This window comes from Rhinoderma darwinii, chromosome 4 (genome assembly GCF_050947455.1).
Source record: "Rhinoderma darwinii isolate aRhiDar2 chromosome 4, aRhiDar2.hap1, whole genome shotgun sequence".
NCBI lineage: Eukaryota > Metazoa > Chordata > Amphibia > Anura > Rhinodermatidae > Rhinoderma > Rhinoderma darwinii.
Genome location: NC_134690.1, coordinates 310,226,487 through 310,298,575, shown reverse-complemented (window position 1 = coordinate 310,298,575; position 72,089 = coordinate 310,226,487). Strand labels below are relative to the sequence as shown.

The following is a 72,089-nucleotide window of genomic DNA, read 5'->3' as shown; positions in this document are numbered from 1 at the left end:
CAGAGGGAGCTCCCTCCCTCTGTCAACCACTTCAATGCGGCGGACGTCATTGACAGCCGCATTGAGGGGGTTAAATGGCTGCGATCGGCGGTAACAGCCATCGCAGCCATTGCAGCGGCATGTCAGCTGTGTATAACAGCTGACAGCCGCTGAAGATAAAGCGCGCACAGCTCCTGTGCTTGCTTTATCTGCAGGGCGTAACTGTACGCCCGTCTGCGGGAAATCACTTTGATTTCGGACGTACAGTCACGCCCAATCGCGGGAAGGGGTTAATAATCTTTATTTCACATTTATTACTTATTTCATTAGTCCCACTAGGGGACTTTACTGTGCGATCTTCAGATCGCTGCTATAATACTTTGGTATACTTCGTATACCAGAGCATTATTGCCTGTCAGTGTAAATCTGACAGGCAATCTATTAGGACGTGCCTCCGGCGCGTCCTAACAGGCATATGTCCAGGGCAGAACGGGGGGCTTTTATCAAGCCCACGGCTGCCATGACAACCCTTCGGAGACCCGCGATTGCATTTGCGGGCCGCCGATGGGTGAACAAGTTAAATGCCGCGGTCACTATTGGCGGCATTTAACGGGTTAAACGGCCGCGATCGAAGTCAACTTCTATCGCGGGCATTTTAGCAGGAGCTCGGCTGTCATCAGACAGCTGAGCCCCGACTCCAGCCTGCACGGGAGACACGTGCAGGACTTAGACTAGGCGAACGTGAAAAGGTGTCAGCCTAGCCTAAGGCCCCTTAGTGACGAACGTGAAAAGGCGTAAGCCTAGCCTAAGGCCCCTTAGTGATGAACGTGAAAAGGCGTATTGTTGGTCACTAAGGGGTTAATGGAGCTGTACGCACATGTATGCAGTGAGCCCACCCGCTAATAGTCGGCCATAGCGAAGAGACTGCTGAATAAACAACCTGCGACTAGAGACATGCTGGGCGTTATAGTACCACATATCAGCAGACCACTACTGAACGTCATTACCGGAAAGAGCGCGTCCTGTCAGCGGAGCACACGACACACGAGAAAACCGCCTCTCCTCTCGGGTAATACCTCACGCCGGTCCTGCAGGTGTCGCTGTCCACGTCCGCTTGGTCTCACGTTTTTTCCTCACTTTGAATCTAAACATCTGACCACGTCCAGTCCGCTCTCTGCTGTTACTTAGGAAACGGGGCGGAACCTATAACTGGCCAATAGCTGCTGGCCATTTTTTCTTTATTCAATAAACTTTATTGTACAGAACAATTTAGACAACCTAAAGCTGCTGCTCGCTGGCGTTCGCCACCGGGGTGCTTAGGGTGGCAGGAGGTCCTGCCCGTCTTATCAGAGTTGTTCTTGAATTAAATGGAGAAGATGTTTTGGAATATTGGGCAGGGGCGTAGCTGGGGGGAAACATTATGAAAAATGGGGGAACCCTACATCGATTTTTCCAATTATTATTTTTTTTATTTTTTTAAATCGACGTGGGCCCCTCCCCCCCACATTTTTATAGCCAGCCAGATACAACAGAGCAGCAGCCGAGCATTACCAGGGTGTGAAGGGCCACTGTTTTTGTACTTTACCAGCCTGCGGCCGCCCCGGTACCGGCCATCACTACAGATGGGGTCCGCCTGCCTGGACCTCCGCCAATCAGTTGTATTGGAGGGGGTGCAGCGATAGTGAGAGCGCTGCTTCCCCTTCATTCCGGTCACTTCTGAATCGCCGTCACACCGCAGTGAGAGCGCTGCACCCCCTTCAAAACAGCTGATTGGCGGGGGTCCCGGCAGGCGGACCCCGACCCATCAGTTATTGATAGCCTATCCTGGGGATAGGCCATACATTTTTAGGGACTGGACAACCCGGGCCCCAGCAGGCAGTAATAGTATACTTACCCTCCTCTTCAGCTCCAGCCGCAGCGGAGGTCCTGACTCCATCCAGAGTCGGGATGTTGCGCACAGCGATGCGACGTCATGACGTGAAGAGACGCCAGGATCTCCCCTGCGCTCGGAACGAGGAGGATAAGTATATTGTCAACCACTATAGTAACAGGGGCACGTGTAGTTTATTTCATAGGCCCCAGGAGGTACTATAGTAACATTTTATAGATGTGGTGCGAGGGGCCGCAGGCAATTGTGGCAGCTGCGACCCCTATAGTTATGCCACTGTATGGAGAAATGACTATACAAGGGATAAGATTTATTTGCTAATAGTGGTGTCAGGGATCATTACTATGTATATTGTTTGAAAAATATTATCCTCACACATATGTATATACATTTCAGTTCTTTGTGTAATATACTGACATATATAACAAGTTCTTTGTTCATGTCGGACACACCTATGGAAGACACCGCCCCCTGGAATGCAAGAAGAGTGAGTCTGAAAAACTGGTGGGGGCTTGGGCACTCCTACATCTCTGGGGAGGAGGCATGTGTCTCTTTCTGTGTTTCTTTGTTCTGAATAAAAAGTTTTCAGTCTTCCTCCTGGCTGAGAGAGGAAAGCTGTGTACCAAACATATTTGGCTGGTTTACTTCTTCCAGGCATGCCTTCAGCTTTCAATTTACAGAGGTGGTTATTCGGTGTGAAATACGGACTTGACATTTGGCGCCCGAACGTGGGGCCTCACTCGAGGAAATATCAAAATCCGGACAATCGACAATCACAGGGTGAAACAGAGGACTCAAAGTTGCCCACTGAAGGAATTTGATCACCTCCGCAACACGGTAAGCGAGTTAATTTTATGAATCTTCGACTTATCTGTGTTAGTGGACAGTCTTGTGGCGATCTGTAGAACCCTTTTGTTGATTTCCTGGATTATCTCAGGCGACAGAGGTGATATTTTCCGCTGTGAGGTCAAAAAAACCTGTGAGACCTTAGTCGCGCTCGACTAACCATCGTCTGGGTAATTAGGGACTAGATAGAAAATACGCGGACACAATATAGATGTGTGATAAGTCGTGGATAGTATTATAACCTGTCCTATACGCGGGCACATGGGGTGCAATGATGCACTGATAAGACGTGTGATAAGACGTGAGACAGGTGCACGCGGGGTGCAATGCAAAACACTGATAAGTCGTGTGATAAGGCATACGCGGGGTGTATAAACTGAAAAAAAAAAAACAAAAACACTGATAAGTCGTGTGATAAGGCATACGCGGGGTGTATGAAAAAAAAACAAAAAAAACAACCTGTTAAGTTGTGTGATAAGTCGTGGGTAATATATATATATATATATATATATATATATATATTAACCATGTCAGAGAGTTATAGACCGAAGATTGTTATATAAATTACGTGTATAATATAGACTGTTAGAATGGATGGTTTATGGTCCATATTCAAATCATCAGGATCACCCGATCCTATTCATGATTTGGTGAAGTGAATGGAAGTTGGGAATAAGAAAGGTATTGTATGTTATAGGTATTAGAAAACACAGGACCAGCCGACGCCCGGTAATGGTGTCCGTACCTCATGTTGAGTGTGTCCTCATTGTGGGTGGGAAACCCCCCCCCCTCACAGCTGCGCACTGTGTTTCCAATGGGAGAGGCTGCCCCCCACCACCCACCCCTGATGTGGCTACGCCCGGCCCAACCAAATCAGTATGAAATAATCGCCTTGTTAATTTTGTCATTTTTAGTGTCTTTCCTATTTTTAGGTTCCATGCTAGACGCTGTTCACTGATGAAGCAACACGTCATCATAATATAGAGATGGTGGCCGACAGATTGGATACTGTTACATATTATGTGGTTGATGTTTTGAATATAGATAATTCCTATACAATGGTGTGATGAATGATTGCAGATACGTATGTTGTTTTCCCGGCATTCAAAGTGTTAAGATTGTGAGACTAGACGCTGTTAGAAGCTGTGAGTGTGTGACCCCCCCGCCTCCCCCCTGTAGTATGCTGTGTTTGGGAGGAGGAGGGGGGCTGACTGGGTGCAGTCTGCAGGGCTGATGAGACAAAGGATTTCAGTATGCACTGCTGAGAGATATATATATATCAGTGATGTCTACAAACCTAAATAAATTTCTTCTCTTTGCGCATGCGCTGTTGTTTATAAAAGTTACGATATTTATGTGTTGTGATGTGATCAGATTTCATGTGTTTTGATGTTAATTCAGATGTATTAAGCTATAGATACTGTGAGACACGGGGGGGGGGTTTGAAAATGTATGTGCCCCCACCGTTCCCTATTTTTATATACAGTTTATTGGTTTGCAGTAATTAATGTTATCAGATATAATATTTTCACATTATAATGATTTCACACATGAGTTATGTCATTGTAAAGATAAAATGTATTTTCGTCAGGAAAAAGTCATTTTTGTTTCAGGCTGTTGTACATTACAGGGGGTTAAACTAGTGCCCGACTTTGTTATGTTGAGATTTAGTTTTGAACTCTGCTACATTACTTTCGCAGAGTCCACAAAGGGGGGAATGGTGAAGGGACTGATCAGGTACAATTTTGGTTTGTTTTGAATTAATTAATTTGGTTTCAGGAGATCTAAAAATGTGTAAGAGACCCCAATGAGTAATCCAGATTAAATGTGTATGAGAGTAACCTAAATGTTGAGGTTTTTCTGTGTAGATGGTTCCAGATCTTTCCAGAACAGTAAATATGGCACTGGGTAAGCTGTGCTGTAGTCTCCATCCAATATGAGGTATTGTGTAAAAGACCATCCCCCTCCAGCAAATTTACACAGGAGGCAGAGGTAACGTCACCCACACGAGTCTTTATGGATTTAGATGGGGGAGAAGGCAAAACAAAAATTGTCTGGACATTGTTAATTTGATGTAAAGTTTTTAGGAATTTCTTTTATTTTTTATTTGTCTTTGTATTAATCAAGTATTTGCAGAACCTGATAAAAGTGAGATTCTCAAAGTGTTCTGGATTATCAGATGAGTGTGGAGAAGTGTATAACATTTAGTTTTATTTTAGAGGATGAAGACGCCACCCCTTTGAGATGTTCTATCTATATGCGACATGGGTTTCTAATGTAAATTTGTAATAAAGAGATTTTATTATACAGTATGTACAAGACAGGATACGAGGCACCAGGTAAATTACCCAGAAACCACTCTCACCTTCTTGTTCATCTCAAGGAGCGGAGCTGGAGGTGCTCGCTGAGGCTTGTAACCTGGCAAAAGGTAAGACGGCCGACATTTACACTGACTCTAGGTACGCTTTTGGCATCGCCCACAATTATGGGCCCATTGGTAATAGGAACTTTATTGGATCATCGGGTAAGCCAATTGAGAGAGCGAGAGAAGACAGACCTGACAACAAGGGTATGTGCAGCCAGGTGTCAGTAAATTGGCTTGTCCCTGGATACAATAATGCCACCACTAGGTTTGAAGCAGCCGGCATGATGTGCGTACGGCATGACATAGGTAAAACAGCAAAGGTACCTGTGAAAAGTGCAGCCCGGCCAGATTACCAGTTCCAGCGACTGCAGAACATACAACTACCCGAGGTAGAAGTGTATGACAATGTGCTCGTGTGTGTAGACTTGTTCTCAGGGGGGCCTGAAGCCCGGCCTGTATCTTCCCCACTGCAGATGTTGTGTGTAAGTGACGGGGGAACAATGTTATCCCAAGTATTGACCTGATGTTTGTACAATAAGATATCAGCAGTTCTCCAGATGTTATCCCAAAGTTAGTTTGTTTAATAACTGTATTTAAGAAGTGTTGTGGGAATATTAAATACTGAGGTTAAGTTTTATGTAAAGTTCTAGACCAGCCTTAGCATTGGACTATTAGAGTCATGCGTCAGATAAAAGGTACAGAAGCGGAATATTCCCATTCGAAAACATTTTTATTTGTTTCTTTTTATTTTTGTTGTGAAAGGGAAATTTTAGAGCAGAGAATTCTGTGCAGTGTATATATGTGTATGTATAGATATATATATAAAGGAAAGAGAAATCAGTTTGTAGGTATCAGTTTTAGTTACTGACCAGTGTGAACGTTTAACATAAATCTGTCATTGTTTATGTTTTTCTTCAAGTTAATTATCTGATTAAGATCAATTACTGATTAGGCTATGAAAAGCTTGTTCTCCACAGGAAGAGTCCAACTGGGAGCGGAAGGCGTGAGAACCAGATTCTAACAGAATGTGGACGGATAAGGGAATGTGAACCGGTAACACCCAAGGCACTCTTGATGGCTTTTGCATTGATGGTGTATGACCTCACATATGCCCCAAGACTGCAAGGATCGATTTGGTAAGATCTAATTGGTATGTCCCAGGTTTTACAGCTGTTGCTGCTAAATTCTGTTAGAGCTGTTTGATTTGCCTACAGAACAGTCCTGGCAGACCGGTGCCAACCTTATCATACCCGCCTCCCACAAAGAGAACCGACCTTGAGAGGCCTTCCCAGGTAGAACGAACCAGATTAGAGTAAGAAAAAATTGGTTTGAGACACTTGTCAAATAAACATGTGGAATCTGTGTATGTTTCTGTGAGGTGGAGATGTTCTAGGCAATCAGCTGAGATCAAGGTACAAATCCTGCTGAAAGAGTATCACCAAGTGCAAATGAAGTACCCAATAATTACACATCTTCTAGGTGCCATGTCCATTGTAACAGAGAAGTTTTTTTTTTGTTTTTTTCCTTATATAAAGGTGTTTGATGTCGTTTAAGGGCCTGACATTATTGTATGTACTTAGAACAACGTTTATAGTTTATGCGGATGATGTTATCACCAGATTAGTATTTATTTTAACAATTGACAAGAGTTGGGGGTCCCCAGCAAGTGCCAGTAAATATGAACTAAGAGACTTTTAATATGATGAACTCCATCACTGAGATGCGGCAGGCGCAGCCTGAGCCACTACAACGCGTTTATCATGAACAGACGGCAGTGTCACAATTCTAAGCGGCCGCCCAGACAAGTAACTTGCCAGAGAAAGAGTACAGATGCGGAGGGTTCGTGATAGTCACAATACAACTCCACTAATCCGCCTACGTGGGATCTCACCCCAGGCTCACAGCATGAGGTGCTATGTACAGCCTGATGACGTAAACTAAAGGAGACGGTGTCGGACAGATGACAAGGATCAAACCAAGTCCTGATGACATCAGCAAAGATCAAAGTAAAGACCAAAGACCTGAGTGAATCCGTCAGCAGGATCAAGTATTTTGATAAGTAAGTGACTAGGAGGGGGTAATAATAACTCCCCCACTGGACACCAACGTAGTCTGACTCCACAATTGTGTGGGTTACCCTGAGGGTGACAGTCAGTGAAGAGCAGAAGACAGGAGAAGAAGAAGACGATGGTGTACAGGACTGGCAATGAACTGATGGGACCCGAAACCTGAGGGTGATAGCATTATGATTATTAGTTGAGGCCCTATTGTTCATAATGTCTGAGGTTTATAATTATAATGTGTGTAAATATGCCACGGTGCTGCAAATTACAATCTGAGGAGTTTTATGTGGAGGTGTGAGGTGAAGATCACTGTGCTGCCCATGACCTGTCATATCTGCAGGGGTAAAGTCCCATTAGGACAGTAAGTGACAGTGCGACAATTATTACTGTTAATAAAAATGTAGACCGGATTAATTATATATATATATATTACAACCAGCAGCGGTTTGTAGATTATATCAAGACAACCATCCTGTATCCAGAGGAGAATAGGGAAAGTTAGGACCACTCCGACACCTTGGAAGTCCAGGTACAAAGGGGGGTTACTCATCAGGAGTAGCTCGTCTCAAGCTGGTGAAGAAATCCAAAACCCCTACCCGCCTGGTTCGAGTGGTCAGTGATAGGTTGCTAGGCAAGACTCAGGGATAGAGTAATAATATTTTTAGGGGGGACTGTCAGGGATCATTACTATGTATATTGTTTGAAAAATATTATCCTCACACATATGTATATACATTTCAGTTCTTTGTGTAATATACTGACATATATAACAAGTTCTTTGTTCATGTCGGACACACCTATGGAAGACACTGCCCCCTGGAATGCAAGAAGAATGAGTCTGAGAAACTGGTGGGGGCTTGGGCACTCCCACATCTCTGGGGAGGAGGCATGTGTCTCTTTCTGTGTTTCTTTGTTCTGAATAAACATTTTCAGTCTTCCTCCTGGCTGAGAGAGGGAAGCTGTGTACCAAACATATTTGGCTGGTTTACTTCTTCCAGGCATGCCTTCAGCTTTCAATTTACAGAGGTGGTTATTCGGTGTGAAATACGGACTTGACATTGGACTGCCCCTTTAAGGGGATTAGTGACTGCTATACTGTATAAAAGGGGTGTCTGTTATTCAGGGACTTTGCTGGTCACCCAGAAAGGGGCGTGTGAAACGTTTTCAGCTAAAAAGAGAGCCTTGGTGGACTATTCCTTTAAACAGGCTCTGTCACCACATTATAAGTGGTCTATCTTGTACATGATGTGATCGGCGCTGTAATGTAGATTACAGCAGTTTTTTATTTAGAAAAGCAATCATTTTTGACAGAGTTATGACCTATTTTAGCTTTATGCTAATGAGTTTCTCAATTGACAACTGGGTGTGTTTTACTATATGACCAAGTGGGCGTTGTGGAGAGAAGTGTATGACGCTGACCAATCAGTGACCAATCAGTGTCATACACTTCTCTCTTTTTTTTTTTCTTTATCAAAGATTTTTATTTTTGAGAATATACACAACATAACAGCATATACATGGTTTCATACATTTGCAAAATTCACACACAGTGCAATATAACCACTTCAATATCACCTAACATATGCAAAGACATAGAACAGTAGAAGGAGGCAACCTAGTCAGTAAGCAAAAACGAAATAAAAATGCAGTGAAAATAACAATATCATAAGTGCAGCAAAGATAGTGCATTATTTAGGGAAACCAGTCCCCACAGGTGGATGACAATTATCGCATAAAAGTGCACATTATACGACAGACTAACACAGACACAAGACAACAAAGGGAAACACATACGGACATAGCACGCAAAAGGTAGACTTGATATAGGTATTCAAAAAAGGCAATCCAGCCAGAGAGGTAAATCATCACCACCCCGGAATCCACACCACACTGCCCAGGTGCGGACAAAGCGCTCAGCTTTACCCTGATCAGCAGACATCAACTCCTCCATCCTCATAATTCCGTTCACCTCCGTCACCCATTCCTTCAGGGAAGGCACAGTGCTAGATTTCCAACGACGAGGAATCACTGCTCTTGCTGCGGTTAAAAAATGCCGAAAGACACTCTTTTTGAGGTGTGAGAGTGATCCCGGAACCATGGAAAGTAAACCAATGGAGGCCGAGGTCTGAACCTCAGTATGACAAAGTTTATTACCGAGATCAAAAATCTTTCCCCAAAAGGGACGAAGTTTGGGACAATCCCACCAAATGTGCAGCATGGTTCCAGGAGCCTCCCCACACCTCCAGCACTCATCAGGTACATCAGGGAATATCCTATGCAGCAAAGAAGGACAGCGATACCATCTAGTGAGAATCTTATAATTTTTTTCCTGAGCAAAGCACGAGGTCGGTAGCTTATGCGCCAGGAAGAAAGATGTGCCCCACTCCTCAGCAGAGTGTCTAGTCCCCAATTCCTCATCCCATGCGGTAGTGAATGTCAGCTGAGAGTAATCGTATTTAGGTAGAAGGATCCTGTGTAAAAAGGACAGCACATGAGAGGGGGCAGTGGTCAACAACAAGTAGTGTTCCAGAGGAGTCTTATCCTGCAGCAAAGCACAACGGTCGCCCATTGAAAAAAGATAGGAGTACAACTGAAAATAGGACCACCAAACCGGACGTCCCCCCGGGCAGGCCCCAGAGACCTCAGACTGTGACAATATTGTACCCTCAGGTGTAAGAGTCTTAGCCAAGAAACCACCGTCCTGTCTCTCCCAACAGAGGAATGTGTCCACACCCACCGCCGGAGGGAAGGAAGGATCATCAAACAGAGGAGTTAGAGGACCTGGACGGTGAACAATGTCCATCGTAGCAATGATCCGCTCCCAGACTACAAGAAACTGACGTGTGAGGGAAGGCAGAGAAGATGTAGGCCGCTGAGAAGCAGACAACCAAGGCAGAGACGACAGTGCAATGGGAGACATAGCCTTCTCAATGCGCACCCATTGCTTACCCGCACCTGAGCGGAACCAGTCTACCAATCGCATCAGTAACGCAGCTTGGTGGTAGCGTTTAAAATCCGGCAATCCTGCCCCCCCCCCCCTCCATTTTCGGTCGACTAAGGACAGTAAAACGAACACGAGGCTTAGAGGAGCCCCAAACAAATTTAGTTATGGCCCTATGCAATATTTGGAAGAAGCTCGTTGGAATTATGATAGGGACGGTTTGGAATATGTAAAGGAATTTGGGTAGGATGTCCATTTTTACCGCGTTAATGCGCCCAAACCACGATATGCGACTCCCACCATACGCCATTAAATCCTTCAAGGTGCGCTGCAGGATGGGTGTGTAATTTAGAGCGAACAAATCCGACTGGTGTATGGGAATTTGCACCCCCAGATATTTTAGAGATTTAGATTGCCATTTGAACGGGAAAACTCGAGCGAGATGGGTGGCTAAGGCAGTATCGAGAGATATATTCAATGCCTCCGATTTGGAATAATTGACTTTGAAATTGCTCACATGGCCAAACCGCTGAAATTCCCCGGTCAAAGATGGCAAGGAAACCATGGGAGTCGTAATGTATACCAGGAGATCATCGGCATACAATGCTAATTTGTGATGTTTTGCGCCAACACAGACACCATTAACATTAGGGTTGTTCCGCAGTGCCACGGCCAGGTGTTCCATGACCAAAACATAGAGTAAAGGTGAGAGTGGGCACCCCTGCCTCGTGCCATTAGAAATAGACAAAGATTCAGATAACAGACCATTAACTCGAACCCGTGCCGTAGGCCCATGATATAATGCCATAATCCTATCCACCATAATGGCGCCTAGGCCAACCTGTGTCAGGGCACTGCGGAGAAACACCCAATGTACCCTGTCAAATGCTTTTTCCGCATCGACCGAGAGTAAACACATCGGTATCTTATGGGATTGGCAGTATGATGTTAAAAGTAGGGTCTTGTTAGTGTTGTCCCGTGCTTCTCTACCACGCACAAACCCCACCTGGTCATCTGTGACCAAATCGTGTAAGAGAGGCGAGAGTCGAGAGGCCAGCAACTTCGCAAAAATCTTAACGTCAACATTTATCAATGATATTGGTCGGAAGTTTGCGCACGCCGTCGGATCTTTGCCCGGTTTTGGTAAAAGGGTAATATGAGCCTCAAGGGATTGGGGTGCAAAGGGACATGAGGAAGACACTGAATTAAAAACTTTCGTCAAGAACGGAGCCAATTGATCCTTAAATGTCTTGTAGAATTTATTATTAAACCCATCGGGTCCTGGACTTTTGCCCAAGGGGGAATCTCCAATAGCGCGCTCCACCTCCGTTTCCAGAAAATCTTCCTCAAGTCCCAAAGCCTCCCCGTCCCCCAGGGACGGTAACGCAGTGTCGTGCACATAACGGTCTATTTTATCACGCAACGCATCCGCCTGCATATCCTGAAAATGGCCTTTAAGATTGTATAATGCCGAGTAATACTGTCTGAAGCAATCAGTGATGCCCACCGGATCATGAACCTCACCGCCCGAAGGAGAAGTAATTTTAGGGATATATGACGCCTGGGTGCGAGGATGTAGTATCCGTGCCAGAGACCTGCCACATTTATCTGCAAATTCGTACGAGTGTTTTCGCATACGGTCCCGGAATCGAGCGTGTGACTGGTCTATCAAAGACCACAAGGATTCTCTCGCTGCAGTAAGTTCCGCAAATATCTGTGAGGAAAGCACTCGCTTATGACGGGATTCAAGGTCCCGTATCTGAGCAAGGAGCCGCGTAATGGCCACCCCTTTTTCCCGCTTCAAACGAGCCCCATGCTGGATCAGGACTCCCCTGACTACACACTTTAGCGCCTCCCACTGTAACGGTAATGGGGTGGTGTCACGTGTATGTACCTCAAAAAAACCGTTTAGCGAGTCCTTAAGAGCTGACACACACACTGAGTCACCCAATAGATTATCGTTAAGTTTCCAAGATTGGAAATTGGGTACTGAACTAGGAAACGTAAGTGTCAGAAATACAGGGGAATGATCCGACCAAACCATAGGGCCCACCTCAGAAATAGGATGCCAGGTAAGAATACGGTGGCTAATAAGAATGGCGTCCAATCTACTATACATATTGTGTAGCGGGGAGAAGTAAGTGTATTCTCTTGCCTGAGGATGCAGGATCCTCCACACGTCAATCAATTGCATGGAATGCATCACAGTTTTCAAGGCTCCCAAGTGGGACTTCGGAACCGCTGACCTGCCCGAGGAGGTGTCAAGCCTGGCATCGAACGTCAGGTTAAAATCACCGCCCACAATCAAAACTCCCTCCGTGAACTCCTCCAATTTCCGCAAATACCTGCAGCACACTCGCGCCTGATCCTGATTGGGGAGGTACAAATTAGCTAAGGTGAACAGCTTATTCCGAATGGACAGTTTAAGAAACACATAACGACCACCCGGGTCAACCAGAACGTCTACCAGTTTATGAGAGAGTGACTTGTGGATACAAATACTAGCACCCTTGGACTTGGATTCCGGGTTGGTACTGTGGAACCAGACTGGATAATAACGATTTGTAAACTGTGGGGTGTGGCCCACCTGAAAATGAGTCTCCTGTAAAAACAGGATATTCACACGTTCTTTGTGCATGTTGTACAATATCTGCGAACGCTTTTCGGGGACATTAAGCCCTCTAGCATTAAAGGTACAGATTTTCAGCTGCGCCATTTCCAACGCACGTATGTCTAGCAAATCAAGAAATGTGCTACAACAGTGAAGAGAAGGACAAGACAGACAAGGAAGGGAGACACGACAACGGGGACAAACAAGCGGGTGAACAAGCACCCACTCCTTGATCTAATCAAGGAGAAACAATCCAATATACACCGGATATAACCAGTGAAACCCTAAGAGGAGGAGTGTCAGGACAAGGTCTAGCCAGTGCCCCGCACCCCCCAACCCAGCAAATTTTATATAGCAAATAACGATATAACACACAAGAAAGGAAAACCAAGGCACTTAGTGTGATACCCAAAAGTAATTAAATAAGAGTTACGTTGTTAGTAGGGCCCTAAAGAAACCCCAACAGCGAACACCCCTGCATACATTCATTGTCAGCATAAATGTACAAACAGGTTAGCAATAAAGAAAAATAATAAAAATAATAATACATTCACGATTGTGGCGTGTTAACGGCAATCGACCTATATAGCCACCAGGTCTCCAACAGCAATCACCTGTGATACATAATGCAGACCTATTCAGTAATGACCATATGTAACTCCGCATACAATTGCTTCAGCTGATAAACACAATAACCATTGTAATTAGGCTCCGACAGCAGGCTGCAATTAAGAGACATTAAAAAGGGCATCACATCGGCTCCACAGGCCGACCATCATGACGCCTCATAGGAGAGGCAGGAGAACGACCTCGCCTGCGTGATCGTGGACGCGGCGGCGGGATGGGAACATAAGGCCAATCAGGGAGAGAGACTCTAGGCAAACGGAGAGCCTCGCAGAAATCTGGAACATCCCCCGGTTCACGAACACTCAGCAGTGCCCCAGAGACCTCAGACTGTGACAATATTGTACCCTCAGGTGTAAGAGTCTTAGCCAAGAAACCACCGTCCTGTCTCTCCCAACAGAGGAATGTGTCCACACCCACCGCCGGAGGGAAGGAAGGATCATCAAACAGAGGAGTTAGAGGACCTGGACGGTGAACAATGTCCATCGTAGCAATGATCCGCTCCCAGACTACAAGAAACTGACGTGTGAGGGAAGGCAGAGAAGATGTAGGCCGCTGAGAAGCAGACAACCAAGGCAGAGACGACAGTGCAATGGGAGACATAGCCTTCTCAATGCGCACCCATTGCTTACCCGCACCTGAGCGGAACCAGTCTACCAATCGCATCAGTAACGCAGCTTGGTGGTAGCGTTTAAAATCCGGCAATCCTGCCCCCCCCCCCCCCTCCATTTTCGGTCGACTAAGGACAGTAAAACGAACACGAGGCTTAGAGGAGCCCCAAACAAATTTAGTTATGGCCCTATGCAATATTTGGAAGAAGCTCGTTGGAATTATGATAGGGACGGTTTGGAATATGTAAAGGAATTTGGGTAGGATGTCCATTTTTACCGCGTTAATGCGCCCAAACCACGATATGCGACTCCCACCATACGCCATTAAATCCTTCAAGGTGCGCTGCAGGATGGGTGTGTAATTTAGAGCGAACAAATCCGACTGGTGTATGGGAATTTGCACCCCCAGATATTTTAGAGATTTAGATTGCCATTTGAACGGGAAAACTCGAGCGAGATGGGTGGCTAAGGCAGTATCGAGAGATATATTCAATGCCTCCGATTTGGAATAATTGACTTTGAAATTGCTCACATGGCCAAACCGCTGAAATTCCCCGGTCAAAGATGGCAAGGAAACCATGGGAGTCGTAATGTATACCAGGAGATCATCGGCATACAATGCTAATTTGTGATGTTTTGCGCCAACACAGACACCATTAACATTAGGGTTGTTCCGCAGTGCCACGGCCAGGTGTTCCATGACCAAAACATAGAGTAAAGGTGAGAGTGGGCACCCCTGCCTCGTGCCATTAGAAATAGACAAAGATTCAGATAACAGACCATTAACTCGAACCCGTGCCGTAGGCCCATGATATAATGCCATAATCCTATCCACCATAATGGCGCCTAGGCCAACCTGTGTCAGGGCACTGCGGAGAAACACCCAATGTACCCTGTCAAATGCTTTTTCCGCATCGACCGAGAGTAAACACATCGGTATCTTATGGGATTGGCAGTATGATGTTAAAAGTAGGGTCTTGTTAGTGTTGTCCCGTGCTTCTCTACCACGCACAAACCCCACCTGGTCATCTGTGACCAAATCGTGTAAGAGAGGCGAGAGTCGAGAGGCCAGCAACTTCGCAAAAATCTTAACGTCAACATTTATCAATGATATTGGTCGGAAGTTTGCGCACGCCGTCGGATCTTTGCCCGGTTTTGGTAAAAGGGTAATATGAGCCTCAAGGGATTGGGGTGCAAAGGGACATGAGGAAGACACTGAATTAAAAACTTTCGTCAAGAACGGAGCCAATTGATCCTTAAATGTCTTGTAGAATTTATTATTAAACCCATCGGGTCCTGGACTTTTGCCCAAGGGGGAATCTCCAATAGCGCGCTCCACCTCCGTTTCCAGAAAATCTTCCTCAAGTCCCAAAGCCTCCCCGTCCCCCAGGGACGGTAACGCAGTGTCGTGCACATAACGGTCTATTTTATCACGCAACGCATCCGCCTGCATATCCTGAAAATGGCCTTTAAGATTGTATAATGCCGAGTAATACTGTCTGAAGCAATCAGTGATGCCCACCGGATCATGAACCTCACCGCCCGAAGGAGAAGTAATTTTAGGGATATATGACGCCTGGGTGCGAGGATGTAGTATCCGTGCCAGAGACCTGCCACATTTATCTGCAAATTCGTACGAGTGTTTTCGCATACGGTCCCGGAATCGAGCGTGTGACTGGTCTATCAAAGACCACAAGGATTCTCTCGCTGCAGTAAGTTCCGCAAATATCTGTGAGGAAAGCACTCGCTTATGACGGGATTCAAGGTCCCGTATCTGAGCAAGGAGCCGCGTAATGGCCACCCCTTTTTCCCGCTTCAAACGAGCCCCATGCTGGATCAGGACTCCCCTGACTACACACTTTAGCGCCTCCCACTGTAACGGTAATGGGGTGGTGTCACGTGTATGTACCTCAAAAAAACCGTTTAGCGAGTCCTTAAGAGCTGACACACACACTGAGTCACCCAATAGATTATCGTTAAGTTTCCAAGATTGGAAATTGGGTACTGAACTAGGAAACGTAAGTGTCAGAAATACAGGGGAATGATCCGACCAAACCATAGGGCCCACCTCAGAAATAGGATGCCAGGTAAGAATACGGTGGCTAATAAGAATGGCGTCCAATCTACTATACATATTGTGTAGCGGGGAGAAGTAAGTGTATTCTCTTGCCTGAGGATGCAGGATCCTCCACACGTCAATCAATTGCATGGAATGCATCACAGTTTTCAAGGCTCCCAAGTGGGACTTCGGAACCGCTGACCTGCCCGAGGAGGTGTCAAGCCTGGCATCGAACGTCAGGTTAAAATCACCGCCCACAATCAAAACTCCCTCCGTGAACTCCTCCAATTTCCGCAAATACCTGCAGCACACTCGCGCCTGATCCTGATTGGGGAGGTACAAATTAGCTAAGGTGAACAGCTTATTCCGAATGGACAGTTTAAGAAACACATAACGACCACCCAGGTCAACCAGAACGTCTACCAGTTTATGAGAGAGTGACTTGTGGATACAAATACTAGCACCCTTGGACTTGGATTCCGGGTTGGTACTGTGGAACCAGACTGGATAATAACGATTTGTAAACTGTGGGGTGTGGCCCACCTGAAAATGAGTCTCCTGTAAAAACAGGATATTCACACGTTCTTTGTGCATGTTGTACAATATCTGCGAACGCTTTTCGGGGACATTAAGCCCTCTAGCATTAAAGGTACAGATTTTCAGCTGCGCCATTTCCAACGCACGTATGTCTAGCAAATCAAGAAATGTGCTACAACAGTGAAGAGAAGGACAAGACAGACAAGGAAGGGAGACACGACAACGGGGACAAACAAGCGGGTGAACAAGCACCCACTCCTTGATCTAATCAAGGAGAAACAATCCAATATACACCGGATATAACCAGTGAAACCCTAAGAGGAGGAGTGTCAGGACAAGGTCTAGCCAGTGCCCCGCACCCCCCAACCCAGCAAATTTTATATAGCAAATAACGATATAACACACAAGAAAGGAAAACCAAGGCACTTAGTGTGATACCCAAAAGTAATTAAATAAGAGTTACGTTGTTAGTAGGGCCCTAAAGAAACCCCAACAGCGAACACCCCTGCATACATTCATTGTCAGCATAAATGTACAAACAGGTTAGCAATAAAGAAAAATAATAAAAATAATAATACATTCACGATTGTGGCGTGTTAACGGCAATCGACCTATATAGCCACCAGGTCTCCAACAGCAATCACCTGTGATACATAATGCAGACCTATTCAGTAATGACCATATGTAACTCCGCATACAATTGCTTCAGCTGATAAACACAATAACCATTGTAATTAGGCTCCGACAGCAGGCTGCAATTAAGAGACATTAAAAAGGGCATCACATCGGCTCCACAGGCCGACCATCATGACGCCTCATAGGAGAGGCAGGAGAACGACCTCGCCTGCGTGATCGTGGACGCGGCGGCGGGATGGGAACATAAGGCCAATCAGGGAGAGAGACTCTAGGCAAACGGAGAGCCTCGCAGAAATCTGGAACATCCCCCGGTTCACGAACACTCAGCAGTGCCCCGTTCCTGCGAACCTGCAATTGAAAGGGGTGACCCCAAGAGTAGGAGATCTCATGTTCTCTCAAGGCATCCAGCAAAGGACATAGCACTCGGCGCTTGTCCAAAGTCATCCTGGACAAATCAGACAGTAGCTGGATCTTGACTCCCTGTAATAACACCTCGCCTTTATCCCGGGCCTTCCTCATGATCTGCTCCTTAAGAGAGAAAAAATGGACACGACATAGCACATCTCTAGGCCTATCAGGATCCGGGTTGCGCGGACCTAGAGTCCTGTGAGCTCTATCCAGCTCCAGAGGATCATCAGCAGGGCGCCCGAGTACAGAATTAAACAGAGACTGTAGAGCAGGAATAAGTTGACCCGGAGAGATATCCTCAGGAATGCCCCGCAGCCGAATATTATTACGGCGATTCCGATTCTCATGATCCTCAGCAAGATTAAATAATGCGTGGATCTGCTGAGAGTGCTAATCCAATCAGTCGGCATGAGAAACTTGTTGCTGAGTAATACTGGATACATCGCTTTCCATCCGCTGTACTTGATCGGACAATTGAGATAAATTGGTAGTAAGAGATTGTATTTCCGATTTATATGTCGTCTCCAGACGGTTTACATAACGTTCCATGTCCTGTTTAGTGGGCAATGCTGATAACTGGTGTCTCAAGCCCTGTAAATCATCCCCTAGGACAGCAGAACCCCCTATGTGAGAGGAGGGATGAACAGCCATATCTCTGGGAGAGGTAGAAGACAGCATTGCAGGCCCCCGCACATGAGGGGAGGATAAGGGAGAAACCCGGCCGCCATGACAGGCACCACGTGGCGAGCAGTCCCGCGCAGGCAGCGCCATCTCAGCCCCAGAAGAGCTCGGCTCAATCCCATCCAGCAAGGAGGGAAACTGCCCCTGAGAGCCAGATATCGAGGGGAAGGCACTAGCGGTACCTGATGCAGCGACGCCGGCTGCAGATGATAGCCCCTCTGAAAGCGAAGTCCCGGCGCCATCACACCTCCCCTCCAGCGGCGCCATCTTAGATAATGTTCCAGATGCAGCGTCGGTCAGAAATCTCTGGATAGAGCCGGCTGAAGACATCTGCCGTGTACAGTAAGGAGTCCCCGTGGAGGCCTTGGATTTCCTGACCATCAGGGTGATAGAATGATACTTATTAATGTGCTTATGAGTGGGTTAGGGAAGTGCAGGAACGGAGCTCTCAAGCAGCACGTCTGGTCAGCGCCATGTCCAAGCCACGCCCCCGTCATACACTTCTCTCCATTCATTTACACAGCACATCTTGATCTTACTAGATCTCTATGTGCAGACACATACACACACTAATGTTACTCAAGTGTCCTGACAGTGAATAGACATCACTACCAGCCAGGACGTGATGTCTAATCACAATCCCGACACTTCAGTAACGTTTGAGTTTGACTTACAACACAGTTTATCAAGATCACGCTGGGCTGTCATTTACAGCGAGATCTCGTTGTGCTGTGCTGTAAATCCCACACAAACATTAGCGAAGTGTCAGGATTCTGAATAGACATCACGTCCTGGCTGGAGGTGATGTCTATTCGCTCTCAAGACACTTCAGTAACGTTAATGTGTGTGTATGTGGCTGCACATAGTGATCTAGTAAGATCACTATGTGCAGAGTAAATGAATGGAGAGAAGTGTATGGCGCTGATTGGTCAGCGTCATACACTTCTCTCCACAACGCCCACTTGGCTAAAATGTAAAACACGCCCAGTTGTCTATTAAGAAACTCATTAGCATAAATCTAAAATAGGTCATCACTCCGTCAAAAATAATCGTTTTTCTAAATAAAAAAACACTGCTGTAATCTACATTACAGCGCGGATCACATCATGTACAAGATAGGCCACTTATAATGTGGTGACAGAGCCTCTTTAAGTGTCTTTTAGAATATGTTGGAGATCTGGGATCAGTGTAAGAAGATGTATTGCCCATAGTGTTTGCTAGTCGACTTTTCACTCACTAAAATCCAATGTAATTTAATCCGGCATTTGATAATCCAGAAAGTCTGATGATCTGGCTCTTGTTTCCAGCACAAATCTGTATAATGTGGAACCAATGAAGAAATTCCTCTAAGGAAATGTTGTTCTGAAATAATGGAAAGGGTGAAGCTGGGCCCTGAGGAGTGGCGGGCCGACATGCCACATTAGAGGACTCCAGTACTATACATGGACATGATAATTGGGGGTCCCTGATACAGATTTACATTGGGAGCTTCAAGTTATGACTGCTTACAAGTCAGTTTCATATACCTTTGTGTGTCGTCTGATAATCGAGCACCTATAAAGTCCCATTGATGCCACATTAAAGGAATTTTCCGTACGTTGTGCACTACAGTCATGTAACATTGCTGCGTCCCTGAGGCGTCTTGTGAATATACAAGACTGTTCTGGAAACAAGTGCTGAATTATCAGATTTTCTGGATGATCGGAAGCCGGATTAAGGGAATTTCAGTGTATTTACATCACGTGCGCCGCGCGACCTGACTCATCTTTATTTTTATACAGACGTCAAATTACCTGGTTGTTGTAGTTTTATTCTTTATTATATGAAAGTTCCCACATATTAAATCCTTGTGTGAATGATGGGAATCCGAATCCCATATATGAGGCCGGCCCCGCAGAGAACAAGATTATGTAATATATTGATTATAGGCGTATGGATAGAGAACAGTCCAGCAGGCAGCGCAGTATTGTCTTGTCTCTATTGTGAAGCGATTTGGCGGCAGAATCAGGTTTTGTCGTGTACGGGTTGAACCCACGACTATTAGTAATAATGAAGCGGATCATATTGGTACATCGTGCCCCCTCCCCTCTCAGATCCGGTTATTCCGTGTCCATTCGTTGAACGGTTTCTTCCACCAGATTGCAGCGAGTTACGGTTTCGCTCAGGACGGCGGTGGTGCCCCGCAGGTAACGATAAGAAGCGAACCTGGGATGAGAGTAGGGAGAAGGATTATACGTAGACCGTGCGACATTGGTACCATCTGATGGAGTGTCCGCAGCGGGGGCATGTATAGGGGACGGGGCAGGACATGTTCACATTATGGCTCATGGTATATTCACACCCAGGGTCGTACTGGCCCACCAGAAGATCCTGCGGTTGGCCCTGAAGATCCAGCAGAAGACCCCCCCATTGGGAGCTGACACCACACCAATCATAAGTGTAGAGCTAACCTGAGCCCCCGACCCATGGGCACCATAGCAGCCGTAGGGGCTGATTCTATGTACGCACTGCAGGGTTTTATGTAAGTTCTGCAGCTTTCTAATGTGCTTTGTACTTCAATTCTCATCATTTCCAAGATATCTGCTTGCTATCAGTGAATGGAGCATGCATAGTTGCAACCCATTATGTCAAGCTGAAAATGTGCGTTGCTTGTCACAGTCAGACGGTGTGATCAAGTTGTGGTGCATTGCCATGAAATTGTTATGGTAATCACAAATATAAACCGCGATTTGACTGCACCATGTGAATAGACCCTAGCAGAGTTAGGTCAGAACGGATTTTCATTTTCTGGATGTAAACAATTAATATTTCCATTCACTGCAAGCAAGCAGAAATCTTGAACTGGGTGAGGAGTTAGAGCTGATAGTATATTAGAAAGTTGCAGAACTTTTCATTATACAGTGATTAAAACATAAACCCTCCATTATGCACGATCCTTGTTCTCCCCCACAAGAGATTTCAGGGGACACTGCCGCCATCAACATTACATTGTCAGCGAGGTAGCATTGATATGGGGGTACCCTATATATGTATATGGCCTCTTATATTATTTTACCTTTTTCCCTTGGCCTCCATTTCGGTGTAACCTCTTAATACCTGTGCCCCTCCACGTGTAATGACACAAAGATCCACGCCACTGCCGGAGCCAAGGTCACAGATGATGCCCGCCGTTATGGAGTCTGTGACTAGTTGCTTAGCGTCCTCCAGCTGAGAGAAGATGGGAGTCAAATTAAATCTTACTGTCTGCATAGTGAATGAGTCTATTCACAGTATATGAGTCTATTCACACAGTGCGTCATATCGCAGCTTACTGCCACAAAGCAATAAACCACAATTTGACTGCATTGTGTGAATCGACCTATAAGGCCACTTGATCAATATTTCAGGCAAACCCCCTCCTTTGCGCAATAATGATCTACTAAAAATGAATTGAGCTCATTATTTGTCAGGTATGAAAGTGCCGCAGATGACCAACAGCAGCCACTATTGTTGTATAATCTGTGGTGTATGGCCAAATCACCCCGTTATACAGTGACATGACGGATAATGAGGTAATGTTGCCATTCAGGAGCCTGGGAAAGCTGGGCGGCAGTTCCTGGTGGCCATATTAGTTGTCACTAAGAAATGACAGAAAAGAAGGATAACATCTTGATAGAAGAGGGCGGCTTTTTTGGGCTCCGCAGCTGCAGGGATATTACATTTCACATTGATGCCCACATTTATGGCCCCCTGTATTCTGTGAATGGAGAGAGCATAGGGGCTGCCATAAAGTGTGACCGGCCATGACAGCAGTTTTCACTTCCCTCCATTCACGGCCTGGATCCTGCGGACAATGCTGGCGGTGATTTGAGTTCTGGATATATATTAGGGACAAGCTTACAATATATTTCCCCTATAAACTACTTAGAGGGGCTCCATGAGGGGCTTCACTTTCACTGTACTTCACGTCTTATGAGGAATATATGGCTACCTACATGAAGTTATTACGCTCTCTCCTCCATGTCGGGTTTGACCATCAGACCCCAGACCATCACATTACCTCCACCATGCTTGACAGATGGCGTCAGGCACTCTTCCAGCATCTTTTCAGTTGTTCTGCGTCTCACAAATCTTCTTCTGTGCAGGGGCGTAGCTAAAGGCTCATGGGCCCCGATGCAAAAATTCTTATTGAGCCCCCCCCCCCCCCCCCCGCAAACTCTCCTAAGTGACCCAACAATGCAGCACTAGCAGCCGGGGCGTCACTAAGGCTGGGTTCACACACCCTATTTACGGACGTAATTCGGGCGTTTTAGCATTGAAATTCGTCTGAAAGTGCGGCTCAACAGCGTTGGCAAACATCTGCCCATTCATTTGAATGGGTCTTACGATGTTCTGTGCCGACGGTCATTTTTTTTACACGCCGCTGTCAAAAGGCGGCGCGTAAAAAAGACGCCCGCATCAAAGAAGTGCCTGTCACTTCTTCAGACGTAAATGGAGCCGTTTTCCATGGACTCCATGGAAAAACAGCTCCAATTACGTCCGTAATGGACGCAGCGAAAGACGCCTGCACATGCTATTACGGCTGAAATTACGGTGCTGTTTTCTCCTGAAAACAGCACCGTAATTTCAGCCGTAACGGACGCTGCCGTATGAACATACCCTCAGGGCTTAAAATGTCAGGGGAAATAGCCCCAATACATATGTGTCCGCCCCCCAAAAAATGTGTGTATAGGAGACTATGGATAGGATTAGATACATTGGCTGAGCAGACAGTATCACACATGATAGGATTAGATACAGTGGCTGAGCAGACAGTATCACACATGATAGGATTAGATACAGTGGCTGAGCAGACAGTATCACACATGATAGGATTAGATACAATGACTCAGCAGACAGTATCACACATGATAGGATTAGATACAGTGGCTCAGCAGACAGTACCACACATGATAGGATTAGATACAGTGGCTCAGCAGACAGTATCACACATGATAGGATTAGATACAGTGGCTGAGCAGACAGTATCACACATGATTAGATTAGATATAGGGCCCAGCAGACAGTATCACACATGATCGGATTAGATATAGGGCCCAGCAGACAGTATCACACATGATCGGATTAGATACAGTGGCTCGGAAGGCAGTATCACACATGATAGGATTAGATACAGCGGCTCAGCAGACAGTATCACACATGATTGGATTAGATACAGGTGCGTTTTGTGCGTTTGTGTTTTTTTACAGGTTCGGTTGTTGGACTTCGGATACGAGGACTTCAATGACGGCGTTTTTTTTATTCTCAATAAAATGGTTAATGAGGGTTGTGTTTTTTTATTTCAATAAAATATCTTTTCTATGTGCTTGTATGTTTTTAAACTTTATTATCACCGCCTTAGTAACGGCCGCTGGCTGATTGACAACCTCCATTACTAAGGCGGGGCTTAATGTTAGCAGGTGCAGAGTCCAACACTAACCCCCCATTATTACCCCGGTACTCACCGCCACCAGGGGTACTCGGAAGAGCCGGGTACAAACTAGTACCGACCATCTGCAGTGATGGTCAGGCACCGGGGCGGCCGCAGGCTGGTAGTATTAGGCTGGGGAAGGCCAAAAACAGTGGCACCTACCACCCTGGTAATGCTGCCTGCTGCTGCTGTGTTGTATCTGGCTGGATATGAAAATTGGGGGGGGGACCCGCCATCAGTCTTTCCAATTATTTTTAATTTTTATTTTTTTGAATGACGTGGGGTCCCCCCCATTTTTCATAACCAGCCAGATACAATAAAGCAGCAGCAGGCTAGCATTACCAGGGGGGGAAGGGCCACTGTTTTTGGGCTTTCCCCTCCTGATACTACCAGCCTGCGGCCGCCCCAGTAGCCGACCATCACTACAGATGGTCAGGTACTGGATCGTACCCGGCTCTTCCCAGCACCCCTGGTGGCGGTGGGTACCGGGGTAATAATGGGGGTTAGTGTTAGCCTCTGCACCGGCTAACACTAAGCCCCGCCTTAGCAATGGATGCTGTCAATCAGCCGGCGGCCATTACTAAGGCGGTAGTAATATAGTTTAAAAAAAATCAAAGACATAGAAAAAATATTTTATTGAAATAAAAAAAAAACCCACACAACCCTCATCAACCATTTTATTGATAATAAAAAAAAAAGCCATCATCGAAGTAGTCCTGGAATCCGACGTAGTCCAATGACCAAACCTGTAAGAAAACACACAAAAAAACACGATTAGTAACACATGTGTTAGGCTTAGATACAGGGCCCATGTGTGATACTGTCTGTGGGACCCTGTATCTAAGCCTACCACAAGGTAGGCTTAGATACAGGGTCCAGCAGACAGTAATCTTATACAGTATAAGATTACTGTCTGCTGGACCCTGTATCTAAACCTACAGTGTGGTAGGCTTATATACAGGGCCCATCAGACAGGATCACACATGGGCCATGTATCTAAGCCTACGATGTGATTGGCTTAGATACAGGGCCCAGCAGACAGGATCACGCATGGGCCATGTATCTAAACCTACAGTGTGGTAGGCTTATATACAGGGCCCATCAGACAGGATCACACATGGGCCATGTATCTAAGCCTACCATGTGATTGGCTTAGATACAGGGCCCAGCAGACAGGATCACGCATGGGCCATGTATCTAAGCCTACCATGTGATTGGCTTAGATACATGGCCCAGCAGACAGGATCACGCATGGGCCATGTATCTAAGCCTACCATGTGATTGGCTTACATACAGGGCCCAGCAGACAGGATCACACAATCTGTGATCCTGTCTCATGGGCCCTCTAAGCCTGCTAAATCGTAGGCTTAAAGGGGTTGTGCAGTCCCTAAACATTGATGGCCTATCCACAGTACAAATCCATCGGTATGATGTGCACGGCCAACTTCTTTTACATATAGCATGGCGCTGTAGGGCTTCAGGACTTGATCTGACAAGTCCAACCCTCCCCTGTACCTATTGTAATCCAGGATGCAGTCTGGTTTGGGGGTCTCTGTACTGGTACCTCGTACTGGTACATGGGTACTGGTGTGGCCATGTATTGTTGTCAATACAAGGACATCTCTCTTGTCCTTGTACTTGACACACAATATGTTGCTGCTAGAATGTTCCCTGCTCTCACCCCTTCTGAGTGTTTGCCCAAGCAGAGTCTTAGGGAGGCCTCTCAGATTTCTTCTAGCAGTGCCGCATGACTGGAAGCGAGGCAGTTGAAGAGTGGGACGCTGGTATAAAAATAATCCAGGGACAGGTGGTAACCCTGGTCCAGCAGTGGGTGCACCAAATCCCACACAATTTTTGCATTAACTCCCAGTAAGCATTCTGGGGGCTGACTACTGGTTTCCTTCCCTTCATATATCCTAAACCTGTAGGTATACCCTGATGCACTTTCGCACAGCTTATACATCTTCACGCCATACCTTGCCCTCTTACCCGGCAGGTACTCGCGGAATTGAACCCTCCCTTTAAAATGTACCAAGGACTCATCAATAGAAGTACACTTCTTGGGGGTGTATGCTTGGGAAAACCGGGCACTGAAACGGTCTAATAGGGGTCTCCGTTTATACAAACAGTCAAAACTGGGGTAATCTCGGGGTGGGCACGGCTCATTATCAGTATAATGTAAGAAGAGAAGTATTGCCTAATTTATTTATTTTTTAGTTTACAGTTCAGTTTTGAAGTTGCATTGAGGGGCCCATATATTAGAAACCCCTATCAAACACCCCATTTTAGAAACTAGACCCCTCAAAGTATTCACAACAGCATTTAGAAAGTTTATGAACCCTTTATGTGTTTCACAGAAATTTAGAGCAAAGTAGAGGTGAAATGTACATTTTTTTTTTGTCAGAAAATCCTCTTTATACCATTTTTTTTATAACACAAAAGGTTTTATCAGAGAAACGCAACTCAATACTTAATACCCAGATTCTGCAGTTTTGAGAAATATCCCACATGTGGCCCTAGTGCGGTAATGGACTGAAGCACCGGTCTCCGAAGCAAAGGAGCACCTAGTGGATTTTGAGGAATCTTTTTTATTAGGCACCATGTCCGGTTTGAAGAGGTCTTGTGGTGCCAAAACAGTGGAAACCCCCCAAAAGTGACCCCATTTTGGAAACTAGACCCCTTGAGGAATTCATTGTAGTTTTCTTGGGCTTTTTGATCAGTTTTTATTCTATTTTTAGGTGGCGTGGTGACTAAAAAACAGCAATTCTACTATTGTTTTTATTCTATTTTTTTTTACAGCGTTCACCGTGAGCTATAAATGACATATTCACTTTATTCTGCGGGGCGATACGATTACGGCGATACCAGATGTTTATAGTTTTTTTTATGTCTTATAGCGTTTGCACAATAAAATACGTTTTGTAAAAAATCATTCACTTTTTGTGTTACCTTATTCTAAGAGCCAGAACTTTTTTATTTTTCCATCAATAAAGCCGTACGAGGACTTATTTTTTGCGTAACGAACTGTAGTTTCGATAAGTTAAATTTTTAGGTACATGCAACTTTTTTCTCTCTTTTTATTCCATTATTTGGGAGGTGAAGTGACCAAACAATTGTGTTTCTGGTATGGTTTATTATTATTTTCTTTTACGGCGTTCACCGTGCGGCATAAATAATGAAATAATTTTGTAGTTCAGGCCGTTACGGACACGGCGATACCAATTATGTATAGTTTATTTATATATTTTTATTAATAATAAAGGACTGATAAGGTAAAAAGAGGGATTTTTACTTACTTTTATTTTCTTATTTTTACACATCTTTTTTTTACTTTTTTTTTTTACTTTATTACTTTGTCCCACTAGGGGACTTGAGGGCAGGAGGCCCTGATCGCAATTCTAATACACTGCACTACATGCGTAGTGCAGTGTATTAGAGCTGTCAGCTACTCACTGATAGCAAGCAAAGTGGATCCTGACTTTGTCAGGACCCACTAGGCTTCCGTCGATGGCATAACCGGACTCCATTGTTTGGTGTCCGGTTGAAATAGTCACCATCGCCGGCCGCTATCGTGTAGCAGGCCGGCGATGGCAGCTTAACCCCTAAAAAGCCGCAATCTCTATTGAATGCGGCTTTTAAGGAGTTAATCAGCGGGGACACAGCGATCGGTCCCCGCTGTAGGAGCTGTGACAGCTGCTGTACGAGACATCAGCTGTCACAGCTCCTGTATGTGACGGGTGGACGGCCAAAACGGCCGTTACTCCCGAGACGTACTATTAGGTCATGGAGCGCGAACGATACAGCTACCATGACCTAATAATACGTCCAGGAGCGGGAAGGGGTTAATGAAGCTGCCAGTTGAGGACCTGTGAGGCGTCTATTTCTCAAACTAGAGACTCTAATGTACTTGTCTTGTTGCTCAGTTGTGCAGCGTGGCCTCCCACTTCTCTTTCTACTCTGGTTAGAGCCTGTGTGTGCTGTCCTCTGAAGGGAGTAGTACACACCGTTGTAGGAAATCTTCAGTTTCTTGGCAATTTCTCGCATGGAATAGCCTTCATTTCTAAGAACAAGAATAGACTGTCGAGTTTCGCATGAAAGCTCTCTTTTTCAAGCCATTTGCAGAGTTTAATCGAACCCACAAATGTAATGCTCCAGATTCTCAACTAGCTCAAAGGAAGGTCAGTTTTATAGCTCCTCTAAACAGCAAAACTGTTTACAGCGGTGCTAACATAATTGCACAAGGGTTTTCAAGTGTTTTCTAATCATCCATTAGCCTTCTAACACAGTTAGCAAACACAATGTACCATTAGAACACTGGAGTGATGGTTGCTGGAAATGGGCCTCTATACACCTATGTAGATATTGCATTAAAAACCAGACGTTTGCAGCTAGAATAGTGATTTACCACATTAACAATGTATAGAGTGTATTTCTGATTAATTTAATGTTATCTTCATTGAAAAAAACTGTGCTTTTCTTTCAAAAATAAGGAAATTTCTAAGTGACCCTAAACTTTTGAACGGTAGCGTATATGTGTGTATGTTTATATATATATACACATGTGTGTGTTATATATATATATATATATATATATAATGTGTGTGTGTGTGTGTGTGTGTGTGTGTGTGTATGTATATATATGTTTGTATATGTGTGTGTGCGTGTGTGTGTGTGTGATATATATATATATATAATGTGTGTGTATATGTATATATATGTGTTTGTATATATGTGTGTGTGTGTGTGTGTATATATACACACACATACACACACTGCATATTATATTACACACACTGAGGCCTCATTTCATTTGTCTTATCCATCATTCATCTCCCCTTGACTTATTCTCCGCTCACCCTCCGTCTGCGTCCAAGGTCAGTACAGTCCTGTCATTCATTAGAATGTAAAGAGGTAGTGGAAAAAGGGAGGATCCCGTAAGGCGCTGCTGCGTGGCTGTTGAAGGAACTCAGCGATGGTAGACAAAATTATATAAATAAATATATGTTTATTGAAAAACATTAATAATAATGGCTACGCGTTTCAACGCTGTACTAGCGTCTTCCTCAGGCCGTTAAAATTACATACAAAAGAGGTTGCTTATATATCAACGGAAATCTAAGCACACAGGAAGGAAAAAAAAAAGGGGTCAAAAGGGGAAAGGTCAAAGAATGATTGTGACGTCATAAACAATTCTAAACAATTTTCCGATATAGATGTTATTTATGACGTCACAATCATTCTTTGACCTTTCCCCTTTTGACCCCTTTTTTTTCCTTCCTGTGTGCTTAGATTTCCGTTGATATATAAGCAACCTCTTTTGTATGTAATTTTAACGGCCTGAGGAAGACGCTAGTACAGCGTTGAAACGCGTAGCCATTATTATTAATGTTTTTCAATAAACATATTTATTTATATAATTTTGTCTACCATCGCTGAGTTCCTTCAACAGCCATGCAGCAGCGCCTCACGGGATCCTCCCTTTTTCCACTACCTCTTTACGTTCTAACTAGCGGTGACCACCTGGTTTACCGGTTTGGATCCTGGCAGCAGCACCTGTGGACTTTTTCATTGCCTTTTCCAAGCACTATCGTGGTGAGCATAATAGACAACGTTCAATATTCTATTTAAACCCCATTGACCTGCACTATGTGGCGCCGTGCTTTTTGCTTTTCTGGTCATTCATTAGATGAAGCGATAAAACACAGGGGAAGGTAACCTATTTTCAGACGTAAACAAGGCGTATAATGCCTCATTTTACGTCTGAAAATAGGGCTACAATACGTCGGCAAACATCTGCCCATTCATTTGAATGGGTTTGCCGACGTGCTGTGCCGACGACCTGTCATTTACGCGTCGTCGTTTGACAGCTGTCAAACGACGACGCGTAAAATGACTGCCTCGTCAAAGAAGTGCAGGACACTTATTTGCAACGTAATTTGAGCCGTTCTTCATTGAAGTCAATGAAGAGCAGCTCAAGATTTACGAGCGTCACAGACGCCTCGCATAATGCGAGGAACTTTTACGTCTGAAACGACGCAGCTGTTTTCTCCTGAAAACAGTCTGTCTTTTCAGACGTAAAAGGTAGCTAGCGTGTGCACATATCCTAAAGGTCTGCAATGCTGTAATTGCTGCAAATGGAGCATTCTTTGACGAAAGCAAAGTTTGAAGGAGAAAATTATTATTTCAAATAAAAATCATTATTTCTAACCTTGTCAATGTCTTGACTATATTTTCTAGTCATTTTGCAACTCATTTGATAAATATAAGCGTCAGTTTTCATGGAAAACACAAAATTGTCTGGGTGACCCCAAACTTTTGAACGGTCGTGTACGTACATTAGCGATGCTGAGTTTGTCAGCTGAGCAGAGCTGTAATGGCTACCATCACTAGTTGTCATCTGGAATCTATTTCCTGTGTTAGAGACCAAGATAATATAGGAAAGGCAATAATTGTATAAATTAGTGATCATTTTTTTTATGAGTCTAATATAATGTCTAATTTATGTAGTATTTGTCTCAAAAGCAAACAGACTTCTTTAGGCGATACTTAAACAATGAAAGAAATAGTGCTTTACAGAGATCTTAGTAATTTGAAGCTTCTACTGTCCAAAAGGAAAAAATCTATTCCTGCTTGAGTTTATTTTGTAGTATATTATAATGACACCAATGATAATATAATGCATTAAATTAGAAGAATATTTTTTTTGTTATACATGAACACCATGCAAATTCAGAAAGTTTAGTATGATAAATAACATGTACTACATACTAATAGCTACATTATGTAAATGCAGTACAAACTGAAACACAATTCATGCAAGCCTTCAGTTATAATAGTAGGCCCATAAATATATTTACATTAAATCAGAATCAGTCAAACACTTGAGGTTGACTTGGTAACAAAGTAGACCACATACAGTGACCATATTTTAACCAGGCAAGCATGCGGGTGGTACGCTAGAACCTTTTCCTTTTAATTTTTTCAAAATGACATTAATGACTTGTTATTATTTACTTAAATCACATAACTATTGTAGAGTGCCTGTGATTATTATTATGTTTATTTAATTTTTACTTAATAGAGAAAAGAGAAGAAATGAATAGAAATAGTGCAGATTTGTAATTTTATGTCTTCCATTAAAGGGGTTGCCTCTTGATAACAATCTCCTTCTGTATATCCTATTAGCGTGAATAGAGTCGGCCTTAGGATAGATGATGTCCCATGCGAAATTATCTTTCGGCGGTCCACCCCATCATAAATGCCCCATAAATAAGTATAATGCCACCACACAGTGTAATGCCCTATATAGTGCCCCCACATAGTATAATGCCCCTTTAGTGCCCCACACACAGTAGAATGCTCCTTTAGTGCCCCCATACAGTATAATAATATTTAATATATATTATTCAAGAACACAGTATTTTGTCCCCTAATGCTGCCCACACAGTATTATGCCCCCTAAGTGTCACACAGTATATTGCTCCCTGTAGTGCCCCTACACTGTATAATATGTCCGCCTAGTGGCCTCCATACAGTATAATGCCCACCTCCCCTGGCTGCCACACACAGCCACCCCCCTTGTAGATAGTGTCCCCCTGTAGATAGTGCCCCCGTACCGGTCCCTGTAGACAGTGCCATAATCCCCCACCTTCACCTTGTAGGCAGTGCCACACAGCCCCCTGTAGGTAGTGCCACACAGCCCCTGTAGGTAGTGCCACACAGCCCCCTTGTAGGTAGTGCCACACAGCTCCCTTGTAGGTAGTGCCCCACAGCCCCCTTGTAGGTAGTGCCCCACAGCCCCCTTGTAGGTAGTGCCACACAGCCCCCTTGTAGGTAGCACCCCCCTTCTGTAGATAGCGGCACTATAGCTCCCTGAAGGAGCGGAATCCCCCTGTGGCTGAGGTTTCCGTTCCTGGATGGAGAGCTTGATGTCTCTGTCCAGTGACATCAGGGGCAACTCCTGAAGTGGAATCCCCATCCACAGCGTTGACGACACTGTGACCGGGGATTCCACTCCATGAGAAGCTCCTGACGTCTCTGTCCTTTTATTGACAGTGACGTCAGGGGCTTTGCCTGGAGCCAAATCACTGCGCCAGCAACCCTGTAGGCGGGGATTCCACTTCACGAGTTGCCCCTGATGTCACTGTCCATATAATCCCCGGCCACAGGGGGATTCCGCTCCTTCAGGGAGCTACAGTGGAGCTATGTACAGGAAGGGGGGGGGGGTGCTATATACAGGAAGGTGGGGTGGGGGGTGCCATCTACAGAGGCTGCAAAAAATCCCCTTCTCCTCCCATGCACTGCACGCTGTGAGGAGAGAAAGCATGGCCGTGGTTCAGAGGAATGTTGCGGCACCCTTGAAGTGTTCTCGCGGCACCCTGGTTGGGAACCACTGGCCTAGTAGATAGAAGAGCAGGGAGATAACATGGGGGTGCCGTCCAGGCGGGAGGCACCTGCACCCTCATGCCCGGTGTTGCCGCTAGTAGCCGCTTTGGCTGCTACAACGATAGTGACGCCACTGACCGAAGAAGCGACCGGACGGAAATGCAGCTGCTGATTCGCCAGGCCCGGGTGCTTCTGAAACACAAGCAGGGGAATGGAGACCTGTGCAATGGCACAGGTCGCACACCCATAAGGTCGGCCCTGAGCATGAATAGACCTAGAGGGGTTTCCTAGTTCCTGGTAACCCCCCTCTGAGAAGCTCATGAGAAAATAGAGCATAGAGACCTGACCTATATAAGTAATATAAGTATATTAAAAACCGCAGTTAAAAAAAAACTTGGTGTGAAAGAGGCCTAAAGGGCTTTTACACTCACATGCAGATCACTCGGAGAATATAGACATGTAGCCTTATCTTTTTTTGTATACACTACCGTTCAAAAGTTTGGGGTAACTCACGCTTATATTTATCAAATGAGTTGCAAAATGACTAGAAAATATAGTCAAGACATTGAGAAAGGTTAGAAATAATGATTTTTATTTGAAATAATAATTTTCTCCTTCAAACTTTGCTTTTGTCAAAGAATGCTCCATTTGCAGCAATTACAGCATTGCAGACCTTTGGCATTCTAGCTGTTAATTTGCTGATGTAATCGGGAGAAATTTCACCCCATGCTTCCAGGAGGCCCTCCCACAAGTTGGATTGGCTTGATGGGCACTTCTTGCGTACCATACGGTCAAGCTGCTCCCACAACAGCTCTATGGGGTTGAGATCTGGTGACTGCGCTGGCCACTCCATTACAGATAGAATACCAGCTGCCTGCTTCTTCCCTAAATAGTTCTTGCATAATTTGGAGGTGTGCTTTGGGTCATTGTCCTGTTGTAGGATGAAATTGGCTCCAATCAAGCGCTGTCCACAGGGTATGGCATGGCGTTGCAAAATGGAGTGATAGCCTTCCTTATTCAAAATCCCTTTTACCTTGTACAAATCTCCCACTTTACCAGCACCAAAGCAACCCCAGACAATCACATTACCTCCACCATGCTTGACAGATGGCATCAGGCACTCTTCCAGCATCTTTTCAGTTGTTCTGCGTGTCACAAATGTTCTTCTGTGTGATCCAAACACCTCAAACTTCGATTCGTCTGTCCATAACACTTTTTTCCAATCTTCCTTTGTCCAATGTCTGTGTGCTTTTGCCCATATTATTCTTTTCCTTTTATTAGCCAGTCTCAGATATGGCTTTTTCTTTGCCACTCTGCCCTGCAGGCCAGCATCCCGGAGTCGCCTCTTCACTGTAGACGTTGACACTGGCGTTTGTTTTGCGGGTACTATTTAATGAAGCTGCCAGTTGAGGACCTGTGAGGTGTCTATTTCTCAAACTAGAGACTCTAATGTACTTGTCTTGTTGCTCAGTTGTGCAGCGTGGCCTCCCACTTCTCTTTCTACTCTGGTTAGAGCCTGTGTGTGCTGTCCTCTGAAGGGAGTAGTACACACCGTTGTAGGAAATCTTCAGTTTCTTGGCAATTTCTCGCATGGAATAGCCTTCATTTCTAAGAACAAGAATAGACTGTCGAGTTTTACATGAAAGTTCTCTTTTTTTAGCCATTTTGAGAGTTTAATCGAACCCACAAATGTAATGCTTCAGATTCTCAACTAGCACAAAGGAAGATCAGTTTTATATCTCCTCTAAACAGCAAAATTGTTTACAGCGGTGCTAACATAATTGCACAAGGGTTTTCAAGTGTTTTCTAATCATCCATTAGCCTTCTAACACAGTTAGCAAACACAATGTACCATTAGAACACTGGAGTGATGGTTGCTGGAAATGGGTCTCTATACACCTATGTAGATATTGCATTAAAAACCAGACGTTTGCAGGTAGAATAGTCATTTACCACATTAACAATGTATAGAGTGTATTTCTGATTAATTTAATGTTATCTTCATTGAAAAAAACTGTGCTTTTCTTTCAAAAATAAGGAAATTTCTAAGTGACCCTAAACTTTCGAACGGTAGTGTATTTGTGTATATATATATATATATATATATATATATATATATATATATGTATGTGTGTATATATATATATACTTATATATGTATACTTACATATGTATATGTGTGTGTGTGTATATACTGTATATGTGTGTGTGTGTATGTAATATATATATATATATATAAAATGTGTGTGTATATATGTATATATATGTGTGTTTGTATATATATATATATATATATATGTGTGTATGTATAATGTGTGTGTGTGTATGTGTATACACACACACACACACACAAACACTGCATATTACATTACACACACGGAGGCCTCGTTTCATTTGTCTTATCCATCATTCATCTCTCCTTGACTTATTCTCCGCTCACCCTCCGTCTGCGCCCAAGGTCAGTACAGTCCTGTCATTCATTAGATGAAGCGATAAAACACAGGGGAAGGTCACGGTCACAGGATCTTGGGCTGTGAATAGAAACTCCATCATTTAAAGGGCCCCATCCACCCTATAGATAAACCGCACAGCACCTGGGCAATGTAGTGCGCAGGACCTGTAGGCGATGTGATATAATTTGCGGATTGCTGTAGAGAGGAGTTCAGAGCCCCCAAATCTTGCCGCCAATGTAATTTGGACTTGCAGTGATCCCAGGCTGAGGAGTCCACTGTACTGGGCATGTGCAGCGGTTGTGAAACTACGACTCCCAGCATGCCAGGGCCTTGCCACCTGGTGAGGTTATTAAAGGGGAACTCCACTCAATTTATGGCTGTGCATAAAATGTGTCTTCTCCACACTGAGTGCTCACCCTGTGTCCGCTGCCTCCTCTCCTATCAATCTCCATGCCTCCCTCTGTATATTTCCTGTCCTCAAGGTTACGCCTGTCTCTACATATACACCCAGCATCTCCTAAGGCCCCATCTACACGAACGTGCTTTTGCGGCCGCAATTCCCCCGAAAATCCACGGGAGAATTGCGGCCCCATTCATTTTTCTGGGGCAATGCACACGACCATAGTTTTTACGGTCTGTGCATGGCCCGGGAGCCCGCACCGCAGAAAGAACGGACCTGTCTTATTACGGCTGTCTTCTGCGATCCGGGCTCATTGAAAATAATGGCCGCGGCCATGTGCATGTCCCGCGATTTGCGGGCGGCTCGTGGCTGACAGTCCGCAGCCGGCCGACCCAAAATTCACGGCCGTGCATATGGCTACGGTCGTGTGCATGAGGCCTAAGTCTTCAGCTTCACTATGGTCCCTCTGCTGCTGCCGGCCCTCGTCGTCCTCTTCTTTCTATACTTAAGATGTTGCCACTCCAATTGTCGCCTGTCAGGACTCGACCAGAACCAGCGCCCTCCGCATCCCGCACCACTGCCATTTATCGGGAATCTGATGGATCTGGGGCGCAGTGATCTTCCTCGACATTTCATGCGCCTGGCCCAGAAATACGGCCCCATCTATCGTCTCAGCTTCTGGGGTCAAGGTATGTGAGGGTCCGGGGTTTTTTTGTGGTATTTTATTACTAAAACTGCTTTACTTCCAAAACTAGAAATAATAAAAATGACACTGGCACTAAAAAAGTGACGACCAGTGTGCCAAGCATTAGATGTGGTCACTTCTTTAAGGCGACTTGCACCGAGACCAGCACCCATTCTGCTGGAACAATGTAAATTGACGATTCACATGGTCATTACGAAGGACTCCTATGGTCAGCCATACAGCAGGCAATAGGTGGCTCAAAATGGTTTACAGCGGGTCTAGAAAATCTTTATTGGCACAACAAGGCAATGTGTTATGCGGCCCGAAAAAATACCCAAAATAGGCCGTGTGAACATACCCTTATAGCTCTTTAATATGTAGCTGCCTCTTTTTCAAAGGACCAAAAGGTAATTGGACAATTATCTCAATAGGCTATTTAATGGGCTGCATGGGCTATTCCCTCGTTATTCCATCACCAATTAAGCAGGTAAAGGGTCTGGAGTTGATTCCAGGTGTGGGATTTGCATTTGGAAGCTGTTGCTGTGAACCCACAACATGAGGTGAAAGGAGCTCTCAATGCAAGTGAAACCGACCATCGCTAGGCTGAAAAAAAATGAAGAAATCCATCAGAGAGAAGCACAAATGTCAGGAGTGGCCAAATCAACAGTTTGGTATATTCTTAAAAAAAAAAAGAAAAAAAAAGAGCGCACTGGTGATCTCAGGAACTCCAAAAGGCCTGGACGTCCACGTAAAACAAGAGTGGTGGATGATCGCAGAATCCTTTCCATGGTGAAGAAAACCCCTTCACAACATCTACCCAAGTGACGAACACTCTCCTGGAAGTAGGTGGATCAGTATCTAAGTCCACCATAAAGAGAAGACTTCATGAGAGCAAATACAGAGGGTTCACAAGGTGAAAACCATTAATCAGCCTCAGAAAGGCCAGATTAGACTTTACCAAACAACAAGTAAAGAAGCCGCCCAGTTCTGGAACAGCATGAAACTAAGATCAACCTGCACCAGAATGATGGGAGGAAGAAAGTATGGAGAAGGCTCGGAACGGCTCATGATCCAAAGCACACCACATCCTGTGTAATACAAGTATAGCATGGGTAGCAATGTGGTGGCATGGCGGGGGCAGTGTGGTGGCATGGGCATGCATGGCTGCCTGGCACTGGGTCACTAGTGTTTGTTGATGATGTGACTGAAGACAGAAGCGGCCGGATGAATTCTGAAGTGTTCAGGGATTTACTTTCTGCTCAGATTCAACCACATGCAGCAGGTGATTGGACGTTGCTTCACAGGACAGATGGACAATGACCCAAAACATTCTGCGAAAGCAACCCAGGAGTATATAAGGCAAAAAAGTGGAATATTCTGCAATGACCGAGTCACCAGATCTCAACGCGATCGAGCTGCATTTCTTTAGCTTAAAGGGAATGTGTCGCTAGAAAAATGTTTTTTTTTTTTTTTAGTTAAACTGTTAGTATATAAATGATTAAACATTGTTCGAATTTTTTAACATTTTTTCGCAAGTCAGGAAATATTATAAATTAGATTCTAATTTATAACATTTCCATGTGCTGGTCACTAGAGGGAGAAATTCCCAAAATTGCAGCATTGGCATGTGGTAAAGCAACCTCATTGCTTTATGCTGCAAAATTGGAGAAGACACACTCGCTTTAGCGTACTCAAACAATCCCCCCTCCTTTATCCTGGCTAGTGCCAGGAGAAAGGAGGGGGTTGAATGTTCAAACCTCCTACACTGTGTGTCGCCATTTTTTGAGCAAATGTACAGTGTAGGAGGATTAGATACAGTGGTAAATACACAGTATAACACGAACATACACAAACATAACTTACCTGCTCCTGCCGCCGCCGCTCCGTCCGCTCCTAGTCCTTGCTTCTGAACATATGGACGGAAGCCGCGACCGGAAGTAGTCATCTTACTGTCCGGCCGCGACTTCCGGTCCACATGAAAATGGCGCCGGATGTCGCTCGGCCGAAGACCTTCCTTTTGGACTGTGTGGGAGCGGCGCATGTGCCGTTCCCACACAGACGGCGTACACTATAGTGAATGGAACGGCTCCCGTTCGCATTCTCTATGGGGATGTATGTGCCGTATTCCATCTCTGTATGTGTCGTTAATCGACACATACAGAGATGAAAATAAAATGGCAGCCCACATAGTGAAGTGAAGTAAAAGTAATGGTAATAAAAAAGTACAACACAAAAACACAAATACATAAAATTTATTTTAATAACATACTAAAAGCAATAACATATAAAAAAAAATAAATCTGCGCGACACCTTCCCTTTAAAGATTAAAGGTTCTCTTTAATCTGTGTCAATATTGCAGGATGCGATCAGGTGGCCCTGTAAATATAGGAGGTGTCCATTTGCAATAGAAATGAATGGATGAGTATTTTTATCTGCAATTATGGTCCGTAATGGAGTGTGAGGTGTGTGCCAATATACAGAGCTTTACTAGCCTATTCTGCTGCCTTAAAGGGAATGTGTCGCGAATTAAACCTTTTTTTTTTTAAGTGTTGTTACTTATTGCTATTATATTTTTTAAGTTTTTTGCTGTATTTTTTTTTTTCTTCCATATGGTGGAAAGTATTAAAAATTAAATAATAATTTGACATGTTTTCCTATGTTGGCCACCAGGGGGAGAACTTCCCAGAATTACAGCAAGGTGAATAAGGCAAAGCAACCTGATTCACAGCTGCCGTAAATGTGGGAGGGAATCTCACCCCCCCCCCCTCCCACAAGCCAGGAAAAGGTGTCTTCAAATTGCTAAGCAGTGTCCGGCAGCCATTTTGGGTGTGATTCTGCATCTGGCAGAAGTTATAGGAAACACCAAAAGGCTAAGTGTATGTTCACACGCTTACTAAACAAAGGGAAAACCGCTCCTGATTTTCAGCCATTTTTTAATCTAACTCAAGTTTTTACGGCCGTTTTTGGAGCTGTTTTTCTATAAAGTCAATTAAAAACGGCTCCAAAAACGTCCCAAGAAGTGATGTACACTTCATTTTGGCGGGCATCTTTTTACGTGCCGGTTTTGGAAAACGACCACGTAAAAAACGCCCTGTCGGAACAGAACGCCGTATCTCCCATTGAAACCAATGGGCAGACGCTTGCAGGCGTCCTGCTTCCGATTTTTCAGCTGAAAACACTGCGTGTGAACATACCCTTAGAATGATGAAAGTGAAGAGAATGACTTTTCAGTTGACCGGTTCACACGCCGTGTATTTTTTGCACATTTTACGTGCCAAAAAGCACATTAAAAAAAATGCTTGATTACACTTGATTTTGCACAACTAGAGATTTATCGTTCGGGGGTCTGGGAAAGCTGGGTGACCACCATTACCCCCTCCTACTGGAGTGTGTTTGGGGATGTGACTAATGAACCTTTCACACTCCAGTAGGAGGGGTAATGGTGGTCACCCAGCTTTCCCAGACCCCTGAACGATAAATCTCTCTAGTTGTGCTGAGACTGAGAGGTTCATTAGTCACATTCCCAAACAGTCTCAGCACAACTAGAGAGATTTATCGTTCAGGGGTCTGGGAAAGCTGGGTGACCTCCATTACCCCTCCTACTGGAGTGTGAGAGGTTCATTAGTCACATCCCCAAACAGTCTCAGCACAACTAGAGAGATTTATCGTTCAGGGCTTTCCCAGTACAGTTGCATCATGTGTCCTTCATACAAGGGGGGGGGGGCCCGTCGGGGGTCACGAAAGCGGGGGTATGTGAGATAGAGAGTGGGACAGACAGAGACACACACCTTACCTGCAGTGCAGCTGGTCTTCAGCATGGCGCCTGCTATCTCCCTGCAAACAGCTGCTCTGCTGTGTGACTCTGACCTGCGTCTGCGCAGTACAGAGACAGAGAGCAGAGTCAATGGAACGGCTCCCGTTCATTGACTCCTATGCCCTGTAACTGCCGTATTCCATCTCTGTATGCGTCGTTAATCGACACATACAGAGATAAAAAAAAATGGCAGCCCCCATAGAGTAAAAGAAAGAAAAAAAAGAAAAAGAAAAAGTACAACACAAATAAATAAAATTTATTTTAATGACATACTAAAAGCAATATTATATAGAAAAAAATAATTTTGTGATCATCCTACCATATATCCAACTTTACAGGTGTTTAGAAAGGTGCGGAGTAGAGAGGGAATATCACAACTGTTATCACCCCTCACTCCGGTTTTGGGTAACCCGGAATTTGGCCCAGGTGTAAAGGATCAGCCAGGCACAGCTTCGGGGTTAACTTCCAGAGGTAATCAGTTTTCACCTGAGTCTATCTCTCTGAGACTGACTCCAGCTTCCACCACTCAGGCTGGCAGGCTTAGGAGTGGGAGAGCCTATCGCAGCCTGGCCAGACTCAGCTAGCTCCCGCCCTCTGTCTATTTATACCTGCCTTTCCTGTTCCTCCTTGCTTGTGATTCTTTCCGTGTGGTTTCCTGGCCCAGCTACAGCTCCGAACAATTTGATCCTGCTCCATTCTGACCCTGGCTTTCTGACGACTCTTCTGCTCTGCGTTTTGTATCTCGTGCTCTCCTGGTTTGACTTGGCTCGTTCACCACTCTGTTGCTCACGGTGTTGCCGTGGGCAACTGCCCCTTTCCCTTTGCTTTATATTCCCTTGTATGTTTGTCTTGTGCACTTACTGAGCGTAGGGACCGCCGCCCAGTTGTACCCCGTCGCCTAGGGCGGGTCGTTGCAAGTAGGCAGGGACAGAGTGGCGGGTAGATTAGGGCTCACTTGTCCGTTTCCCTACCCCTATCATTACACCAGGTCTGTCAGATCAGACCTTTAAGATATGGGTACAGCAGGGGCATTTTAGAGTAAGTCATTTTTATAGGGGCAATGCATGGCTGCGTGCAGGGTCGCCATCAGGAATTTCAGGGCCCCCTACAGCTAAATTTTCTGGGCCCCCCTACCGTGGCACCGCCTGTTAAAGGTACTCCGTCCAGCACTATATCATGCTACCCAGGGCCGCCATCAGGGGGGGTATTATGGGTACTGATGTGAGAGGCCCGGCCAAACCTAATTGAAAGGGGGGCCCGGCAACTGCCGCGACTTGCCTTTGGTAGAAAAAAAACAGGCCCCTGCAATGGGGCCCGTTTTTTTCACCAAAAGAATGTCGTGAGCTGCGGGCCCCCCTTTCAATTAGGTTTGGCCGGGTCTCTCACATCAGTACCCATAATACCCCCCCTGATGGCGGCCCTGGGTAGCATGGGGGTCGTCATGGGGGCCGGCAAACACTGCCGCCCGTGCGACCGATCGCGCGCACCCGCAAACTCCCGCGCATGCGCACCCGCGACTGCCTGGAACCGCGCATCGAATTTTGAGGCAGATTTTGACCTGCCCACACTATCTTGCCGCGTTTTTTGCCCGCGGCGATTGAGGACAGCAGACAAAAAACGTAGGGAAAAATGCATTTTCTGCCTCCCATTGATTTCGATGGGAGGTCAGAGGCGGAACCGCGGCAAGAAAGGACGTGCTGCTTTTTCTTTTTTCCGCGACTGGCTCCCATTGATTTCAGATTAAATCAATGGGAGGCGGTTTTGGAAGTTGTTTGGTGCTGATTCTGACGCAGTGTCCGAGTCAATATCAAGGCCCAAAAACTCTGAACTGGGCCTTATTGTTAGGGCTTATTCAGACGAACGTGTAATACATCCGTGCAACGTGCGTGATTTTCACGCGCCTCGCACGGACCTATCTAACTCTACGGGGCCGTGCAGACTGTCAGTGAGTTTCATGCAGCGTGTGTCCGTGTGTCCGCTGCGTAAAACTCATGACATGTCCTATATTTGTGCATTGTTCGCGCATCACGCACCCATTGAAGTCAATGGGTGCGTGAAAATCACGCCCAGCACTTCCGCAGCAGTATAAACTATGACTGAAAACAGAAAAGCACCACGTGCTACAAACATACAAACAGAGTGTCATAATGATGGCGGCTGCGCGAAAATCACGCAGCCACGCATCATACGCTGCTGCCACACGGAGCTGTTATGGACCTTTTGCATGCGCAAAATGCCACGTTTTTGCGCACGCAAAAAGCACACGCTCGTGTAAATCCGGCCTTAGGGTAGGAACACACTAGGCATGAACACTGCGGATTTTATGCAACACATTTTATTGTGGAAAATCCGCAGCGTATTACAGTCGCAGCAGAGTGGATGAGGTTTGAACAAATCTCATCCACACGCTGCAAAAATAATGGACCTGCAGTGCGGCTTTTGGCTTTTTAAGCCGCAGCATGTCAATTTATTCTGTAGAATCGCTGCTCCTCTGTTGCGGAAATGCTGCGGTTCTGCCGCAAAAATCACACATGAGAAAAAAAAAAGGCACTTTTTAAAATTATAAAAAAGTTTAGACTTGCCCCGGCCGTAGTCCTGGTGACGCGATCCTCTATTCTTAGCGCAGCCCGGCCTCCTGTCATGACGTTTCATCCCATGTGACTGCTGCAGCGGTCACATGGTCTACAGCGTCATCCCAGGAGGCGGGGCTACGTTCAGAAGAGAGAGATGCGTCACCAGGACTACGTCCGGGGCAAGTCTAAACTTTTTTTTCCCTGCAGGATTCCCGCAGCGGACAAGCCTCACGAAACCTGCGCCACTATTTGGTGCGGTTTTGCTGTCGGAAGTTTCCTTGTGCGCGCGATCGGTCGCGCGCGGGCGGTTTGACGGCCCCCCATGGGGAGGGGGCCCGCAGCAGCAGCAGCTCACGACATTCTTTTGGTGAAAAAAACGGGCCCCATTGCAAGGGCCCGTTTTTTCCTACCAAAAGAATGTCGCGGCAGTTGCCGGGCCCCCTTTCAGTTAGGTTTGGCCGGGCCCCTCACACCAGTACCCCTAATACCCCCTGATGGCGGCCCTGGCTGCGTGGAGAAGAGCTTTCCCAGCCAGAGGGTTATCCCGGACCCGTCCCAATGGCAGGCGTTACAATTGACTCATTACTTGTCAAGACTACCTACACCGGCTTCCTATGACCGAGCTCTATCTTCCTTTGAAACTTTGTGTTCTCAAACGGGGCATGTGAGACGGGCCCTGTCCAGTCTTTACTGCGTGCTGCTCACTCCTGCTGAGGATTTCATCCCACCATATATTACGAAATGGGAAAGAGATCTTCAGATTACTCTAAGGGTATGTTCACACGAGGGCGTCCGTTACGGCTGAAATTACGGGTATGTTTCAGCCTGAAAACATCCCCGTAATTTCAGCCGTACCGGCATGTGCAGGCGCTTGTACGCCGCGTCCATTACAGCCGTAATTAGCGCTGCTATTCATTGGAGTCAATGATTAACGGCTCCAATTACGGCCAAAGAAGTGACAGGTCACTTCTTTGACGCGGGCGTCTATTTACGCGCCGTCATTTGACAGCGGCGTGTAAATATACGCCTCGTGTGAACAGACAAACGTCTGCCCATTGCTTTCAATGGGCAGATGTTTGTCAGCGCTATTGAGGCGCTATTTTCAGACGTAATTCGGGGCAAAAACGCCCGAATTACGTCCGTAAATAGGCCGTGTGAACATACCCAAACACAAGAGCAAAGGGAAAAGATCATGCTCCTCACACATAAGGCGTCTATTAGTAACGCCTATCAGGAAACCAGTTTTAAAATACTATACCGTTGGTACAGAGTCCCACATGTGCTACATAAAATGTTCCCGGATGTTTCTCCTTTATGTTGGAGATGCGGCAGAGAAGAGGGAACGCTTTTACATATATTCTGGAGCTGTGAGAACCTTCGCACCTATTGGTCAGAGGTTCAAGATATCATTCTAGAGATCACAGGAATCTCGCTGGGAGATGATCCGGCATGGATTTTGCTGCACCACCACGATATACCTGTGGGGCGCTACAGGAAGATGTTAGTGAGACATTTGTTGAACCAGCTAAGGCTTGTATTCTGGGCGGTTGGAGATCCTCTGAGCCTCCTGTGACTAGACAATGGCTGGAGCGCATTCACGAAATTCGGAGAATGGAGGAGTTGCTCCATTCCGCACCCGAACGAGCAACGCAGTTTCAGAAAACCTGGTTCTATTGGTTTGACTTCTGCAAGTCGGACAGATACAAGAGGGCCATGGGTGAACTGATTAGTGGAGAACCAGGGAGCTCTTGAGTTCTCTCTGGTCTGTGATGTGCTGTGGGGGGGGGAGAGTGAGGGGAGAACATCTCCCCTTCTCCCTCTTAAGATTTTCCCTATACCCCCCCCCCTTCCTTTTGTCCTTCTACCCTGTCTACCCTTCGTTTACTTCCCTATTTGAATCAATCGTTACTAAGAATTGACTGAGATGTGGGTGATGGAGGGGCGGATGAGGGTGTAATGCTGGTATTCCTGTCTTGCTATACTAATGCTTGTAGTGTATTGATGGTACTATGTTGGGAGGACTTTGATTGCATATTTACTTATTGTTGTTGAAATATAGGTTGAAATGATCGGCCCTCATGGGCTTTTTCTGTACCCATGTCACCCCCTTTTTTTTTCTGTATCCCCATTTCTTTTCTTGAAAATAAAAAATGTGAAATATAAAAAACAAAAAAAACAAAGGAGGAAACCCAGCGTCTGGTGATGTCCATGGGTTCCAGACTTCAGGCCATCATTGCCTGCAAAGGATTCTCTACAAAGTATTAAAAAAAACATTTATGGTAATGTTAATTTGTCCAATCACTTTTGATCACCTGAAATGAGGAGGTTATGTAGAAAAATGGTGGCAATTCCAAAACTTTTCACAGGAGATTTTTGTTTAACCCCTTGAAATAAACCTGAAAGCTTCAACTTCAATTGCATCTCAGTTGTTTCATTTCAAATCCAATGTGGTGGCAGCAAAACCCAAATCATGAAGATTGTGTCACTGCCCAAATAATTCTGGACCCAACCCACACACCCACCCACACAGCAAACACTCTGAACAAGCATAGCTGCAGTGTAAAGAATGGGGGTGGGACAGAGCAAGAGTATTGAACTACAGCGAAGCTGGAGTCATTGATCATATCCAAGCCCTTATGAAGATTAGTCTAAAATGATGAAGATCAAAGTTATAATATACATTTTTTTTTATTTGAAAAAATTAACAAATCTTCACAGAATAAAAACAGGAAGCGGATCATAAACTCAGCAGAACAATTAGAAGGTCGGCCAGATCAGGTTTCATTAGCGGTTGTGTCCAGCGTCTTTGTTAGCGGTTTTGTCCAGCAGTGCCGCCTTGTGGTCATTTTCTGTGCTACATCCTGGACCCCTACAACCCATTACATAGCTGGACAGAAAAACGACTGCACTACCACCCTGCAAACTGCAGTGGCAGCCATATTGGTTGTAACAACTTTCCCATGAACAGATAAAACAAAGAAAAAACCTCCACTGTAACCAGTGTCAGGAGGGGGCGCTAAAGCCGGTTTACTCTTCCAAACTGGATCTTTTATGCAATGGTAAAACTTGTATTTCCCAATAGATTTTCTCCATTAATATAAAACTATTTACACGTGATCATTCTTCATCAAATCTTGAGAGATAAAACGGCAGCGTTATCACAGTTCATACGGGATGCCTCGGATTCTCCGTGCGAGCTGCATGTCCTTCACAAAGAGAGTGCCCCTATTGGCCTGGTGACTGAAGAGGTAAGAATCTTCAAAGAGACTCACGAGGAAGTCCTCAGCTGACTGTGGATACAGAAGAGCATTAGTCCCTCTTAAAGTGACAGCACTCCCGGTATAATTTACTACACAGCTCGAAGGACTGATCAGATTTCACTTTTATGAGCTGTTAGCTAGAGTGATGGTGTGGGGGGGGGGGTCTGGCCTCTGGAACTCCCACAATGCATCACAACCCCTAGAGTCAGTTCACACATTGCGTAAATACGGCGTATACCTGTATTATAATGCGGAAAAATCGGCAGCATAATACAGTAGCAGCAAAGTGGATGAGATAAAACACGTCTCATCCACACGCTGCATAAACGGAGTAGAAAAAAGGCTCAGAAATTGACGTCACAACATCGCGCCTGCCTGCGCGGAGCCGCTCACGGCAGAGTGCATAATTGGGCAAGGAGCAGTCAAACTTGACTATTTCCGTCGATCCCATAGGGAATGAATAGAGCGGTCGGACTGCAGGTTGGAAATTCTTAGATCCCTCATTTCATAATATATCTTCATGGGTGTGAGCTGTGTTCTCAGATTCCCTTCCCAGAGCCATATAGTAACGTGCTTCCTGCAACCACCACTAGGGGGAGACGATTGTGCACATGCATACAGCTCCTGTTGTGCCTATATAAATCAGTCCTCAGTTTGCTCCCCCTAGTGGCGGCCTTGTGCTACAGAAATTTCGGTAAGTAACAGATTTTTACCTGCATAGAAACGAACCCTCTAAGATATAAAGCTGAGAAACGGATTACAATCTAGTATTACACGACCCGAGGTTATCTGGAATTCATTTTTAAAATAAAATATATAATGAGAGTGATAAGATGATCAAGGTGCAACTTTCTCTTACTTGGCGGAGATTGAGGAGGAGCTGAAGGTTTCTTCTGCGGCTGCGCCGACTTCCTGCGGGACGAGCTTTTCTGGGGTGGTTTCATGATGATGTAAAACGCTGCTGAGAGTCATACAATCAGTTAAGCGGATAAGAGACGGTGACAATTCAGCAGAATCACAGGTGACGTAGGATAAACTGAGCGGTTTTATACTGACTGATGCCACCAATGCAAGTGACAAGAAAGTGATGACATTGACGGTGAAGATATGAGATTGCCGGATGTCAGTAATTAACGCACGCTGCATCAATGAATACAATAGATCCTCGTGGCATCAATTACCAGAACAGCGACATCAATGATCTATTTAATAATGCGGCAACAGAAGAGCTACCCGCAGCAGATCCCGCAAGCAATGGGCAGATGTTTGCAGACGTAATGGAGCCGTCTTTTCAGGCGTGATTCGAGGCGTAAAACACCTGAAAATAGGTCGTGTGCACAGAACCTTACAGAGAATCCGTAATCCAGACAAAGGTGGGAAATTTAAAACTGGAGCAAAGGAAAAGTGGAGCAGTCGTCATGGAAATGAAAGGCCGCAGCTGGAGGACGATGAGCTGCAACAATGCAGTACAAATATACAGAAATAAAACATCTAATAATCCATATGATCTCTAGACACGCAGCAGCGGAAATGTATAAAATCAACACACACGATAGACGAGGAGAAGAAACATTCAGTCGAGAGTGCAACTTTTCTTAGGACTCTCTGCTTTGTGCCGTTTCTCTGTTATTCCTCCTGGAAATGTAAGAATTGACAGCTGTGTGTTACCAGTTGGGGGTGTGTCCCTACACAAACTGACAACGTCCAATCAGTGCTGACAGAGAGACTGTAGGGACACGACCTTTGATGAGGAGAATGGCAACACCAAGTTATCTATTAATACATACATTTCTAGGAGGAACCACAGAGGAATGGCACAAGCCAGAGTTCTGAGAAAATACGCTCCAGAATAGTTATTTCATGGGGAATACAGGTATTTACTATAAGGGTATGTTCACACGCAGTGGTTTCAGACCTAATTCTGGCATTTTACGCCTCGAATTACGGCTGAAAAAACGCCCCTAATACGCCTACAAACATCTGCCCATTGCTTTCAATGGGAATTACGATGTTCTGTTCGCACGAGCCTTAAATTTACGTGTCGCTGTCAAAATACGGCGCGCAAAATGACGGCTCGTCAAAAGAAGTGCAGGACACTTTTTGGGACGTTTTTGGAGCCGTTTTCTCATAGACTCGTGAAAACAGCTCCAAAAACGGCTGTAAAAAACGCAGCGAAAAACGCGAGTGGTTAAAAAAACATCTGAAAATCAGGAGCTGTTTTCGCCTGAAAACAGCTCCGTATTTTCAGACGTTTTTGCTCACTGCGTGTGAACAGAGCCTTACAGACATGTCAGGAGAAGTGACGGCTCCTCTTTAATAATATTGTCTGTATCCTGTATAATTCATGAGGACGCACGTGCTGCCCGGCGTGATGTCAGCGTCACCGTATCTATCAATGATTATACACTAAACTCTAGAAAACTGCCAGATACACCAGGACGACTGTATACATCAGAGTTTCCCAACCTTTTCAGGCTCGAGGCACCCCAGGGAAAAAAAATAATTCTCAGGGCACCCCTACCAAAAATTGTTTACAAAACGACAAAAAATGGCGAAAAACAAGCAGTACACTCTTAGGTTATGTTCACACAACGTTTTTTTGTAAGGCAGAAACTAAAAGTCTGCCTCGAAATTCATTTACGAATTTTGAGGCAGGATTTTGAATTGACAGCGCTGTTTGACTTTTTTTTATTTATTTTTTTCCCACATTTTTTTTAAGCCGTTGAAGCGAATGCAAAAACCGCAGACAAAAAAGCACCAAACGAGCGCCGCAGGTTTTTTCTGCCTCCTATTAATTTCAATGAGAGGTCAGAGGCGGAAACCACTTGAAGACCGTCAGCCCCCCACTCACAGTAATAACCGTCAGCCCCCCACTCACAGTAATAACCGTCAGCCCCCCACTCACAGTAATGACCGTCAGCCCCCCACTCACAGTAATGACCGTCAGCCCCCCACTCCCAGTAATGACCGACAGCCCCCCACTCCCAGTAATGACCGTCAGCCCCCCACTCCCAGTAATGACCGTCAGCCCCCCACTCCCAGTAATGACCGTCAGCCCCCCACTCACAGTAATGACCGTCAGCCCCCCACTCCCAGTAATGACCGTCAGCCCCCCACTCCCAGTAATGACCGTCAGCCCCCCACTCCCAGTAATGACCGTCAGCCCCCCACTCACAGTAATGACCGTCAGCCCCCCACTCACAGTAATGACCGTCAGCCCCCCACTCACAGTAATGACCGTCAGCCCCCCACTCACAGTAATGACCGTCAGCCCCCCACTCCCAGTAATGACCGTCAGCCCCCCACTCCCAGTAATGACCGTCAGCCCCCCACTCACAGTAATGACCGTCAGCCCCCCACTCCCAGTAATGACCGTCAGCCCCCCACTCACAGTAATGACCGTCAGCACCCCACTCCCAGTAATGACCGTCAGCCCCCCACACACAGTACTGACCGTCAGCCCCCCCACTCCCAGTAATGACCGTCAGCCCCCGCACACACAGTAATGACCGTCAGCCCCCACTCCCAGTAATGACCGTCAGCCCCCCACACACAGTAATGACCGTCAGCCCCCCACACACAGTAATGACCGTCAGCCCCCCACTCACAGTAATGACCGTCAGCCCCCCCTCACAGTAATGACCGTCAGCCCCCGCACTCACAGTAATGACCGTCAGCCCCCCACTCACAGTAATGACCGTCAGCCCCCCACTCCCAGTAATGACCGTCAGCCCCCCACTCCCAGTAATGACCGTCAGCCCCCCACTCACAGTAATGACCGTCAGCCCCCCACTCACAGTAATGACCGTCAGCCCCCCACTCCCAGTAATGACCGTCAGCCCCCCACTCACAGTAATGACCGTCAGCCCCCCCACTCCCAGTAATGACCGTCAGCCCCCCACTCACAGTAATGACCGTCAGCCCCCCACACACAGTAATGACCGTCAGCCCCCCACACACAGTAATGACCGTCAGCCCCCCACTCACAGTAATGACCGTCAGCCCCCCACTCACAGTAATGACCGTCAGCCCCCCCACTCACAGTAATGACCGTCAGCCCCCCCACTCACAGTAATGACCGTCAGCCCCCCCACTCACAGTAATGACCGTCAGCCCCCCACTCACAGTAATGACCGTCAGCCCCCCACTCACAGTAATGACCGTCAGCCCCCCACTCACAGTAATGACCGTCAGCCCCCCCACTCCCAGTAATGACCGTCAGCCCCCCCACTCCCAGTAATGACGTCAGCCCCCCCACTCCCAGTAATGACGTCAGCCCCCCACTCCCAGTAATGACCGTCAGCCCCCCACTCCCAGTAATGACCGTCAGCCCCCCCACTCACAGTAATGACCGTCAGCCCCCCACTCACAGTAATGACCGTCAGACAGTAATGACCGTCAGCCCCCCCACTCCCTGTAATGACGTCAGCCCCCCCACTCCCAGTAATGACGTCAGCCCCCCACTCCCAGTAATGACCGTCAGCCCCCCACTCCCAGTAATGACCGTCAGCCCCCCACTCCCAGTAATGACCGTCAGCCCCCCACTCACATTATAATGACCCCTCAGTAAAGCCACCATCAGCCTCCGTCCCCCCAGTAAAATGACCATCAGCCCCCTCCAGTAAAGCCACCATCAGCCTCAGTCCCCCCGCCCCCCGATAAAATAACCATCTGCCCCTCTAGTAAAGGGACCATCACAGACAGAAAGTGTGATTACCCCTGGGGAAGGAATAAATAAGGAGGTATAAGAACAACAACTCCCCAGCATGTCCAGGATGTTATGTGATATCAGAGAAAGTTTACAGGAGGAGGTATAAGAGGAGAGGACTACAACTCCCAGCATGTCCAGACTTAGAATGGGTTATCAGAGGACATTATAGGGAGGAGGTATAAGAGAAGAGGACTACAACTCCCAGCATGTCCAGACTGTTATTATGGGATATCAGAGGACATTACAGGGAGGAGGTATAAGAGAAGAGAACTACAACTCCTAGCATGTCCAGGCTGTTATTATGGTATATCAGAGGACATTACAGGGAGGAGGTATAAGAGGAGAGAACTACAACTCCCAGCATGTCCAGACTGTTATTATGGGATATCAGAGGACATTACAGGGAGGAGGTATAAGAGAAGAGGACTACAACTCCCAGCATGTCCAGACTGTTATTATGGTATATCAGAGGACATTACAGGGAGGAGGTATAAGAGGAGAGAACTACAACTCCCAGCATGTCCAGACTGTTATTATGGGATATCAGAGAACATTACAGGGAGGAGGTATAAGAGGAGAGGACTACAACTCCCAGCATGTCCAGACTGTTATTATGGGATATCAGAGGAAATTACAGGGAGGAGGTATAAGAGGAGAGGACTACAACTCCTAGCATGTCCAGACTTAGTATGGGATATCAGAGGACATTACAGGGAGGAGGTATAAGAGGAGAGAACTACAACTCCTAGCATGTCCAGGCTGTTATTATGGGATATCAGAGGACATTACAGGGAGGAGGTATAAGAGGAGAGGACTACAACTCCCAGCATGTCCAGGACGTTATTATGGGATATCAGAGGACATTACAGGGAGGAGGTAGAAGAGGAGAGGACTACAACTCCCAGCATGTCCAGGACGTTATTATGGGATATCAGAGGACATTACAGGGAGGAGGTAGAAGAGGAGAGGACTACAACTCCCAGCATGTCCAGGACGTTATTATGGGATATCAGAGGACATTACAGGGAGGAGGTATAAGAGGAGAGAACTACAACTCCTAGCATGTCCAGGCTGTTATTATGGGATATCAGAGGACATTACAGGGAGGAGGTATAAGAGGAGAGGACTACAACTCCCAGCATGTCCAGGACGTTATTATGGGATATCAGAGGACATTACAGGGAGGAGGTATAAGAGGAGAGGACTACAACTCCTAGCATGTCCAGGACGTTATTATGGGATATCAGAGGACATTACAGGGAGGAGGTAGAAGAGGAGAGAACTACAACTCCCAGCATGTCCAGGCTGTTATTATGGGATATCAGAGGACATTACAGGGAGGAGGTATAAGAGGAGAGAACTACAACTAACCACATTCCCCTGGCTCCATTTCTCACACAACTGCTAAGAAAGTAAAGAAAACCGCACTTACCCTGCCCAGTGTTAATGGCTCCTCTCCCTCCGTCAGGCTTCTAGTGGGAAGCGGTGGGCGGTGCTTGTAACAGACGTCCGCGCGTCACGTCTGCTACAACGTCGGGGGCGGAGCTTGTAGCAAAAAATAAATAAAAAAAATGTAAAAAAAAAAAATTTTTTTATTTTTTTTTGCCGTGGATGAGCCGCGGCACCCCTGAACAGCTCTCGGCACCCCGGTTGGGAACCACTGGTATAGATTATATAATAGCCCCACAATATAAAAGCCAAGAAAAACCAAAAGGCTCCCGCACTGCGTTCTTCCAGGTTATGTATCGCCCCCTTGTGGCTAATAGAAGAAGTACACCAAATGTTCAAACCATCGCTAAAGCCAACAAAACTATATCCTGATGTTTCATCTCCCACAATCTATAATAATTATAATACACGATCACCGCGCGGTCTCAATGACGTCATCAAGACCTCGGGCTGTAAAGAAAAGCCTGTTTATACCCCTGGGTTCCAGGATGGGTCTATTTTAGGCTCGATGGGTTTCTATCAAGTTCTATAGAAAATGCTTAGAAACGTTGTGATATAAAAAAAAAACCTTTTACATTAAGACCCCTTTACCAATGCCGATAATCATACGAGCGCTTGTTTTCGATCACGGGCAGCGACGATCAGACGATAAATTGCACTGATTGGTCAGCTGATCACATTTTTTATGCGTCCCAAAAAATCGTCGTTGTCCACAGCGTACAAACAGGGGATGTGCTGCCGACAATACGTAAAATGTACGAGCACGGACCATCGTATTAACCATCGCTCATCCCCGTACAGCGTGCGTCGGCTCGTGTAAATGAGCGCCGACTCACTGGATACATCGTTGATCGTGCAAGTTCCATCTAGTGAAAAACTGTAAACAGGGAGGAGGGGGATGCAGCTGCAGTTTCTTATGCCCCACGCACGCGACCATATTTTTCATCAGTAATTACAGCAGGGACTCTCCCATAGAAGTCTATGGGCGCTTCCGTAAATACGGGCGGCTATGGATACGCATCCGTACTCTGACCGTATTTATGGAAGCGTTGCTATGCAACATGCTGATGACATCATTTGCATCCTCCCTCTTTTTTTTTACGGATCCGTATATACCGATGCAATATGGACAGTTTTTCGGGATAGATGAAAATACGGTCGTGCGCATGGGGCCTTACTTGGTGTTGCAATGAGGGGGAGGGGTAGCGGCTGGTACTTGCTAGTTATACTATTACTGATATACTCATTAAAGGGGTCTTCCCATCAGACACATTTATGACGTATCCATAGGATGTCAGATAGATGAGGGTCCCACCTCCGGCTTTGTCTGATCTGTTTCCGTAACTCCCATAGTAGTGAATGCGGGTCCCAGAGGTGGAACCCCAATCTACCTGACATTTATGACATATCTGCTCGTTTGCTCCGGTCACACGGAGCTATGGATAACACGGAGCTATGGATGACACGGAGCTATGGATGACACGGAGCTATGGATGACACGGAGCTATGGATGACACGGAGCTATGGATAACACGGAGCTATGGATAACACGGAGCTATGGATGACACGGAGCTATGGATGACACGGAGCTATGGATAACACGGAGCTATGGATAACACGGAGCTATGGATAACACGGAGCTATGGATAACACGGAGCTATGGATAACACGGAGCTATGGATAACACGGAGCTATGGATGACACGGAGCTATGGATGACACGGAGCTATGGATAACACGGAGCTATGGATAACACGGAGCTATGGATGACACGGAGCTATGGATAACACGGAGCTATGGATAACACGGAGCTATGGATGATACGGAGCTATGGATGACACGGAGCTATGGATAACACGGAGCTATGGATGACACGGAGCTATGGATAACACGGAGCTATGGATGACACGGAGCTATGGATAACACGGAGCTATGGATGTCATGGAGCTATGGATAACACGGAGCTATGGATAACACGGAGCTATGGATGACACGGAGCTATGGATAACACGGAGCTATGGATGACACGGAGCTATGGATGACACGGAGCTATGGATAACACGGAGCTATGGATAACACGGAGCTATGGATAACACGGAGCTATGGATAACACGGAGCTATGGATGACACGGAGCTATGGATGACACGGAGCTATGGATAACACAGAGCTATGGATAACACGGAGCTATGGATAACACGGAGCTATGGATGAGGGCGAGCGGTCGTTACTCCGATCGCTCGTCCCCATACGTTATTATCATGTCGGCAGCGCGTTTCTCTGTTTACACAGGGAGATGTGCTGCCGACAACAATAATATTTCACTTTTTTAAAACGATACGACCAGCAGATGATTGGGTGTTTGCTCGTTCATCTGCGGATCGCTGCCCTTTTTACAAAGCGCAATTATCAGCAACGAGCGTTATATGAACACTTGTCTGCCCGATAATCGTCCTGTGTAAAGAACATTTTAGGCTAAGTTCACACTGAGTTTTTTGACGAGTTTTTTTTACGCGGAAACCGCGCCGCAAAACTCGTCAAAAACTGCCCTATAATGCCTCCCATTGATTTCAATGGGAGGCGTCGGCGTCTTTTTCCCGCGAGCAGTAAAACTGCCTCGCGAGAAAAAGAAGCGACATGCCCTATCTTCGGGCGTTTATGCCTCTGACCTCCCATTGACTTCAATGGGAGGCAGAGAAAGCGTATTTCGCGGTGTATTATGCCCGCGGCGATCAATGGCCGCGGGCGAAAAACGCAGCGAAAATCGACGTGCAGGGAGAGGAAAATGTGCCTCAAACTTCCAAACGGAATTTTGAGGCACATATTCCTCCTGCAAAAAACTCTGTGTGAACATAGCCTTAGGCCTCATTTACACGAGCGTGTGCGTTTTGCGCAGGCAAAAAAACGCAGCGTTTTGCGTGCCAAAAGGCACTTGACAGCTCCGTGTGTCATCAGTGTATGATGCGCGGCTGCGTGATTTTCGCGCAGCCGCCATCATAGAGATGAGGCTAGTCGACGTCAGTCACTGTCCAGGGTGCTGAAAGAGTTAACTGATCGGCAGTAACTCTTTCAGCACCCTCGACAGTGAATTCCGATCACAATATACAGCAAACTGTGAATAAAAAAAAGACGTTCATACTTACCAAGAACTTCCTACTTCCTCCAGTCCGGTCTCCCGGCCGTTGCCTTGGTGACGCGTCCCTCTCTTGTCATCCGGCCCCACCTCCCTGGATGACGCGGCAGTCCATGTGACCGCTGCAGCCTGTGATTGGCTGCAGCCTGTGCTTGGCCTGTGATTGGCTGCAGCTGTCACTTGGACTGAATTGTCATCCCGGGAGGTCAGACTGGAGGAAGAAGCCGGGAGTTATCGGTAAGTCAGAACTTCTTTTTTTTTTTTACACGTTCATGTATATTGTGATCGGAAGTCACTGTCCAGGGTGCTGAACCAGTTTAACTCTTTCAGCACCGTGGACAGTGACTGTCTCCTGACGTCGCGTACCGGAAATTTTTTTGCCGGGTTCGGTCAAAACGAGTTCGGCCGAACCCGGTGAAGTTCGGTGCGCTCATCTCTAATTTGACACTCCGTTTGGATGTTTGTAAACAGAAAAGCACGTGGTGCTTTTCTGTTTACATTCATCCTTTTGACAGCTCTTGCGCGAATCACGCAGTTCGCACGGAAGTGCTTCCGTGCGGCATGCGTGGTTTTCACGCACCCATTGACTTCAATGGGTGCGTGATGCGCGAAAAACGCACGATTATAGAACATGTCGTGAGTTTTACGCAACGCACTCGCGCTGCGCAAAATTCACGCATTGTCTGCACTGCCCCATAGACTAATATAGGTGCGTACGACACGCATGAAAAGCATGCGTGTCGCACGTGCGTATATTACGCTCGTGTAAATGAGGCCTTAGACTCATGTCCTGGTTACTACACTTCAGTGGAAAGCTACCAGCAGTCGCCACTAGGGGGAGCTACTGTAAATGTATTTATATTGTGCTAACTGACGTTAACCCCTTAGTGACCATCCCATTTTAGGCCCTAATGACCGAGCTATTTTATTCGTTTTTCTATAGTCGCATTCAAAGAGCTCTAACTTTTTTATTTTTTCAGCACGCCACAGGTGTCTCATATATTTTATTAGAAATGGGCAGTGAAAATGAAAAATGACATTATTTTCCAATAAGACGCAGCATTAGTTAAAAAATTTTCATTTTCTCAACAAATAAAGGAGAAAAAGCACCGTAACATTTGTAAAGCAACTTCTTCAGAGTAGGGAAATACCCCACACGTGGTCATAAACTGCTATTTGGACACACAGCAAGGCTCTAAAGGGAAGGAGCGCCATTTAGTATTTGGAGTGGAGATTTTTGTAAGATTCGTTTTTTGACACCATGTTGCATTGAGCTATTGTAATGGCAGGAAGGAGGTGAAGGGAACAAGTGAGCCCTAATCTACCCACCGCCCTGTCCCTGCCTACTTGCAACGACCATGTTGCATTGAGCTATAGTACCAGTACAGTGGTACCCCCCGAAAAATTACCCCATTTTGGAAACTAGATCCCTCAAAGAATTGATCTAGGGGTGTAGTGAGCATTTTGACCGCACAAGTGTTTTGCAAAAATGAGTAAACAATAGATGTTGCAGATTGAAAATGGCTTTTTTCCACAAATATGCCATTTCAGTGCCCAATGTGTTGTGCCCAGCTTGTACCACCGTAGACACACATCCCATAAATTGTTAAGCGGGTTCTCCAGAATACACCATATGTGGTCATAAATTGCCGTTTGGGTACACTGCCAGGCTCAGTTGGACCACCATTTGGCTTTTGAAGCGCAGATTTTGCTTGGTGTATTAGTGGTATTTCAGCTTATAATGTGGGGGCATATGTGAACTGGGCGGAGTACATCAGGGTATATGTAAGCTGTGCGGAGTACATCAGGGTATATGTAAGCTGGGCGGAGTACATCAGGGTATATGTAAGCTGTGCGGAGTACATCAGGGTATATGTAAGCTAGGCGGAGTACATCAGGGTATATGTAAGCTGTGCGGAGTACATCAGGGTATATGTAATATGTGAGGAGTACATCAGGGTATATGTGAACTGGGCGGAGTACATCAGGGTATATGTAATATGTGAGGAGTACATCAGGGCATATGTGAACTGGGCGGAGTACATCAGGGTATATGTAAGCTGTGCGGAGTACATCAGGGTATATGTAAGCTAGGTGGAGTACATCAGGGTATATGTAAGCTGTGCGGAGTACATCAGGGTATATGTAATATGTGAGGAGTACATCAGGGTATATGTAAGCTGTGCGTAGTACATCATTATATATGTAAGCTGTGCGGAGTACATCGGTATATGTAAGCTGTGCGGAGTACATCAGGGTATATGTGAACTGGGCGGAGTACATCAGGGTATATGTAAGCTGTGCGGAGTACATCAGGGTATATGTAAGCTGGGCGGAGTACATCAGGGTATATGTAAACTGTGCGGAGTACATCAGGGCATATGTAAGCTGTGCGGAGTACATCAGGGTATATGTAAGCTGGGCGGAGTACATCAGGGCATATGTAAGCTGTGCGGAGTACATCAGGGTATATGTAAGCTGTGCGGAGTACATCAGTGTATATGTAAGCTGGGCGGAGTACATCAGGGTATATGTAAGCTGTGCGGAGTAAATCAGGGTATATGTAAGCTGTGTGTAGTACATCAGGGTATATGTAAGCTGTGCGGAGTACATCAGGGTATATGTAAGCTGGGCGGAGTACATCAGGATATATGTAAGCTGGGCGGAGTACATCAGGGTATATGTAATATGCGCAGAGTACATCAGGATATATGTAAGCTGTGCGGAGTACATCAGGGTATATGTAAGCTGGGCGGAGTACATCAGGGTATATGTAAGCTGTGCGGAGCACATCAGGGTATATGTAATATGTGAGGAGTACATCAGGGTATATGTAAGCTGTGCGTAGTACATCATTATATATGTAAGCTGTGCGGAGTACATCAGGGTATATGTAAGCTGTGCGGAGTACATCAGGGTATATGTAAGCTGTGCGTAGTACATCAGGGTATATGTAATATGTGAGGAGTACATCAGGGTATATGTAAGCTGTGCGTAGTACATCAGGGTATATGTAAGCTGTGCGTAGTACATCATTATATATGTAAGCTGTGCGGAGTACATCAGGGTATATGTAAGCTGTTCGGAGTACATCAGGGTATATGTAAGCTGTGCGGAGTACATCGGTATATGTAAGCTGTGCGGAGTAAATCAGGGTATATGTAATATATGCAGGGTACATCAGGATATATGTAAACTGGGGAGTACATCAGGGTATATGTAAGCTGTGCGGAGTACATCAGGGTATATGTTAGCTGGGTGGAGTGCATCAGGATATATGTAAACTGGGCGGAGTACATCAGGGTATATGTAAGCTGTGCGGAGTACATCAGGGTATATGTAATATGCGCAGAGTACATCAGGATATATGTAAACTGGGGAGTACATCAGGGTATATGTAAGCTGTGCGGAGTACATCAGGGTATATGTTAGCTGGGTGGAGTGCATCAGGATATATGTAAACTGGGCGGAGTACATCAGGGTATATGTAAGCTGTGCGGAGTACATCAGGGTATATGTAATATGCGCAGAGTACATCAGGATATATGTAAACTGGGGAGTACATCAGGGTATATGTAAGCTGTGCGGAGTACATCAGGGTATATGTTAGCTGGGTGGAGTGCATCAGGATATATGTAAACTGGGCGGAGTACATCAGGGTATATGTAATATGCGCGGAGTACATCAGGATATATGTAAACTGTGGAGTACATCAGTGTATATGTAAGCTGTGCGGAGTACATCAGGGTATATGTAAGCTGTGCGGAGTACATCAGGGTATATGTAAGCTGGGCGGAGTACATCAGGGTATATGTAAGCTGTGAGGAGTACATCAGGGTATATGTAAGCTGTGCGGAGTACATCAGGGTATATGTTAGCTGGGTGGAGTGCATCAGGATATATGTAAACTGGGCGGAGTACATCAGGGTATATGTAAGCTGTGCGGAGTACATCAGGGTATATGTAATATGCGCAGAGTACATCAGGATATATGTAAACTGGGGAGTACATCAGGGTATATGTAAGCTGTGCGGAGTACATCAGGGTATATGTTAGCTGGGTGGAGTACATCAGTGTATATGTAAGCTGTGCGGAGTACATCAGGATATATGTAAACTGGGCGGAGTACATCAGGGTATATGTAATATGCGCGGAGTACATCAGGATATATGTAAACTGTGGAGTACATCAGTGTATATGTAAGCTGTGCGGAGTACATCAGGGTATATGTAAGCTGGACGGAGTACATCAGGATATATGTAAGCTGTGCGTAGCATAAATACGGTCAGAGTACGGATGCGTATCCATAGCCGCCCATATTTACGGAAGCGCCCATAGACTTCTATGGGAGAGTCCCTGCTGTAATTACTGATGAAAAATACGGTCGCGTGCGTGGGGCATAAGAAACTGCAGCTGCATCCCCCTCCTCCCTGTTTACAGTTTTTCACTAGATGGAACTTGCACGATCAACGATGTATCCAGTGAGTCGGCGCTCATTTACACGAGCCGACGCACGCTGTACGGGGATGAGCGATGGTTAATACGATGGTCCGTGCTCGTACAGTTTACGTATTGTCGGCAGCACATCCCCTGTTTGTACGCTGTGGACAACGAGGATTTTTTGGGACGCATAAAAGATGTGATCAGCTGACCAATGAGTGCAGTTTATCGTCTGATCGTCGCTGCCCGTGATCGAAAACAAGCGCTCGTATGATTATCGGCATTGGTAAAGGGGTCTTAATGTCAATAAAAGGTTTTTTTTTTATATCACAACGTTTCTAAGCATTTTCTATAGAACTTGATAGAAACCCATCGAGCCTAAAATAGACCCATCCTGGAACCCAGGGGTATAAACAGGCTTTTCTTTACAGCCGAGGTCTTGATGACGTCATTGAGACCGCGCGGTTATATTATTATTATTATTATAGATTGTGGGAGATGAAACATCAGGATATAGTTTTGTTGGCTTTAGCGATGGTTTGAACATTTGGTGTACTTCTTCTATTAGCCACAAGGGGGCGATACATAACCTGGAAGAACGCAGTGCGGGAGCCTTTTGGTTTTTCTTGGCTTTTATATTGTGGGGCTATTATATAATCTATACCAGTGGTTCCCAACCGGGGTGCCGAGAGCTGTTCAGGGGTGCCGCGGCTCATCCACGGCAAAAAAAAATAAAAATAAAATTTTTGTTTACATTTTTTTTATTTTTTTTTGCTACAAGCTCCGCCCCCGACGTTGTAGCAGACGTGACGCGCGGACGTCTGTTACAAGCACCGCCCACCGCTTCCCACTAGAAGCCTGACGAGGGAGAGGAGCCATTAACACTGGGCAGGGTAAGTGGGTTTTCTTTACTTTCTTAGCAGTTGTGTGAGAAATGGAGCCAGGGGAATGTGGGTAGTTGTAGTTCTCTCCTCTTATACCTCCTCCCTGTAATGTCCTCTGATATCCCATAATAACAGCCTGGACATGCTGGGAGTTGTAGTCCTCTCCTCTTCTACCTCCTCCCTGTAATGTCCTCTGATATCCCATAATAACGTCCTGGACATGCTGGGAGTTGTAGTCCTCTCCTCTTCTACCTTCTCCCTGTAATGTCCTCTGATATCCCATAATAACGTCCTGGACATGCTGGGAGTTGTAGTCCTCTCCTCGTATACCTCCTCCCTGTAATGTCCTCTGATATCCCATAATAACAGCATGGACATGCTGGGAGTTGTAGTCCTCTCCTCTTATACCTCCTCCCTGTAATGTCCTCTGATATCCCATAATAACAGCCTGGACATGCTAGGAGTTGTAGTTCTCTCCTCTTAAACCTCCTCACTGTAATGTCCTCTGATATCCCATAATAACAGCCTGGACATGCTAGGAGTTGTAGTCCTCTTCTCTTATACATCCTCCCTGTAATGTCCTCTGATATCCCATAATAACGTCCTGGACATGCTGGTAGTTGTAGTCCTCTCCTCTTCTACCTCCTCCCTGTAATGTCCTCTGATATCCCATAATAAGGGGGGATTCACACGAGCGTGATTTGGCAGCGTGTAGGCCGCGTGGTTTTCGCGCGGCACGCAATGCCCTATAGAAGTCTATGGGGCAGTACACACAGTCCGTGTATTTTGCGCAGCGTTTGTTCGCTGCGCAAAATACGCGACAGGTTCAATAACTCTGCGTATTTCACGCATCACGCACCCATTGAAGTCAATGGGTGCGTGAAAACCAGTCAGGTCGCACGGAAGCTCTTCCGTGCGAACCGACTGAAACAGCGCACGAGCTGTCAAAAGGATGAATGGAAACAGAAAAGCACCACGTGCTTTTCTGTTTCCAAGCATCCAAACGGAGTATCTTTGCGAGGAGCGAACCACGACAACCGAAGCTAACTTCACCGGGTTCGGCCAAACTCGGCAAAAAAATTTCCGGTCCGCGACGTCGGGAGACATTCACTGTGCATGGTGCTGAAAGAGTGAGGGTATGTGCACACACACTAATTACGTCCGTAATTGACGGACGTATTTCGGCCGCAAGTCCCGGACCGAACACAGTGCAGGGAGCCGGGCTCCTAGCATCATACTTATGTACGATGCTAGGAGTCCCTGCCTCGCTGCAGGACAACTGTCCCGTACTGAAAACATGATTACAGTACGGGACAGTTGTCCTGCAGCGAGGCAGGGACTCCTAGCATCGTACATAAGTATGATGCTAGGAGCCCGGCTCCCTGCACTGTGTTCGGTCCGGGACTTGCGGCCGAAATACGTCCGTCAATTACGGACGTAATTAGTGTGTGTGCACATACCCTTAAACTGTTTCAGCACCATGGACAGTGACTTGCGATCCCAAAATACATGAACCTGTAAAAAAAAACGAAGTTCTAACTTACCGATTACTCCTGTCTCCTTCCTGCAGTCCGACCTCCCGGGATGACACTTCAGTTCAAGTGACAGCTCCAGCCAATCACAGGCCAAGCACAGGCTGCAGCCAATCACAGGCTGCAGCGGTCACTTGGACTGCCGCGTCATCCAGGGAGGTGGGGCCCGATGTCAAGAGAGGCGCGTCACCAAGGCAACGGCCGGGAAGTTCTCGGTAAGTAGGAACTTTATCTTTTTTTTTTACAGGTTTTTCGCTGTTGTGTTCGGCATTCACTGTCAAGGGTGCTGAAAGATTTAGCTCTTTCAGCACCTTGGACAGTGACGGGCGTCGACAAGCCTCATCTCTATGATGCCGGCTGCGCGAAAATCACGCAGCCGCGCATCAGACACGCATGACACACGCAGCTGTCAAATGGTTTTTGCGCTCGCAAAACGCCGCGTTGTTTGCGCGCGCAAAAACGCAACGTTCGTGTGAATCTGCCCTAACAGTCTGGACATGCTGGGAGTTGTAGTCCTCTTCTCTTATACCTCCTCCCTGTAATGTCCTCTGATATCCCATTCTAAGTCTGGACATGCTGGGAGTTGTAGTCCTCTCCTCTTATACCTCCTCCTGTAAACTTTCTCTGATATCACATAACATCCTGGACATGCTGGGAGTTGTTGTTCTTATACATCCTTATTTATTCCTTCCCCAGGGGTAAGCACACTTTTTGTCTGTGATGGTCCCTTTACTAGAGGGGCAGATGGTTATTTTATCGGGGGGCGGGGGGACTGAGGCTGATGGTGGCTTTACTGGAGGGGGCTGATGGTCATTTTACTGGGGGGGACGGAGGCTGATGGTGGCTTTACTGAGGGATCATTATAATGTGAGTGGGGGGCTGACGGTCATTACTGGGAGTGGGGGGCTGACGGTCATTACTGGGAGTGGGGGGCTGACGGTCATTACTGGGAGTGGGGGGCTGACGGTCATTACTGGGAGTGGGGGGGCTGACGGTCATTACTGGGAGTGGGGGGGCTGACGGTCATTACTGGGAGTGGGGGGCTGACGGTCATTACTGGGTGTGGGGGGCTGACGTCATTACTGGGAGTGGGGGGGCTGACGGTCATTACTGGGAGTGGGGGGGCTGACGGTCATTACTGGGAGTGGGGGGCTGACGGTACATTTTCGCTGCTGCGTGTCTAGAGATCATATGGATTATTAGATGTTTTATTTCTGTATATTTGTACTGCATTGTTGCAGCTCATCGTCCTCCAGCTGCGGCCTTTCATTTCCATGACGACTGCTCCACTTTTCCTTTGCTCCAGTTTTAAATTTCCCACCTTTGTCTGGATCACGGATTCTCTGTAAGGTTCTGTGCACACGACCTATTTTCAGGCGTTTTACGCCTCGAATCACGCCTGAAAAGACGGCTCCATTACGTCTCCAAACATCTGCCCATTGCTTGCGGGATCTGCTGCGGGTAGCTCTTCTGTTGCCGCATTATTAAATAGATCATTGATGTCGCTGTTCTGGTAATTGATGCCACGAGGATCTATTGTATTCATTGATGCAGCGTGCGTTAATTACTGACATCCGGCAATCTCATATCTTCACCGTCAATGTCATCACTTTCTTGTCACTTGCATTGGTGGCATCAGTCAGTATAAAACCGCTCAGTTTATCCTACGTCACCTGTGATTCTGCTGAATTGTCACCGTCTCTTATCCGCTTAACTGATTGTATGACTCTCAGCAGCGTTTTACATCATCATGAAACCACCCCAGAAAAGCTCGTCCCGCAGGAAGTCGGCGCAGCCGCAGAAGAAACCTGCAGCTCCTCCTCAATCTCCGCCAAGTAAGAGAAAGTTGCACCTTGATCATCTTATCACTCTCATTATATATTTTATTTTAAAAATGAATTCCAGATAACCTCGGGTCGTGTAATACTAGATTGTAATCCGTTTCTCAGCTTTATATCTTAGAGGGTTCGTTTCTATGCAGGTAAAAATCTGTTACATACAGAAATTTCTGTAGCACAAGGCCGCCACTAGGGGGAGCAAACTGAGGACTGATTTATATAGGCACAACATGAGCTGTATTATGTGCACAATCGTCTCCCCCTAGTGGTGGTTGCAGGAAGCACGTTACTATATGGCCCTGGGAAGGGAATCTGAGAACACAGCTCACACCCATGAAGATATATTATGAAATGAGGGATCTAAGAATTTCCAACCTGCAGTCCGACCGCTCTATTCATTCCCTATGGTATCGCCGGAAATAGTCAAGTTTGACTGCTCCTTGCCCAATTATGCACTCTGCCGTGAGCGGCTCCGCGCAGGCAGGCGCGATGTTGTGACGTCAATTTGTGAGCCTTTTTTCTACTCCGTTTATGCAGCGTGTCGATGAGACGTGTTTTATCTCATCACTTTGCTGCTACTGTATTATGCTGCCGATTTTTCCGCATTATAATACAGGTATATGCCGTATTTACGTAATGTGTGAACTGACTCTAACCCCTCCGCCCACCCCCCCCCCCCCGCCAGTCCCCGCAAAAATGTTCTTGCATCAAACCGGTCCTCGGTGCAAAATAGGTTGGGGACCACTGCCATAGAGAATGACTTGAGTGACCACCACTCTGGGACCCGCACTCTTGTTAACAACCCGCAGCGATCCGGCATTTATCACCTATCTTGTGGATAGGTGAAAAATTATTTTCGTGGTACAACCCCTTTAATCAGGTATCAATGGGACTTGATGGACCCCAAATTATCAGTCATAGAAAAGTATCTCCCTGCAGCCACCACTAGAGGGAGCTCACTGCATACTGTTTTGTTACCAAGTTCAATGTACAACCATATACAATGAGCTCCCTCTAGTGGTGGCTGCAGGTAGCATGTTATGTTTTAAATCTGTTTACCTGATGTTCCTTGGGGGACATTAAGGTAATAGGCCATGTTCACACAGGGCAGATACGCGGCGTAAAAGTACACAGCGTATTGGCCCTGGGCACCGGTGATAATTCTGGCTGAAAAACTGCAGTTTTTCAGCTGGAATGTCCATAGAAGGTAGAAAAAAAACCATACTTACCCGTAGCCATGGTGACGTGTCCCTCTGATGTTCTGCAGCAGTCATATGGGATGAGACATCATCCCTGGAGGCCGGGTTGAACGCAGGAGCAGAGAGATCTGGGTAAGTTTGGCGGGTTTTTTTCCGCTGCGTCTGGATGAGATTTGTTTGAATCTCCTCCACTCTTCTGCTTCTGTATTACGCTGTGGAGTTTCCGCAATGAAATCGGTTGCAGAAAATCCGCCGTGTTTACCCTACGTGTGAACCCGGCCAGACAGTGAATTTCCATGTAGCGGGAGATTCATTTTCAGCTGTGATTATGGATTTCTTTCTTACAGGTAGAGGGGAAACAAGTCACAGACCGAGCACACAACGAAGAAGACGTTACCGCCCAGGAGCCCGTGCACTGATGGAAATAAGAAAGTACCAAAAATCAACCAATCTGCTCATTCAGAAAACCCCGTTTTTCCGCCTGGTGAGTGGATGTGTCCTCTGCGGCTGCTCCTCTTTATTGTCAGTGATATTCCCCTTTTATTCTTGCAGGTGAGAGAGATCTGCCTGAAGTATTCCCGCGGCGTGTTTTACTACTGGCAAAGCACCGCACTTATGGCGCTACAAGAGGTCAGTATCTCATACAATGCACTGTCCATGTAACGCATGGGTCAACCAGAGAGGGAGCTGCTCTTTGCAGTGGTTCACTACTCAGCCCCCGCCCCCTCTAACACATCCATATGCCCTAGCGGGACATTTGCATAGGGGTTGTGATGCATTGTGGGAGTTCCAGAGGCCAGACCCCCCCCCCCCCACACCATCACTCTAGCTAACAGCTCATAAAAGTGAAATCTGATCAGTCCTTCGAGCTGTGTAGTAAATTATACCGGGAGTGCTGTCACTTTAAGAGGGACTAATGCTCTTCTGTATCCACAGTCAGCTGAGGACTTCCTCGTGAGTCTCTTTGAAGATTCTTACCTCTTCAGTCACCAGGCCAATAGGGGCACTCTCTTTGTGAAGGACATGCAGCTCGCACGGAGAATCCGAGGCATCCCGTATGAACTGTGATAACGCTGCCGTTTTATCTCTCAAGATTTGATGAAGAATGATCACGTGTAAATAGTTTTATATTAATGGAGAAAATCTATTGGGAAATACAAGTTTTACCATTGCATAAAAGATCCAGTTTGGAAGAGTAAACCGGCTTTAGCGCCCCCTCCTGACACTGGTTACAGTGGAGGTTTTTTCTTTGTTTTATCTGTTCATGGGAAAGTTGTTACAACCAATATGGCTGCCACTGCAGTTTGCAGGGTGGTAGTGCAGTCGTTTTTCTGTCCAGCTTTGTAATGGGTTATAGGGGTCCAGGATGTAGCACAGAAAATGACCACAAGGTGGCACTGCTGGACAAAACCGCTAACAAAGATGCTGGACACAACCGCTAATGAAACCTGATCTGGCCGACCTTCTAATTGTTCTGCTGAGTTTATGATCCGCTTCCTGTTTTTATTCTGTGAAGATTTGTTAATTTTTTCAAATAAAAAAAAAATGTATATTATAAGTTTGATCTTCATCGTTTTAGACTAATCTTCATAAGGGCTTGGATATGATCAATGACTCCAGCTTCGCTGTAGTTCAATACTCTTGCTCTGTCCCACCCCCATTCTTTACACTGCAGCTATGCTTGTTCAGAGTGTTTGCTGTGTGGGTGGGTGGGTGTGTGGGTTGGGTCCAGAATTATTTGGGCAGTGACACAATCTTCATGATTTGGGTTTTGCTGCCACCACATTGGATTTGAAATGAAACAACTGAGATGCAATTGAAGTTTAAACTTTCAGGTTTATTTCAAGGGGTTAAACAAAAATCTCCTGTGAAAAGTTTAGGAATTGCCACCATTTTTCTACACAACCTCCTCATTTCAGGTGATCAAAAGTGATTGGACAAATTAACATTACCATAAATGTTTTTTTTAATACTTTGTAGAGAATCCTTTGCAGGCAATGATGGCCTGAAGTCTGGAACCCATGGACATCACCAGACGCTGGGTTTCCTCCTTTTGTTTTTTTTGTTTTTTATATTTCTAATTTTTTATTTTCAAGAAAAGAAATGGGGATACAGAAAAAGAAAAGGGGGTGACATGGGTACAGAAAAAGCCCATGAGGGCCGATCATTTCAACCTATATTTCAACAACAATAAGTAAATATGCAATCAAAGTCCTCCCAACATAGTACCATCAATACACTACAAGCATTAGTATAGCAAGACAGGAATACCAGCATTACACCCTCATCCGCCCCTCCATCACCCACATCTCAGTCAATTCTTAGTAACGATTGATTCAAATAGGGAAGTAAACGAAGGGTAGAAGGACAAAAGGAAGGGTGGGGGGGTATAGGGAAAATCTTAAGAGGGAGAAGGGGAGATGTTCTCCCCTCACTCCCCCCCCCCCCCCCCACAGCACATCACAGACCAGAGAGAACTCAAGAGCTCCCTGGTTCTCCACTAATCAGCTCACCCATGGCCCTCTTGTGTCTGTCCGACTTGCAGAAGTCAAACCAATAGAACCAGGTTTTCTGAAACTGCGTTGCTCGTTCGGGTGCGGAATGGAGCAACTCCTCCATTCTCCGAATTTCGTGAATGCGCTCCAGCCATTGTCTAGTCACAGGAGGCTCAGAGGATCTCCAACCCCCCGGAATATAAGCCTTAGCTGCGTTCAGCAAATGTCTCACTAACATCTTCCTGTAGCGCCCCACAGGTATATCGTGGTGGTGCAGCAAAATCCATGCCGGATCATCTCACAGCGAGATTCCTGTGATCTCCAGAATGATATCTTGAACCTCTGACCAATAGGTGCGAAGGTTCTCACAGCTCCAGAATATATGTAAAAGCGTTCCCTCTTCTCTGCCGCATCTCCAACATAAAGGAGAAACATCCGGGAACATTTTATGTAGCACATGTGGGACTCTGTACCAACGAGATAGTATTTTAAAACTGGTTTCCTGATAGGCGTTACTAATAGACACCTTAAGTGTGAGGAGCATGATCTTTTCCCTTTGCTCTTGTGTTAGAGTAATCTGAAGATCTCTTTCCCATTTCGTAATATATGGTGGGATGAAATCCTCAGCAGGAGTGAGCAGCACGCAGTAAAGACTGGACAGGGCCCGTCTCACATGCCCCGTTTGAGAACACAAAGTTTCAAAGGAAGATAGAGCTCGGTCATAGGAAGCCGGTGTAGGTAGTCTTGACATGTAATGAGTCAATTGTAACGCCTGCCATTGGAACGCGTCCGGGAGACCCTCTGGCTGGGAAAGCTCTTCTCCACGCAGCCAGGGGCGTATTAGGGGTACTGGTGTGAGGGGCCCGGCCAAACCTAACTGAAAGGGGGGCCCGGCAACTGCCGCGACATTCTTTTGGTAGGAAAAAACGGGCCCCTGCAATGGGGCCCGTTTTTTTCACCAAAAGAATGCCGTGAGCTGCTGCGGGCCCCCTCCCCATGGGGGGCCGTCAAACCGCGCGTGACCGATCGCACGCACAAGGAAACTCCCGCGCGTGCGCAGTCGCGAGCGCGCACCCACGAACGCCCGCACTCGAGACCGCCCGCGCGCGCACCAGCGAATGCCCGGAAGCACGCACCCGCGATCGCCCGCGGGCGCACCCGCGAACGAAGCACGCGCAGCCGCGGTCACACATGGACAAAACTTACCTGGAGCCTGGCTGGAGGTGAAGGACTGGACGTCTGGACCGAAGACCTCGCCTTGAAGACATCGCCGGAAGAGGACTGGAGTGGGAGCAGCTCTTCTGACACGGTTAGTAAATTATCTCAAAGTGCTGTTTATGTATGGCCCTGTTCACACAGTATTTTGCAGTCAAAAAAAAATCTGCCTCAAAATTCCTTAAAGAATTTTGAGGCAGATTTTGACTTGCCCACACTATCTTGTCGCGTTTTTTTGCCGCGTTTTTTGCCTGCGGCGATTGAGGACAGCAGACAAAAAACGCAACGAAAAATGAATTTTCTGCCTCCCATTGATTTCGATGGGAGGTCAGAGGCGGAACCGCGGCAAGAAAGGACTTGCTGCTTTTTCTTTTTTCCGCGACTGGCTTCCATTGATTTCAGATTAAATCAATGGGAGGCGGTTTTGGAAGTTTTTTGGTGCTGATTCTGACGCAGTGTCCGAGTCAATATCAAGGCCCAAAAACTCTGTGAACTGGGCCTTATTGTTAGGGCTTATTCAGACGAACGTGTAATACGTCCGTGCAACGTGCGTGATTTTCACGCGCCTCGCAGGGACCTATGTTAGTCTATGGGGCCGTGCAGACCGTCAGTGATTTTCACGCAGCGTGTGTCCGCTGCGTAAAACTCACGACATGTCCTATATTTGTGCGTGGTTGGCGCATCACGCACCCATTGAAGTCAATGGGAGCATGAAAATCACGCCCAGCACTTCCGCAGCAGTATAAACTATGACTGAAAACAGAAAAGCACCACGTGCTACAAACATACAAACAGAGTGTCATAATGATGGCGGCTGCGCAAAACTCACGCAGCCGCGCATCATACGCTGCTGACACACGGAGCTGTTATGGACCTTTTGCATGCGCAAAATGCCACGTTTTTTGCGCATGCAAGAAGCACACGCTTGTGTGAATCCGGCCTTAGGGTAGGAACACACTAGGCATGAACACTGCAGATTTTATGCAACACATTTTATTGTGGAAAATCTGCAGCGTATTACAGTCGCAGCAGAGTGGATGAGATATGAACAAATCTCATTCACACGCTGCAAAAAAAATGGACCTGCAGTGTGGCTTTTGGCTTTTTAAGCCGCAGCATGTCAATTTATTCTGTGGAATCGCCGCTCCTCTGTTGCGGAAATGCTGCGGTTCTGCCGCAAAAATCACAAAATGAGAAAAAAAAAAGGTACTTTTTTAAATTTATAAAAAAGTTTAGACTTCCCCCGGCCGTAGTCCTGGTGACGCGATCCTCTATTCTTAGCGCAGCCCGGCCTCCTGTCATGACGTTTCATCCCATGTGACTGCTGCAGCGGTCACATGGTCTACAGCGTCATCCCAGGAGGCGGGGCTACGTTCAGAAGAGAGAGATGCGTCACCAGGACTACGGCCGGGGCAAGTCTAAACTTTTTTTTTCCTGCAGGATTCCTGCAGCGGACAAGCCTCACGAAACCTGCGCCACTATTTGGTGCGGTTTTGCGGGCAGAATTCCCTTCGGCTACCGGGGCGGATAAGCGAACGGTGATGTGAACAGGCCCTAACACAAAAGTTTTGTATTTTTTTAAGCTGGTTCACAAAAAAAAATAATTCCAAATTCTACTGGACCAACTGCCTATTTAGAGACCGGCAGCAGCTCCAGGAGCGACATCATAAGGGTAGGAACACACTAGGCGGATATGCTGAGTAAAACTACACAGCTTATCCGCCCCGGTAGCCGCAGGGAATTCCGACAGCAAAACCGCACCAAATAGTGGCGCAGGTTTCGTGAGGCTTGTCCGCTGCGGGAATCCTGCAGGGAAAAAAAAGTTTAGACTTGCCCCGGCCGTAGTCCTGGTGACGCATCTCTCTCTTCTGAACGTAGCCCCGCCTCCTGGGATGACGCTGTAGACCATGTGACCGCTGCAGCAGTCACATGGGATGAAACGTCATGACAGGAGGCCGGGCTGCGCTAAGAATAGAGGATCGCGTCACCAGGACTACGGCCGGGGCAAGTCTAAACTTTTTTATAAATTTAAAAAAGTGCCTTTTTTTTTTTTCTCATGTGTGATTTTTGCGGCAGAACCGCAGCATTTCCGCAACAGAGGAGCGGCGATTCCACAGAATAAATTGACATGCTGCGGCTTAAAAAGCCAAAAGCCGCACTGCAGGTCCATTATTTTTGCAGCGTGTGGATGAGATTTGTTCAAACCTCATCCACTCTGCTGCGACTGTAATACGCTGCAGATTTTCCACAATAAAATGTGTTGCATAAAATCCGCAGTGTTCATGCCTAGTGTGTTCCTACCCTAAGGCCGGATTTACACGAGCGTGTGCTTTTTGCGTGCGCAAAAACGTGGCATTTTGCGCATGCAAAAGGTCCATAACAGCTCCGTGTGGCAGCAGCGTATGATGCGTGGCTGCGTGATTTTTGCGCAGCCGCCATCATTATGACACTCTGCTTGTATGTTTGTAGCACGTGGTGCTTTTCTGTTTTCAGTCATAGTTTATACTGCTGCGGAAGTGCTGGGCGTGATTTTCACGCACCCATTGACTTCAATGGGTGCGTGATGCGCGAACAATGCACAAATATAGGACATGTCGTGAGTTTTACGCAGCGGACACACGGACACACGCTGCATGAAACTCACTGACAGTCTGCACGGCCCCGTAGAGTAACATAGGTCCGTGCGAGGCGCGTGAAAATCACGCACGTTGCACGGATGTATTACACGTTCGTCTGAATAAGCCCTAACAATAAGGCCCAGTTCAGAGTTTTTGGGCCTTGATATTGACTCTGACACTGCGTCAGAATCAGCACCAAACAACTTCCAAAACCGCCTCCCATTGATTTAATCTGAAATCAATGGGAGCCAGTCGCGGAAAAAAGAAAAAGCAGCACGTCCTTTCTTGCCGCGGTTCCGCCTCTGACCTCCCATCTAAATCAATGGGAGGCAGAAAATGCATTTTTCCCTACGTTTTTTGTCTGCTGTCCTCAATCGCCGCAGGCAAAAAACGCGGCAAGATAGTGTGGGCAGGTCAAAATCTGCCTCAAAATTCGGTGCGCGGTTCCAGGCGGTCTCGGGTGCGCATGCGCGGGAGTTTGCGGGTGCGCGCGATCGGTCGCACGGGCGGCAGTGTTTGACGGCCCCCATGACGACCCCCATGCTACCCAGGGCCGCCATCAGGGGGGGCATTATGGGTACTGATGTGAGAGACCCGGCGAAACCGAATTGAAAGGGGACCCGCAGCTCACGACATTCTTTTGGTGAAAAAAACGGGCCCCATTGCAGGGACCTGTTTTTTTTCTACCAAAGGCAAGTCGCGGCAGTTGCCGGGCCCCCCTTTCAATTAGGTTTGGCCGGGCCTCTCACATCAGTACCCATAATACCCCCCCTGATGGCGGCCCTGGGTAGCATGATATAGTGCTGGACGGAGTACCGTTAACAGGCGGTGCCACGGTAGGGGGGCCCAGAAAATTTAGCTGTAGGGGGCCCTGAAATTCCTGATGGCGACCCTGCACGCAGCCATGCATTGCCCCTATAAAAACGACTTACTCTAAAATGCCCCTGCTGTACCCATATCTTAAAGGTCTGATCTGACAGACCTGGGCCAAATTCCGGGTTACCCAAAACCGGAGTGAGGGGTGATAACAGTTGTGATATTCCCTCTCTACTCCGCACCTTTCTAAACACCTGTAAAGTTGGATATATGGTAGGATGATCACAAAATTATTTTTTTCTATATAATATTGCTTTTAGTATGTCATTAAAATAAATTTTATTTATTTGTGTTGTACTTTTTCTTTTTTTTCTTTCTTTTACTCTATGGGGGCTGCCATTTTTTTTTTTATCTCTGTATGTGTCGATTAACGACGAATACAGAGATGGAATACGGCAGCTACAGGGCATAGGAGTCAATGAACGGGAGCCGT

At 46.3% G+C, this 72,089-nt stretch overlaps 1 protein-coding gene and 2 long non-coding RNA genes across 4 annotated transcripts; 1 reads left to right on the top strand and 2 right to left on the bottom strand.

Moving 5' to 3' along the window:
* Window positions 1–20,171: 20,171 nt before the first annotated feature.
* Window positions 20,172–30,091, bottom strand: LOC142761206 (uncharacterized). The gene is made up of 3 exons (XR_012883550.1): window positions 30,034–30,091; window positions 21,305–21,456; window positions 20,172–20,454 (listed from the first exon to the last, which is right to left on the bottom strand). It is a non-coding gene; the product is annotated as an uncharacterized LOC142761206 (long non-coding RNA).
* A 14,636-nt stretch (window positions 30,092–44,727) lies between these two features.
* Window positions 44,728–51,506, bottom strand: LOC142761205 (uncharacterized). Of its 2 annotated transcripts, none has more exons than XR_012883548.1 (3): window positions 51,413–51,506; window positions 46,129–46,230; window positions 44,728–45,299 (listed from the first exon to the last, which is right to left on the bottom strand). It is a non-coding gene; the product is annotated as an uncharacterized LOC142761205 (long non-coding RNA). The 2 variants fall into 2 exon arrangements; XR_012883549.1 differs by having other exon boundaries at window positions 46,129–46,227; window positions 51,413–51,505.
* Window positions 51,507–59,867: 8,361 nt separating this feature from the next.
* On the top strand, window positions 59,868–66,010 carry LOC142761204 (histone H3-like centromeric protein A). The gene is made up of 5 exons (XM_075864397.1): window positions 59,868–59,892; window positions 63,152–63,250; window positions 64,800–64,936; window positions 65,005–65,082; window positions 65,389–66,010. The coding sequence occupies exons 2-5, from the start codon at window positions 63,166–63,168 to the stop codon at window positions 65,518–65,520; spliced, it is 432 nt and encodes a 143-aa protein (XP_075720512.1). The 5' UTR covers window positions 59,868–59,892; window positions 63,152–63,165; the 3' UTR covers window positions 65,521–66,010.
* Window positions 66,011–72,089: the final 6,079 nt, after the last annotated feature.

Coding starts and splice junctions, on each gene's coding strand:
- LOC142761204 (XM_075864397.1), top strand. CDS start 63,166: ATGAAACCACCCCAGAAAAGCTCGTCCCGCAGGAAGTCGGCGCAGCCG. Junction 63,251..64,799: donor TCCTCCTCAATCTCCGCCAA/GTAAGAGAAAGT, acceptor TCTTTCTTACAG/GTAGAGGGGAAACAAGTCAC. Junction 65,083..65,388: donor CACTTATGGCGCTACAAGAG/GTCAGTATCTCA, acceptor CTGTATCCACAG/TCAGCTGAGGACTTCCTCGT.